The sequence below is a fragment of the Nicotiana tomentosiformis genome, chromosome 11 (assembly GCF_000390325.3).
Source record: "Nicotiana tomentosiformis chromosome 11, ASM39032v3, whole genome shotgun sequence".
NCBI lineage: Eukaryota > Viridiplantae > Streptophyta > Magnoliopsida > Solanales > Solanaceae > Nicotiana > Nicotiana tomentosiformis.
Genome location: NC_090822.1, coordinates 41,740,369 through 41,812,457, shown reverse-complemented (window position 1 = coordinate 41,812,457; position 72,089 = coordinate 41,740,369). Strand labels below are relative to the sequence as shown.

Sequence of the window (72,089 nt, the reverse complement as noted above, 5' to 3'; positions counted from 1 at the left end):
TTTGACTTAGAGATCCGAGATCGAAAAGGGACAGAAAATCAAGTAGCTGATCACTTGTCCAGATTAGAAAGTAGGAACCATGTAGCTGAAGGAGAGTCAATCAAAGAAACATTTCGTGATGAGCAGCTATTAGCAGTCACCTCAGGTAAAGCCCCATGGTATGCGGATTATGTGAATTTTATTGCAAGTGGGGTGACACCACTAGAATTAACACCTGATAATAGAAGAAGATTCTTACATGATGTGAGGCTCTACATATGGGATGAGCCATTCTTATATAGGCAATGCGCAGATCAGTTGGTGCGAAGGTGTGTTCCTGAAGAAGAGATGAATGCAATATTGCATGGTTGTCATGCTTCGCCATATGGAGGTCATCACGGTGGGGATAGAACCTCCCAAAAAGTGTTACAATCAGGTTTCTATTGGCCAAAATTATTTAAGATGCACATGCCTTTGTTAAAAATTGTGACAGATGCCAAAGAACCGGAACTATCACAAGGAAGCACGAGATGCCCTTGCAAAATATTCTGGCAGTAGAGCTTTTTGATGTTTGGGGGATTGATTTCATGGGACCGTTCCCATATTCTAATGGGCACAGGTACATCTTGGTGGCGGTCGACTATGTTTCTAAGTGGATGGAGGCCATTGCTCTTCCTACTAATGATGCAAAGGTAGTGGTAAGCTTTGTAAAGAAGAAGATCTTCACGCGCTTTGGGACTCCAAGAGTGTTAATAAGCGACGGAGGAACTCACTTTTGTAACAAATTGCTGAATAATGTTCTTACAAAGTATGGAGTTAAGCACAAAGTTTCCACTGCCTATCATCCTCAAACGAGTGGTCAAGTAGAAGTTTCAAACAGAGAAGTAAAGCAGATTCTGGAGAAAACATTAAGTGGAAATAGAAAAGATTGGGCAGGGAAGCTGGATGATGCATTATGGGCATATCGAACTGCATACAAGACTCCCATAGGTACTTCTCCGTACAGGTGGGTTTATGGGAAGGCATGCCACTTGCCCATCGAGCTTGAACATAAAGCTTATTGGGCGATCAAAAAGCTAAATATGGATATGGACTTAGCTGGTGAAAATAGGTTGCTGCAACTCAACGAGCTTGATGAATTTCGATTGCACGCATATGAAAATGCCAAATTATATAAAGAAAAGATGAAGAGGTGGCATGACAAGCACATTCAACATCGAGAGTTTGAGTCGGGTCAAGAAGTTCTCTTGTTCAATTCAAGGTTGAAGCTATTCCCTGGAAAGCTTAAGTCTCGTTGGGCAGGTCCTTTTGTTGTGGTAAGTGTGAGGCCTCACGGAGCGGTGGAACTGCATGATACGAGATCAAGTGGTACCTTCTTGGTAAATGGCCAGAGAATAAAACATTATTGGGGTGGTGACATTGCACGTCACAAAACCTCACTGGACTTAGCAGATGCTTAAACATGTGTTGAGTCGTGCCGCGACGTTAAATTAGGCGCTCGTTGGGAGGCAACCCAATTTTTACCGCTTTTGAAGCATAGTTTTTTTTTCTTTTGTAGGCAATAATATTTTTTTTGTAGGTTGAAATGGTGTGGAATGTGTGTAATGTATATATTGAGTGCTCGGATACTCGGGATTGTAAAAAAAAATATATAAAAAAAAATCGGCGAAGTGAGCGCCCAGGCCAGCGCCCCACGCTGCCTGGGGCGCACTTTGCAGTATCCTCGATGCTTCAGCGCCATCCCCAGCGTGGGGCGCTGGGCTGGTGGTCATGGTGAGTAAGTTTTGTTTTAATTTTCGTTTTCTTTATTTAATTAAAAATACCCTACCCAATTACCCATATACACTCACAACCCAACCCATACCCAATTACCCAAACCCATTCCCCCACCTAAATTAGAGACAACCCAACCCAAAACCCCCATTCTCTTCAAAACAAAAAAACACATGAACACTTCTTCTTCCTTTTCCCCTTTTCTCTCAAATTTTAATATTCTTCAATATTTCTTGCTCAATTTCATCCCAAGACTCTAAGGTTGCTATGGCTCGTGATGATGCCGCTAAAGGAAAAGGGGTGGGGAAGTCCTCCACTACTGCTCCCCCTCCAAAGAAACGCAAGCAAGGCGAGAGCTCCTCCCGATAAGCCAAGGGAAAGCAACAGGCTAGCGGGTCTACGAGGCCACCACGGCATCGAGTGGAACTTGTTCGGGATGACGCCATCAAATGGCATGATACTTTTGTTCCATATGGGAGATATGTGTCTGAAATGGGGATAAATGTGAAGGCTTTAGAACGGAACTTCCCAGATATACTTGCTACATTGATTGAAAAGAAAATGGATAAGCTCCTCGAATGTCCGGGCCCGGCAAATCTCAGCATGGTAAGAGAGTTATATGCCAACTGGAACAAGAAAAATGACATGTCGTGGGTCAGAGGAAAGGAGATTCCAATGGATAGGGAAACCTTGTGTCATTTTTGGGAGTTGATAGTCCTAACCCACGAAGGCTTCGAAAGTTCGTCAAAGTCCAAGCTACCAAGCAATACGTCACACACTTTGTGGCATTGATTCTAATGCAAAATGGACGTGAACTAAGGGAAATATTCAACTTGAAATGCTCCGTTTCGACTTCAACAAAACGGCCAAGGTTTGGCAAAACTTTGTGCAAGCTAGATTAATGCCCGTTGAACATAATACTGAGTGCACTCGAGCTCGAGTGTGCGCGATCTACTTTTTGATGACCGGGCGCCCCATAAATGTGGGTGAGCTCATGCTTGGGGAGATGACCCGCACCCGTTTTGGAGAAAGGATAAAAAGGTTTTTTTTTTTGCAACACCTTAACACAACACATGCTCTCTCGTGGGGTACCAGAGTACCATGGCTATGATGAGGTAGTGGAGGCACCCACAGCATTGTTAGACATCACATCCATGCTAGAACCCACATCCAAGCTCACCCAAGCTGCTAGGAATGAGAGGGACGAAAATTTCAACAGGTATCTTTACAAATCCCTCAATGTTATTATGAGCAAGCTTGGGGTGTCAGATGAGGAGCGCACGCAATTGCGAAGTGATCTCTCCAGTTCTTCCAAGGAGATGTTGGGCATAGCACCAGGCAGTCCCGTTCATCCATCTGAGGATGAAAACACTGACAAAGAATCTGATAATGAGGATGCGGATGATGATGAAGTTATGGGACCAATGGCTTTGGTACCTTTTGGAGATGATGATGAGCCCATTGCCGCAGCTGGTTGGCATCCTGATGAGGCAGACTCCGACTAACAGGGAGTTCTTTCTTTCCACCTTACCTTATTTTTGAATTTATTAAGCATTGGGGACTATGCATTATTTAAATGTAGGGTGGAGGGAATACTCCTTGAATTGTATATAATTTTTAGTGTTATTATTTTTTTTTCTTCTCTTTTATCACCTTTTAGCTTAGTTTAAGACTAACATAGTCTAATTAGCTAGATAAAAAAAATAAAAAAATAAACAAAAACTTGGGACTTTTCCCGACGATGGATCTGTTGGACAATTTTCTTGAGGGATTAAAGTCCGATTAAAAATACCAAAAAGATTTCCTTTTGTTTTTTTTAGGTAGTTAGGTAATATCCCTTGGTTTTTCTTTCGACATCGGTTCTTTTCCAAGGGTGTAGCTCGAACCAAAAAATTTAGTTTAGTTTTTGTTTTTAAGAGTAGGATAAGGGAGAAAATCGAGATTGCTCTGAGGTACCTGTTGACATGTTTGGTGTTGGCAAGTTAAGTTAGGACATGCGCTCTGTCTTCCTGCATATATTATTTAAATTGTAATGCCCAAGTAAATTAAGTAGCCTACTCTTTGACGCCTTTTTCTCAGTTGATTGACTTGTATGCCACCTAGTGCAGTGTTGCTTAAACAATTGTCAACTTGATATGCCTGCTTAACTTGAGAGTCACACAGAACCGTCTTGAGTGAGTCAAGTGCCATGTGTGTGTAAGGATTGTTGATATTCTGTGCTATCTTGTGTAGTCTAAAACTTGCCCTGTGTGTTAATCAACGCGAAATCATTAAGTTGTGCTAGTCTAGGAGATGACATAGGCGTTTCTTGCTTGACCATAAAGGTGCTTGTCACTGACAAATAAAATTTTCCCATTGCTAGCCCCTTTGAGCCTATAGACCGTTTCCTTGGCAATCACATTACAAGCCGTACTCCTAATTGTTCTTAAGGTGAGATTGTTGAACCTTTACCTCCTAAGGCACTTAGTCGCTAAAAGAAGTAAGGTGAGAGATTACGAAGTGGCTTCCGAGTGGAACCATGGAAGGGCCCTTAAGGTGCACTAAAATTGTGAATAAAGGTCACTAGTTTATGAACTTCAGTGTATGGAGTGTGTGGAAAAAAAAAAGGCAGAGAGGAAAATTTTCGCAAGAAAAAGCAAACAAAAGTGCAAATAATGTAGAAATATACACACCTCCTAATCTCTCTCACTTGTGCTAGTGAATCCATAGAGGTGCTTGATGGAAAAGAGGTCTATGTTAGTTATGGTGTATGACAAGTGAATGGGTTGAGAAGATATTGCGCTTGAATTGTGAGTGTAGTGTATTAAAGTGCTTAGGAGGGTTAGTCACTATTCCTAAATGTATCCTACTCGTCCCTTAGCCTACATTACAACCTTAAAGTCCTAATTGATCCTAGATTTAGCTAGCTTAGATTAGTAGAGATATACACTACGGGCAAGCTTATGGTGAGTGAATGTTGTTCAATTGTGTGATGTTCTTAATTTATGTTCAATGACATATTTAAATTTACGGACTACTTTGATATTCACTCTTTTGCTTGTGGTGAGGGCACTTGATTTCATGACGGATTGGTGAAATTGTACACTTTCTTGTGTTGGGTAAGTGCGTGTATTGAGGATGCTTAGTGGTAACGAGTCTTCTCTTGAGGTAAGGTGGTTGTGGAGAGGTTGCTTGAGTTGATTGAGTTGGTTGAAAAACATTGAGTATACTTGAACTATTTAAAAACGGGAAGAATGTGAAATTTGTGTGTCCATGCCTAATCGCCGACATCGATCATAGTCAAAAGGTAGGTTGTTTGAGTGAATTAATTGTGAGGTCCTCTTTCATAGTGCTAAGTACGTTTTGGGGGTGCTAATATAGTTCCATTGTTCGAGGACGAACAAGAGTCTAAGTGTGGGGTGTTGATAATCGGCTTAATGTATGCATATTTTGATATATATCACCTCACATTTTACTCATGTCTCGACGATTTGAGATGTTTAATATGATTATTTGTGCTAAATTTTGGTATTTCTATGTGTAGGAATCATTCGGATGCAATTTGGGATGAAAGGGCGCGAATTGGAGCGAAATCGGGACAAAATCGCAAAAATGGAAATTTGAGGGCCACAGCCAGTGCGGGGGCGCTGGCTGTGGCACACTTTACAGAGACCAAAAAGTTTGAGCGCCAGGGCCAACGCCCCACGCTGCCCTGGATGCTCAAGACGGGAATTTTCCTTTTTGGACTAGGACTCGGTTATTTCGACCCCTAGACGCCCCCAACTCATATAAAAGCCAACCTAAACCTATTTTTGAAGGGAGGATGTGATTTAGAGAGAAGAGGGAGGTGCAAAACACTCGAAAGCAAGGATTTGATCAATTCTTCCATCCCTTTCCTAGTATTCATTGATTTTATGTTTGAAAACATTATTTTTGATGATTGTATGAACATGAGTGGCTAAGAAACCTATTGTTCTAGGGTCATGGGTATACATGAATGTTGATGTTTGGTGTTTAATTTGACAAAGTTGATTTTATCATATTGGTTTGTTTATTTAATTCTGTTTTTAATTATTTTACTGAGTAGCTAACAGTGAAATACTATCTACGAATCTAAAGTTGAACTCGAAAGTGGGAACTCTAGATTGCATATAGAATTAAATAGAGCAAGTTCTTGAACCCGGGCATCGGGGAACGGATTCGCAATTAGGATAGAAATATACCTAATTGTCTTGCTCGGTTGAAATACAGGAAGTGTAAATGCATTCTTGTTAATATTAATTCCATAGACATATAAGCATTAAGTTAGCTTGAATAGGCGAGTAAGAAATCGACAGATTCTTATGAGTAATATTAACCCTGTCAATCAACGATCCAGATAAATCAATTAGTTATTTTAAGCTAAGAATGCAACATGATTGTTAGATAACCCGTGACCCTGGAATATTATCTCCCATTGATTGTTATTTAAAACTATTTAAGTGTTGTGTTGAATTCTAATATTTCATTAATTGATAGTTTTTAGGTCGTAAATTAGACAATTATCTATTTTATAAGAAATCGCTGGAATCGATAAGCTATTTGAGTTTAAATTAGTCAAAAGTTAATCATAAATCTTCTTGGGAACGATACTTTATTCACTACTCTATTACTTGACGACCATGTATACTTGCGTGAGCGTGTTTGTTCGCAACAATGACCCCTACCAAAATTACCCCGGCCTCCAGACGAGGCACCACTCTAACCACCGAACTGACGAGGCCTCTTATCGGACCTCTGCCCTCTTTCCTGTGAAAGAACCATCTCGATCCTCCTTGCGACATTAGCAGCCGCCTGAAAAGAAATCTCACTTCCAGTCTCCTTGGCCATCTGAAGTCTGATAGGGTGAGTGAGTCCCTCAATGAACCTCCTCATTCTCTCTCTCTCCGTAGGTAGTAAAAGGAGAGCATGGCGGGCCAAATCCACAAAACGGGACTCATACTGAGTAACAGTCATACTGCCATGCTGTAGACGCTCAAATTACTTGCGGAATTTCTCTCTCAGTGTGATAGGGAGGAACTTCTCCAGAAATAGCTGAGAGAACTTCTCCCAGGTAAGTGTAGGTGATCCGACTAGTCGGGTCAATGTATAATCTCTCCACTACCTCTTGGCAGAACCCGTCATCTGGAATACAGCAAAATCAACTCCATTGGTCTCAACTATACCCATGTTTCGCAGCACCTCGTGACAGCGTTCAAGATAATCTTGTGGGTCCTCAAAAGGTGTACCACTGAAGTGAACTGAAAAGAGCTTAGTAAACTTATCCAGTCTCAATAAGGCCTCAAAAGACATGGCGGGCCTATCACCGGTCTGTGCCGCAATAACTGGCTGAACTACCCCAAATGGCGGGGCTGCTGGAGCCTGATTCTGGGGAGCCATCTGCTCCGGGGCGAGAGTAGTGGGAGTTTGTGATCCTCCCCCAGCCTGTGAGACGGCTGGTGCCACTGGAAATATACCATTCTGGGCTACACCCTCCATAAGACTCACCAATCGGACTAGAGCGTCCTGAAGCACTGGAGTGGCTATGAATCCTTCTGGGGCCTGAACTGGTCCAACTGGTACATTCTAAACTGGGACCTCCTCCTGAAGGTCTATCTGAGGTTCTTCAACAGGTGCTGCTTCTCGAGCTCTGGACTGAGCTCTACCTCGGCCTCTAGCACGACCTCAACCTCGACTTCTACCCCTGGCCATAGTTGCCACCGGGGGTTCTAGTCCCTGTCCATCGGTAGAGGTATTACGCGTTCTCACCATCTGCGAGAGAATAAGAGTAGAATAGTTCAATCATCGATGATAGAATAAAATCACACGATAGAATAAGAAAGAAGTGATATTGTTCCTAAACTTCATAGCCTCTGAGAGATAAGTACAGACGTCTCCGTACCTATCCTTCAGACTCTACTAAACTTGCTCGTGACTCGTAAGACCTATGTAACCTAGTGCTCTGATACCAACTGTCACGATCCGAAATTCCCACCTTCGAACCGTGATGGCGCCTAACATTTCACTTGCTAGGAAAGCCAACGTTAGAATAATATTATCTATTTTTAAAACAATTTTAAATTTATTAATAATAAGGAAACAAATGCGGAAGCAAAATTTGAAATATAGTGAAATAATCCATCAAACAACGGTGTCTAAATGCCATCCCAGAATTGGTGTCACAAGTGCAAGAGCTTCTAGAATAAATATAAATAAAGGTCTGAATAATATAAAGCTGTCTGGAAATAAACACACAGCTAAAGTACAATAGACGGGGACTTCAGAACTGCGGACGCCATGCAGTTATACCTCAAGTCTCCTCTGATAGCTGAAATCCGAGCAAGTCTATGGTACGCCGCTGGGACCAACTCCAAAATCTGCACAAGAAGTGCAGAGTGTAGTATCAGTACAACCGACCCCATGTACTGGTAAGTGTTGAGCCTAACCTCGACGAAGTAGTGACGAGGCTAAGGCGGTTCACTTACATTAACCTGTACGCAATATTGATAATAACAACAAATAATATAAATAAAATAGGTAACTCATTTATAATAATTGAAACCTACCCAGCAGTCATAATCCATTATTATTTCAACCAATTCTGTTGCAGCGTGCAACCCGCTCTCACAATATATTCACATTCAATTTTGTTGTAGCGTGCAACCCGATCCTCCAATATTGACTTTTAATAAGTCTGTTGCGGCGTGTAACCCGATCCTCCAATATTGACTTTTAATAAGTCTGTTGCGACGTGCAACCCGATCCTCCAATATTGACTTTTAATAAGTCTGTTGCGGCGTGCAACCCGACCCTCCAATATTGACTTTTAATAAGTCTGTTGCGGCGTGCAACCCGATCCTCTAATATATTCATTATAATCAATCATGTTGCGGTGTGCAACCCGCTCCTCCAACATTTTCATTTACCAATTCTTATAGAAGAAATTTTCCCAATAAAGGTAACAATTAATATAAAATTACAAGACAACAAGCATACAATAATTATGGTTTAATTATGAAGCAAACAATGACAAATAGAAATTTTTTATGGAAATCAGGGAGCAATTAGGCAGTTTAATATTTATTATGCTAAATGTCAAATAACAATTAAGGCACATAATTCAAATAGCATGTAACCATTAATGCAGGAATTTAAGAATTTATATTTGCAAAGAATAAGAGAGAAATAATTATTATAATAATTAATTTAAGATTAAAAATAATTTATGATTTTTCAAGTAAGCAGGCAAACAATTAATTTGACGACGTATAGACACTCGTCACCTCGCCTATACGTCGTTTACATGCAATTCACATAACAAATAATTTAAAGGTTCTATTCCCTCAAGTCAAGGTTAACCCCGACACTTACCTCGTTTTGCAAATTCCAATCAATTATTCAGCCACAGCTTTTCCTTTTAAATTTGCCTCTAAAAGCTTCAAATCTATTCACAAACAATTCAATATATTCAATACTAATCATAGGAATTAATTCCATATGAATTTACAAATTTTTCGGATAAAAATTCAAAATTCATTAAAATATTCGGCGGTGGGACCCACGTCTCAAATCCCTAAAAAACTCACGAAATCTGAACACCCATTCCGATACGAGTTCAACCATACCAAATTTGTCCAATTTCGATATCAAATAGACCTTCAAATCTAAATTTTTCGTTTTTGGAAAGTTTTACAAAAATTCCAATTTCTTCCATCTAAATCCGAAATAAATGATGAATATAGACATGGATTTGTGAAATATAATAACTTTATGATAAAGAACACTTACCCAGTTCAAAATCGTGAAAATCCCCCTTGAAATCACCCAAATCCGAGACTCAAAACTCAAAAATGAGTAAAAATGGCTAAGACCCGATTTTATGTAATCTGCCCAGCATTTTCTCATCTGCGGTGCCTGGGCTCACACATGCGAGCTCGCATCTGGAAAAGGGGCAGCCAGGCGAGGTTTCGCATCTGCGGACAAAATGCCGCACCTGCGACGTCTGCTTCTGCGCAAAAGGGCTGCACCTGCGAAGGCCGCATCTGCGATGGAAGTCTCGCTTCTGCGAGCTCGCACCTGCGGTCAAAATTCCGCAGGTGCGATTATATCAGAACCCAAATTTCAGATTTGTGCTTAAGTCCAATTCTTGTTTCGATTTCAATCTGTTTCACTCTCGGGGTACTCGGGACCCCACTCGAATGTACCAACAAGTACCGTAATATAATACAGACTGACTCGAGGTCTAAAATCACATCAAACACACTGAAATTACAATTCACACCCCGATTCGAACTTTGAGTTTTAAATTTTTAATTTGTAAATCTTGTGTCAAAACATATTAAATGAATCCGGAATTACTTTAAATTTGGCACACAAGTCATAAATGACATAACGGAGATGTTTAAATTTCCAGAATCGAATTCCGGCTCCTATATCAAAAAGTCAACCCCGTGGTCCAACATGAAATATTTAGCCTTTAAATTGCTAGTTCCGTTAAATGGTCATAACTTGAGCTAGGGACCTCCAAATTAAATTTCGGGCATACGCCCAAGTCCCAAATCACGATACGGAGCTATCGAAATTTTCAAAATTCTGATCCGGATCCGTTTGCTCAAAATATTGACCAAAGTCAACTTAGTTGAGTTTTAAAGCTCTTTTTCCCATTTTAATCCATTTTTCACATGAAAACTTTCAGGAAAATTTTACGGACTGCGCACGCAAGTCGAGGAATGATAAATGATGCTTTTTAAGATCTTAGAACACAGAATTACTTATTAAATTTAAAAATGACATTTTGGGTCATCACACTTCCCAAGTCTATCCCTAAAAGTACCCGACCCTGTGGTCCTAGCGCTTCGTGTTCTTATATATATATATATATATATATACCTATACACACACACACACACACACACACACAAACACACTTCACTGTAATACTTTAACTATATATATAGCTTGTTATAGTATATGTTAGTATGTATATATATAGCTTGTTAAAGTTTGACCATGTTTGACCTATTAATTTAACTCGTTTACTTAATACTAATAACTTCTTTCGTTTATTTAATTTGTGATCCATATATATATATATATATATATGTCAAAGATGTTTAGTATTAATTATTTTATATATATATATATGTCAAAGATGTTATATATTAATTCTTCTATTTTTCATTCATTCATCACTAATAATGCATGACATAGATTAATCGATATAGGTCGAGACGTTTTGTTTTTACTATTAGTCGATATAGGTTAAACGTTTTGTTTTTAATATTCATCGATGCATCTAAGTAAGTTATAAGTCAATGAATCAATTTACAAATAGATATATTTGATGATAAATTATATATACTAATTAGGATCTTCACAAGTCAATCCCTAAAAGAACCCGACCCTGTGGTCCTAGCGCTTCGTGTTCTTATATATATACGGCTATACCTCTATATACACACACACACACACACACACACAGACACACACTTTATTGTAATACTTTAACTATATATATAGCTTGTTATAGTATATGTTTTTGTGTGTGTGTGTGTGTGTGTGTATATATATATAAAACACACTTCGTTGTACTACTTTAACTACATATATAGTATGTTATATATAGTATATTCATTATTTGTATTACAAAAGTGTTAACGAATTACATTTATATTATTTAGATAGTAAATATAAAAGTAATACAAAAGTTTGACCAATGTTGACGTAATAACCGACTAACTTTGGTCGGTTATTTTGCAGAAAATAACAATTACCGACCAAAGTTGGTCGGTAAATGCTTCCCCTGCATTAACCGACCAACGTTGGTCGGTAAATTTAAATATAAATTCTTAAATATTATAAAATATTTTAAATAATAAAATAATTATTAAAATTTAAAAAATTGGGTCCAGATTACTGACCAACGTTGGTCGGTAATCCAAAATTTTCTTGTCTGACCAGCTGGGTTAATTCGTTGACCAATTTACCGACCAACGTTGGTCTGTATTTAGTTTAAAAAAATATAAAAAAAATTTCCAGTTTCCGTCCAAGCTGGACGGTTTTTGGTCGCTTTTTGTGACCGACCAACGTTGGTCGAAAATATTTGGTCGGTTTTTAGCGAATTTTTAGTAGTGTGCTACTAGGTAGAATAGCAGAACATGTTGGTCCCCTAGCCTTGATCTCCTCATAGCCACACTGCTTGAGGGTAACAGCACCCAAAACATCATTGTAGTTTCCAAACTTAAGCTCACGGAAGGTAATATTGAACTTGTCAAACATCTTAGTAAACAAGAAGCCATAAGGCATAGCATGCTTAGGCTTGGAAGTGTCTGCGTCCTTTGCCATGTGTCGAATCATCGAGATAGGGATATTTATGGCTCTACCAGTGTCAAGTAGTTCCATCACAGCTATGTCCAGCAGGGTAGCCTCGTGCCTCCTCTCAGATCTATGCAATATGCAGGAATTCACAAAGTGAAATAGCAGCTTGTGAAAGGGAGTCATATCAGTCTTTTACACCTTCTGGGGAGCATCTAACTCAAACTTCTGAGGAAACTTCCTTGTGACCACAATTCCTGTGTCCACATCATTGCCTATGGCTGGCCACTTTTTCCTCAAGTAGTTGTCAAAACCTAAAGAGGGAATATTCATAAGCATCCCAAGATCTTCAGCGACAAGCTCCATGTCAAACCACCTTACAGAACTCTTGACCACTTTGCCATCAAGTTGGAAGTTTGCATAGAACTCCACCACAACAGGCACACACACAAGAGGGAATGTTGTAATGACCCGGTCGGTCGTTTTGAGTATTATAATCTTGTTTCCCCATTTACTGCTCAAATTGTGAATTACAGTTGTTATTTGGCTTGCTGGGGTAATTGGTTTGGGTCCGGTGAGGTTTTGAAATGATTTGGAGCACTTAGTTCCAAGGTTTAGAATTTAAGTTGAAAAGGTTGACTGGATGTTGACTTATGTGTAACGACCCCGGAGAAATTTTTTGCTAAGGAAAATAAGGTTTGGTAGTGTCGAGGTGGATCAATTAGTACAAGCTCGCCGCGTCTCGGACTTTTTGGGTTGAACAATGCACCGATGTGTAAAGGAAAATTTTGTCGGAAAAGGGTCATTTCTGCGACCTTATGCGATCGCACAATCACTCTGCGGACCACATAATGGTCTCAAAGTGGATCAATAGAGGGGCAAGATTTGAGGAAAATCCACGGTGCACTATGCGACCGCAGACCACCTATTTTGCGGTGCATTATGCGATCGCAGAACAAGTATGCAGACCGCATAATGACCGCAGACCGGGTCAGTAACGCCCAGCTTTGGAGGCCAAATTATGCGACCGTTATGCGGACCGCATACTTGTTATGCGATCGCATATCCGACCGCATAACTGCGTCGGAGCTTCCATTCTTTCTAATTTTTGACCCGACCCAATTTCGATTTATAGCCCTTGAAGCTCATTTTTTTTAGCCAAAATCTAATATTTTAGAGAGAGGTGAGAGCATTTTAGAGAGAGAAAGTGAAGACTTAGTCATTTATCCATCAATTCTTGTTCAAGGTTTGAAGATTTCACAAGGATCTTGCTAGGGCTTCAAAGAGGTAAGAATTTCTTTTCTCAATTCTTCAATATCGGGTTTGGAGTAAAAATGGATGATTTATAGTATGATTCTTGGATGTAAGAGTATTATGTATACATACCAATAAGGTTGTGAAAAGATTTTTAAGTTCAAATGGCTAAAGATTGGGTTGAAAATGGTAGAAATCTTCATAGACTTTAATTGAAGATTTGAGATTTGAGTTGATGTGGGATTTTGGTGAAATTTATATGGTTGGACTCGTGGTTGGATGGGTGTTCATATTCTGTAACTTTTGTTGGGTTCCGAGATGTGGGCCCCACGGATAATTTTTGAGTTAATTTCGGAATTTTTGTTAAAATGTTGATTTCATTAATTAGATGAGGCTATTATTGTTGCATTTATGATATGTAATTGCTTTTGGCTAGATTTGGGCCATTCGGAGTCGTATACTCGTGAAAAAGGAATTGTGACCGATTGATTGAGCTTGGTTCGAGGTAAGTGGCTTGCCTAACTTTGCGTGGGGGAAATCCCCTTAAGATTTGGAACTATTGTGCTATGTGAGCGCCGTGTACGTGAGGTGACGAGTACGTACACGGGCTAGTTGTGGTAAAACCCAATTTTCTTGCCGAGCAGCAACATGTTTTCCTGTTATTTTGAGTTATACCATTTTAATGAATACTAATCTATTTTCATTCTTAATTTAGTTATTCCAATATGTGTAGCTATCATGTTTAGTCTAATACAACATGTCTACGTGTCTTAATTATTTATGTGAATTATGTGCAACATGCTTAGTGAATTTTCTTGCTTCTTCCCTGACTGGTACTTAGACTAAATTGTAAGAATTTCGTGATGTAGTTGTATTTCTATCACTCGCGCTGCATATTTACTTTGGGACTACGGAACGGTATTTCGGGAGATTCCCCTGCATATTTACTTTGGGACTACGGAACGGTATTCCGAGAGATTCCCCTGCACATTTACTTTGGGATTACGGAACGGTATTCCGGGAGATCCCCCTGCACATTTACTTTGGGACTACGGAACGGTATTCTGGGAGATCCCCCTGTACATTTACATTTGGGACTACGAGACGGTATCTCGGGAGATCCCCTGTTGTGTTTTTTTTGTGTACTGAGCTATTACCTTCCATGATTCCATTGTTGTTAAATTTTAGCATTTATTTTATTGCGGTATTACACTCTATATTGTTTTATTATATATTTACCGGTAGGGCCCTAACTGACCTCGTCACTACTCGACCGAGGTTAGGCTTGGCACTTACTGGGTACCGATTGTGGTGTACTCGTACTACTCTCTGCACATGTTTTTCGTGTGCAGATCCAGGTGCACCTTATCAGCCGCACTATCAGTAAGCCGGGACAGCTTTGAAGACTTCAAGGTATATCTACCGCGTCCGCAGACCTCGGATTCCCCTTCTACTCTTTCTCATGTCCATTATCTTCTGTATTTTTCCTTGTTAGAATTCTGATGTATAGAGACACTAGATTTTTCCTTCTGTAGGTTGTGATTTACGAATGTTCCGGGTTTTAGGATTTGCTGTGTATTTTTGAACAGTTAGGTGTTAAAATTTTGTTTTTATTTTATTATTCCGCGAATGTTAGGCTTACCTAGTCGTAGAGACTAGGTGCCGTCACGGCGTTATACGGAGGGGGGATTTGGGTCGTGACAAATGCCTTAACAAATATGTGTCTCCATCCTTGTAGCTCAAATTTTTCAACTAACTGAGCCATCCCTTTCTCATCATTGTTTGCAAGAATTTTCCCATTCAACAATTTTCCCATAAGGGATTTTTGAACACATTCTCTCATTGTTTTTAACCCTAGACTCGGTAGGAGGTGATTTGGAGAGGGGATTTTCACCTACAAATCTTGACTAAGTGATTCTAATCTATTTCTAATCATATTCCATCAACGTATCTTAGATTTTAATATCAAAATCATGTTAATCAAAGTGAAAAAAATTGTAAAACTTTGTCCAGTTTTTGAAAAATAAGAAATTGAGTTTTAAGAGTCGATTTGGACTCGAATTTTGAAACTAATCATATATATGGACTTGTGGGGTCATGGGTAGATGAAATTTATAATTGGACCCGAGTTTTGACCGGACAAGCCCCGGGTTGACTTTTATTCACTTTTTGGAAAAGGTGTAAAAATCTTAGCTTTATCTATTGCAAATAAATTCCCTAGCATTGTTTGATAATATTAAATCGATTTTGGTTAGATTTGAGCCGTGTGGAGGCGGATTTTAATGAAAAAGCTATTTTCGAGTGTTGAATTGGCCTAGTTGAGGTAAATGTGTTGCCTAACTTTATGGGGAGGGGAGGGAACTACCCCTTAGGATTTGGTATTGATTGTGTCTTTTGTGCTATGTGAAAGCCGTGTACGCAAGGTAACGAGTGGGTACACGGGTTGTACGTATTATTTTACCGGTTTAGGCTACTTAGACTATTTTCATGCTTTAATTAAAATACCATATCATGTTCTAATTTCTCCTAGTCAATCTATTCTTACTTGTGTTAGTCTATCCTTACATGCCTTAAATGATTTCGTTAACACTTGTTCTACCTCATAATTGATAAATTGCTCTCATATTTTAGTTGAACTTGTTGCCTCTTTTATTGTTACATATTATCTCTCCATTGTTGATTATCATTATTTGAAGTCATTATACATGTTATCTCTTTCATTGTTGATTATCATTAATTGAAATTATTGTTAATGTTACCTCTTTCATTGTTGATTGCCATTATTTGAAGTTATTGTTCATGTTATCTCTTTCATTGTTGATTTCCATTATTTGAAGACATTGCTACATGTTATCTCTTCTATTGTGAGTTATTCTTATTTAACATTGTGGTTATATATTGTCTCTCATTGTTGAGTTATTGGTGTTGAAGTTATGAAAGCCGTTAATCGTTGAGGCGAAATTGTTATTGTTGAAACCTCTTCTTTGTTGAGCATTTTACATTCATTGTTGTTGTTGATATTCTTATACCCGTTGTGATGGAGACATGGACTATATTGTGGAAACATTGATATTATGTATTGTTGGCAAGTTGTGATATATGGCACTTGTGATGTGAGTTTTTATTATAATGTGATATTGACGCACATACGGCGATATAAGGCTTGGGGTTGATGTGCATGCAGCGGTATAAGGTGGGACTTATATGTATGTTGCTTGTAGAGGAACTACGTGAAGCCACACGGCGTCATAAGGTGGGCTAAAGTGCTTGTAGCTATTTCAGGAAAACTGTTTTCAAAACCTATTTCAAATGTAAGGCTCACGCGGCGGTATAAGGAAAGATTGTGATTAAAATTAAGAAATGTGAATACGAGGCGGTACCTCGGTTGTGATTCTTGATTTATACGAGGCGGTACCTCGGTTGTGATTCTTATTGTACATGAGGCAATACCTCGTTGTGTTATTTTTTTGTTTATCTCATGTTGCAAAGCGCTTTTGGCGAGAACGTTCTTGTTATGTTACTCTTCTTTGTTCTAGAAGTTGTTGTCCGTATATGATCATTTTGGTTCTCTTCAATTGCTTCTTTTATATTATTCCCATGTTTAATTTCTGGTATTAGTTCATGTTATTATCTTCTTTTGTATCAGTTATTTCTTCTCTTTCCATTATTTATCCTTATTACATTTTCATACTGCTTATTTATATCCTAGTATGTGTCTTGACATAGCCTCGTCACTACTCTACCGAGGTTAGGCTTGATACTTACTGGGGTACCATTGTGGTGTACTCATACTACACTTCTGCATATTTTTTACAGATCCAGGTACGTTTGCTCGTGTCGGTCGTTAGAGATCATCTGTTAGCTGCTTTACGTAAACTTCAAGGTATGCCTGCTTGACGTCCGCGGGCCTCGGAGTCACCTTCCCTTATCCTTATTTACTGTTGTATGTCCCTTCAGACAATGATGTAGTAGTTACTATAGTTTTACTCGATAGAGCTTATGACTCTGTTCCACCGATTTTGGGGGAGTGTACTGTTGTTGATCCGGTTTTTGGAAGTTTATATCAGTCATTCAGCCTTATTTTAGTATTCTATTAATTATTTCTGTCAGATTATTATTAATTGTTAGGCTTACCTAGTCGTAGAGACTAGGTACCATCACAACATCCTACGGAGGAAAATTGGGGTCGTGACAATATGCTAGTTCCTGGATGTATACATATCTTTTATACATATCTTCTTTATATGCTGCTTTACTTAATGAGATGAATCACCGTACATATCTTTTCTATATATGGATCCGTGTAACTTGACTTGTTTAGTCATGGATATCTTCTCTATATGCAATTGTTGATGGATTATCTGATATTCCAAGCATATCTTTTCTATACACAACTGTTGACGGACTATCTGAAATTTCATGCATATTTTCTTTATATGCAACTGTGGAAGGATCATTTGATATTTTACGCATATCTTCTCTATATGCAAGCTTGAGGATTTAATAATGTTAGATGCATATCTTCTCCATATGCCAAGTAGTTTAACTATAACAGTACCTGTGCATATCTTCTCTATATGCAATTGTTGATGTGTTATCTGATATCAAATGCATATCTTCTTTATATGTTGAACTGTTAAGAGACCTGCGTACATCCTCTCTATGTGCATTGTTTGATGGTACTATATTTCATGTTTAGACTTCGATATTGTTGCTGGGTATACGTATATGTTATGAGTTGTACAAGTTATATATAGTGAGTATCTTTGACCTGAAACCTCGTCACTACTTTACTGAGGTTAGTCAAGATACTTACTGAGTACATGGGGTCTGTTGTACTCGTATTATGTTTCTGCATCTTACGTGCAGACCTTGGAGTTAAGCTGTTGTGGATGGCAGAAGATGGCATTGAAAATGTACCTACTTCCCGGATATAACTACCAGTTGTTCTTGGTAGTTCAAAATTTGTACTTCTCTTCATGTATCTGCCAAGCGGATATTGCATTTATTTTCATACCAACTTTGTAAACCTAAATTTTAGTGGCTCTTGACTTGTACTACTAATCCTTGAAAAAATTGTATGAAATTCAGCTATCTTGTTTCATGTTATTAATGATCTTTCATTTGAGTTATATTATTCATTGATTGGCTTAACTAGCGGGTTGGGTTAGGTGCTATCACGACTTAGTGAGATTTTGGGTAGTGATAGAATATTTTTAAAAAAGAAAAAAGAAAAAAAATAATGGCAACTCATCTGTAATACATGTTATACATTTTCTCCTGCATTATTACGAAGTTTGGCCTTTAAAATGTTCATACTACGTGTAATTTTTAGATGGTCAAAATAGATTAAAGTTATAGATAGTCAAATATGGGCTACATTTTAATGATAGAAGTATATTTTTCAAGATAATAATTATATAAGTTCACATACATACAATAGTTTTTTAATTTGAAAGAAACGTGTATATTGAATCGAACTTTGAATTGCTTTATCAATTTTATGTGTGTACCTAATTTGTATGCCAACCTATAATAAGCAAATATGTTACGAACGAGAACTTTACATAACTGTCACAGTTTAAAAGAAATATAACAAATTCTTAGCAGGAAATCCAATATTACAGTTGTGGCAGGAAAATATTTATATTTGTGGCACACAGTTCCATTAAAATAGGAATATTAATTATTAATCCATAAACATAAGCAATTTGAATGGAAAATCAATAATTCTTTGTACAAAAATCATACCTTTTTTTTCTCTTTATCTATTAGCTTTCCTTCTTTTTCTTCATCTTCTTAATTTATTTTTCTACCGAGGCCAATATATTTTCTAAATTTGTTCTATTCGTTTTCTTTTTAATTATCTTTCTTAAGTTGTTCTCTTCCTTCTTTCTTCCTTTCTTAACATAAAGATCTTACTTCGATAATAATATATATTAATATATACAAAACGTATATATCAAAAATATACATTGAATTAAAACATATAAAATATACAAAAAAATATACATAAAAAATACATCTTCAATTAGGTTGACACTTAGACATGTGAAATATACATAAAAAAAAATATATCTTAAATTTAATTAAGATGGCATATAAATATATATAAAAAATATACCCTGAATTAAAATGGCACTTGACATATAAAATATATTTGAAATATACATTAAAAATATATCTTAAAATAAGACGGCACTTCACAAATAAATATACAACAATTATATACATAAAAATATATTTTGAATTAAAGTGATACTTGATATACAAAGTATAAAAGACGTATAAATCAATACATCTTAAATTTAGGTGGCATTCACATATGCATTAAATTTTCAAAAATGGAGTGAATAAGATGAATGTTGGAAAGGGAGAATGGAGATGGACAAAAAAAGTACTTCTTGTGATTAGTGAGTCTACTTATTAAATGTTGAGCTTAATTTTTATAATATGATAATAATGAAAAACAAATGCTCTTTATGGAATAAACAATAAATGATGCTATTTTTTAAATAATAGTTAAAAAAGGATCAAACGTGTAAAAAAAACCCAATTGTTTTCTATATAAGGTAAAATTTTAATTGACTTTAATGTCCTAAATATTAGTAATTTCTACCTAGTTTAGTAAGAAGAGATTTAATAACAAAACTCTAGTTGATTTTAAAAATTGTGAAATCTATTTTCAAGGGGTAAAAAAGACAAACGATATCTCACTAAGGATCGTCATGCTTTTAATATAGTATAGATAGATTAATATTTCTAGCCAGAATAAGCTTGATTCCTTAAACATATGATTAACTAGTGAATATGCCGCTCTTCACGCGGTCATGAGGTGAAATCAGGATATGATCAAATAATTAAAATCATTACTTTTGCTAAGCAAAGTCAAGCCTCGCTAATCAATTAAGTGTGTTACTAAATGAAATCCAAAAGAACAGTTTTTCCTCTTGATATCGCTTGGTTAATGATTAAATATGAAGTCTTAAAATACAATTTATCAGGCAATGGCCTTGAGATAGGTCATGCAATAAAATTGCAAAAGAAACATTTTGGAGATGCAATGTGAACTTGAAATCCATGCCACACCCCTTATACTAAATTTAAAATGTACAACTTCCATAACATTGTGAGCTACAAATAATTGAGTTTCTTTCTATAAAAAAAGATCATTGAAGTTACATTTAACATTTGAACTTCCCCTTTAAATAGAAAACTAAAGCACATTAGACGGATGTGCTCCCATTTGCAATTGAAAGTGCTGCGATATATACAATCTTACGTTACGTTGTTCAATTTAAGCACCGACTAAAACAGATCACAAAATGAAAGTGATTTTAGACGATCCAAAACTATTCATGATAAGAATAAAAGGCATAAAAATAAAGTTATGGCTCTCTTTAACAACAAAAGAGATAAAAGATCTATCAAAAAATAGAAAGCGTACCATGCGTATAGTTCATGAGAAAGGAAAGAACAACATTTAGTGTTCAGCAACCACAAAACTCCATCTCGTTCCTAGAAATGAAGCTTTGGCAGAAATTTTGTGAGCGGATAGCAATATTTGTCCAATATTTTAATAGAGCGCATAGAGAATAAAAAATGAGCATACCCTGCTCTGATAGCTTAAACCTTGTTTCTTGACTTTGACTCGGTCCTGAAAATCAAGAAGAACTTGTAAATTGGAGCTAGCTTCACCGTACCATACCATAGACCTTACATCCTTATGTGAATACACTAAAATTAGATCATGTATGAAGGTTAGGTCCTAATATATTAAAAAAAAGGTATTAAAATAAAAGTCAATGCAACTTTGGCCTAGTCCGGAGCAACAACACCAAGAAAAATAAAGCCTAATTCTCGTCCTATATATATATTGTACAGTATACTCTACTCTGAAAATAATATTATATGTACGAAATTAGAGTTTTTTATTTATTCTTACAAAAATAGGGGGAAAAGGAAATAAAAACTATTTGTTTATGCCGTGCAAATGGCTCATCTATCCCATCAGAGCCTACATGTAAAAATACATGATGAATAATTAAAGATGAAAAAGAAATAGAAAAGCATTATGAAATTTTATACAATCGAAAAGGAAAAAGTCTTTGTACAAATCATACAACTCGTGGAGCATTGGAGACATTATAATTCTTATTTTTAAAGGGGAATTTCAGCTTTGATGCTCCACAATATTGTCACCAAAATATCTCGAGAGTGACAACTTTCCCTCTTCCTTTAATCATCTTATATGATTTTCAGTTGTTGATGCCAATTGAACAACTATAGCCCCGCAACTTCACTCAATAGGGGAAGCAAAATTGCAGACATTCTCTTTACTTTTTTATTAAAGTCAAAATCATGAAGGTAGGAAATTGTACTGCCGAAATCAAACAAAATATTTTTTTTCTCCAAAATACACATGCACCTACAAAGCAAGTAATGTATAGTTTTGTAAAGAACATGGTGGAATTAATTGTTCAAAGATATCCCACTATGGCAGACAAAAGCTTATAAAATTTGTGCTTGAGAAAGACCTAATAATAAAAACTGAAAATTAGTAAAAATGTGAAGTAGAATTTAAAGAAAAAATTATTTAATTATTAAATCTCCATAATCATTCGATTAAGGAGTTCGTAATAAAGTACGCAATAGAACAATCCAATTCTTATTTTATTTATTTTTAAGATATGCTTTTTTTTAGCGGTAATGAATTATAAGGGAGAAGAAGTAACGTCAAACTGACTGTTATCATTCTCAGGGGAAAAAGTAACACCAAACTGAGTCATCGATCAACCTTTTTTTTACACATTAATCGTGTGTAGGAAATAAACAAATTAACCAAAACCCAACCTGTTCCAAAATACATGTACTTAAATTTAAGTATGTGGATCTCTCGACAACACAGAATGCATTACGCAAACAAAGGCATTTTGAAATTTGCAAGACGTGTCTTTTTATAATAGTTTTTCTTGTTAGTTGAATTGCAACATTTTTCCTCTATGCAAGAAGTTTTAAGGGAAGTTTCAAGGGAAGTGGGGCTGTTAGTACATATAAGCCATAATAATTACATTGTCCATTTTCCAAGTCTTTTTGCCTTTTTAACTATTTTGCAAATTCTACTTGAAAGCTAAGTTTCAAGATTTACTTTCCAATGTAGCAAAATTCATTATTAAGAATCGGAAGATACGTCAAATTAGCAACACAATGGAAGCGGCAATCGGCATAGACAGCCTATAATATTTTTACGATGATGAGAAAACTAACCTCTTTTACATAGAAAGTGGAAGAAGGCAAAATATCTCAATGTAAATCGGTAATACATTGAAGCCATCTTTTGAACTATGTAGCAGTTGGGCTCTGTTGAAACGTTGCTTCTTCTTATGTAAGATAATGGTTAATAGAGGCAGGTTTAATGAAAAGGGTTACGAAGGGGCATGACTTTTGAGTGTTTAACCGAAGGGCCAAAATAATTTGAAACAAAGAGGAAAAAAGCAAAATAATAGAGAAAAGGTAAAAAATGGAGAAAAAAGATAAGTTGGAATTCAAGCTTAGAAGAGTGCCACCTCACCGGGCTTAGGACCCTCAATTATATATATAGAGAGAGAGAGAAAGAGAGATTATTAGACACTAAATAATAGAAAGACTAATTCCAGAGGCCTCCTCTAGATTTTGCTTTGCAACACTAATCTCCCTTATGATTTATTATATTATGCTTACCACCCTTATTTAATTTCTTTGTAGTAAATTATTAACGTATCTGTCATTAGTGTAAGCAAATTAGTATGTTGCTAATTTGCCCTTTCAAATGTAATATTTTGTTTAATTAATTTTATAAACATCTTTTTGTTTCCTTTACATCGCATAAGAGTTTTTGAAATTCCTTTCTGATATACCTTTTTAGAATTCTCATCGAGACACAGTTTACATTCCTCTAGATGATCTAAGAGGACTCTATTAGTCTTTGCCTCTTTGGGTTGCTACGTTCTGATGACGAGAAGGGACTGTTAAATCAAAAACAGGTCATTTACACCTTCATTAATATGCTTGTCAACCAGTAATCTTTCCTACCTTCCAGTTAGTATCATAATTTCATCGGCATTTCCCACTGAAGAGTTTCACGAATATACAAGATAACTCAGAGACTAACATCTTCAGCTAGTGGATCTATCAGCTTTAGTTCATGCCACAAGCAATACAATGTATCAAATAGGTCATCGTTAACTTCACCATCTGTCTTTGAGATTTCTAGAAGTGTCTTGAACCATTCTTCATGCAGTGTTGAAAAGCAAGCTCTTTGTTCACATGACCTAAAACTTTCTCCCATCATTTTCTTCATGACTTGCCCTGCATTCGATGCGGATTCAACCACAATTTTTGGGATTCCAGCCATGAGTGCTACTTGCATTCCATAGCTCTCTGGGCATGCTCCAGAGGCTAGACGGTAAAGGAACACCAGCTCTTGTTCTGTTGGAGATGAACTTTGAGATTTCAACTTGAAAGAGCAGGCCATGTGTTGTAATGTCACATTAGGATGAGAAGCAAACTCTTTAGTGAGTGGATGATAATGTGTGGCAAACAGTAAGCGGCAGTTCACCGTCTCTATAAGGTGTCGGAATACCTGGACAGAACTTGTAATATGTCAAAAAGTTCACCTCACAGCTTGAATGTATGAAACAAAACAAAGATGTCACGACCAAAATGACTCAAAAGACAAGCAAGATTCCCTTTCAATAACGTATAGTAATCTTAAAGGCATTGGTCGAGCCCCAACAAGTTTTGCTCAATTTCTTAGCTACAATAGCTCCATTCTTTATCTTGTGATCTTATACCTTAGGAACAGGTCACATGCATAAAAAGATAATTCAGATGGCAAAAAAATGCTTCAGTAATTTCAGAAAAAGTAATATGGTATGTCATGCCACGTCTTTAGGGAATACTTTGCCCGAGTAACTCAACGAAGCTCAATGTATTGTACTAGAAAGCTGTTAAACTATAATTGTGTATTACACCTTAGGCACTTATCATGGCATTACACCAGTTGACTGGGAAAGACAGATCAAGCATCATGTAAACTAATGCAAAAAGACTCCCAGAATCTGTCTATCAAGAAAACAGAACTCTTGCATGCAGCTAATCAATCATACAATAAAAGAAAATAATGGGGAACTTACAGCATATGCAATAGCATATCCATCAAAAGTGCTTGTTCCTCTGCCCAATTCATCCAGAAGAACAAGGGAATTGCGTGTAGCATTTTGAAGAACTGACGCGGTTTCGGTGCACTCAATAAAGAAGGTACCTGTAAAGAGTAAAAATAGAATGAATACCTGTGAAAATGAAAAATAATTTGTAAAATGCATGTGGGGCATAGATGTTTTCTTTCTTTATGAGGTAGGGGTAAGGTCTGCGTACACACTACCCTCCCCAGACCCCATTTATGGGATCAAACTGGGTTTTTTGTTGTTGTTGTTGTTGTAATGTGGGGCATAGATGTTTCTGCTTTGAGCTTTACACATGGTCAATTTTTCTTTGTAATGCACTAAGAAGAGGATAGAAATTGTGAAACCACAAATATCTGCTGCCATTGATCTAAAATTCATCTTTATTTGAGAGTGAAGGAGTTTACTGTCCAAGCCAAGTCCACCGCTATGGACTTCGACTCATACCTAAAGAATGTGATAAAGCAGGAACTATATTTCTCACAAGTCCACCTGTTATGTCATAGCTGAAGCCTGAAGTAATCAAATTCATATAGTCCAAGTGCTAAAATTTTCAGTGCTCATTATGATAATGATAATGATTGTGGAGAACATCAACAACGATGGTTCAATTTGTGCTATCCTTATGTCAAGTTAAAAAGTCCAGGCACTCTTTTATCATTGTGATGATAATAAGATATTCCACAAGCATAGTCACTACAATGAAGACTATCACTTGAAGTTGAATATCCCAAAAGAAGTCAATTATAGGCCTCTTCCGGTCCAAACTAAATTGCCCTTTTCCTCTTTTCTCTTTCTGACTTTTATTCCTTTCTGACAGTGGTCTAGACTTTTCCGAAGAATGAAAGACTACATAGATAGTAAAAAGAAGGTAAAGAGGGGAGGAAGGTAGTTCAAATAATAAGCTCTCTTTTGATTAAAACTTACTTTCACCAGTCATGATTCGATCAGTTGCTCCAAGACGTGTAAAGATGATGTCCACAAGTGAAAGCACACATATTTCTCCAGGCACATAGCAACCCAACTGCAGTGAAATTGATATCTTTAAACTCCAGAAGCCAAGTACCATCTAAATGAATGTATGATCTCTTCCAAACATAGAGAAGAATGAACCTGAGCCATTATGACGGCCAGACAAGTGGCACGTAAAAGAGTTGACTTTCCTCCCATATTTGGTCCAGTCAACAGTAAAGTACGAGGATGGCAGATATTCGTATTCCCTCCAAGATGGAGATCATTAGGAACAGGCAGTCCCCCACTTTCAGCAAGAGCATATGGATGCCAAAGCCCCTTGATGTTTAGTATTGGCCCACCAGTCTCTCTACAGAAATTTGTTGGCTTTGAAAGAGGCAAGATCACTGGTCTACACATAACTCCAGAGGAAAATTTTGCAGTAATGGAAAATGATCTTAACACATCAACACAACTTATGGCATAAATGACTTGAGACCACTCAGTAGCCTTCTCAACAAATAACTCGAGCAAAATGGATAGCGTTTCAGCATCAAAATCAGTAGCATTATGATCCTGGCACAGCACAGGAAAAAGGAATTACTGACACAGCCCTCTGCAGGATGAGATGAGGTTTAGTAAAATAGAAGGTCCACAACGGGACATACTGAAAGCGTTAGTATAATTAGGTTTATAAAGCATACAACTATGGCTAAGCATCAAACTGAAGTACGAGATCATGACACGGATGAATGAAGTAGCTGCATCGATGAACTGATGGGTAAACTTGTTACTTCTTTTTTCTCTTTTGGAGGGGGGAAGGAGGGGGGGATGTTGAGGTTGTGTCCAGCTGTGGGGAAAGGAAACAGTTGTTTACAGTACCAAAATGATGTGTTTACATCAAAGCAGCACTGTTATTCACAATGGTCTTCAAAGAAGAACATGACTACTAAGCAAGCACCATATTATACGTACACCTTAAAGAGAACCTAACCAGCCCATGGCATGTCTCCAATTTGCTATTAAACTAGCTAATCCAGAATCGATTTAAAAATCAAGCACAAGCTATTTGATTATAGAAAACAAGAAATAAAGTTAGGAACTACTGAGTAAAAGCAGATATAAGGGTCAATCTTACACTATATTTCCCTAAGTCGGTAAGAACTCAAACACCTGATTCTTTCCAAACAATAAAGGACTGCCAATGTAACAGTTCCTTCAAGTACAATCGAAAAAACTTGAAAATGCAGATTTAGGAAATCTGTGACTGGATTAATGGCCAGACTCTAACACACATGATTAGACAATCAACTAGCAAGCACATTCTTCTCTTTTTTCTTTTTTCTTTTTTCTTTTTTCTTTTTTCTTTTTTCTTTTTTCTTTTTTCTTTTTTCTTTTTTTAAGAGGGTAAGGGCGGCCCATACTCCCCGTAAGTGTTGAACCTGTACGCCAACTAGAGTTGGACCAGAAGCCTGCAGGGGATTTCTCTGATACTTTAAAAAGATGAAAATACAGATGGAAAAATAACGAGCACTCTCATCAATTTGAATATTAAAGAGGTTGAATATAATGGTCCAAAACAATCTTGACAAGAAAAGAGCCAAAAGAATCTTGTATCACAAACCTGAAAATTGGGGAAGTCACTCTTGATTGCTGCTTCAAATTGGCTGAGGAATTTATCAAGCCCATCGTCACCATCTAGAACAGGCAAGGATACCACTTTAGCCAGGGAAGAGGTCAGACGTTCCTTCTGCAACAACCTTAACAAATCTAGCCCAATCCGTAGCCCTTTAACAAGCAACCCAAACACTTTAACCTGTAGTAACAAGAAGAAAACCTTGAGTGAAACAGAGGTTATATACTACATCAATAGAGCTGAAAGGTCATTCCCAGGGGCTGAACCAGAAAATTCTTCATGGAGGACAAAAGTACTATGAAATGAGTCGTGCAAAAGCACGTCCAACATAAATAAATATTCGTTATTTATCTTAAATAAGCATATGAATTTTTGGATTTCTAATATTAAAAAGATAAGTAAGCAATTAGATACCTATCTACATCATTGGACTTGCAAAAAGTAGAGCAACTTCATTATTAGCTTACGAATGTAGAGCAAGACGAAGAAAAAGTAGATATGAAAATGAAGACACTTGCTGTAGTCGATAATTTTGTCATTATCTATTACCACCCAAGGCTGTGGTAGGACATTTAATAGGATTATGAACTTTTTCCAGTTTCAAGTACCAAAAGGTCATTTAGGAAACACTTTCATTGTAATAGTCAGGAAAGAAAATATGCCCACAGCATGAAAATAAATGGGGCATAAGATGATTCGGATAATTTGAGGTAACTAGACCAAAGAAATTAGCAGTTGGAGCAAATGAATAAATTTGAGAATTTTTAAGCTAAGTTGCTCGGACACGGGTGCGGGTGTCCGACATGGGTGCGGATCCAGAGGTCGGATCCTTCGAGATGCAAATTCTAAGATTCGGGCATACGGATCCTAGTACAGATACGGGTGCGGGGATCCAGCTAAAAATAATTCAACATTATAAAAATATCTCTAAATTATGAGAAATTTTGTGGAAGACTTACGTATAGCTTGTAAAGTGTGGATTTCTTTTTTATTCTCAAGTTGTAAAAAGGTAAAGGATTGATTTCCTAGATAAGGTATGCTATTTTCTTCGAATTTACCCTAATTTTGGTTCTGATTTTGGGAATCAAATTGTATCTCGTCTTGAATGTTTCTGTCCGTCGTGGTCAAAGTACCCAAAATTGTTTGACCAAATCCTGTACGGATCCCATACCCACACTCATACTAGTGTCGTGTCGACATGGGTGCGGTACCTAAACTGCCGTGTCGGAGCAACTTAGTTTTTAAGGGTAACAACAAAATTGCCTCCTACCTTAGATAAGAAGATCTAAGGAAATCTGTAGGTGGAGGAAGAAGGATATCCATTGAACCAGGAAAAGTGCCAAGAAAAGTCATTTGGTGGATGTTTGAATAGAAAGAAATTATCAAACATATAAATACCATAAAGGATATGCAACTAAGAGTAGGTAGAAGAGTGGAAAACTGGAAGGATATAGAGCAGTTACCCATTGAGCCCCTACTAGTTGTAAATTAATTATGGATTCTAACCAATAAAATAATATATAGGATGATGGTCCATATTTTGTGTTATTTGCACATGATATTGTTTTAAATTGAATAAGCTAGTGAGAGACACAAGGAGTCAGCCAAAAGCTAAACCTGAAGCACTCGAGAGAGTAACAGGTTTAAAATAAGTATAAGTAATGGAATATATATATATATATAGACACACACAGCAAGATTAATCCCTATAAGAAAAATGAGGGTGAAACAGTGGTGCCCAAATGCAGACAAATTATGTGAAGGCTCAGTTTTTCAGGAGAATGGCATGATAGATGAGACATCACATTGATCTAAATTACAACGGCTGAAATCAAGGAGTGCTGTAAAAGTGCACAGCAGGAACAGGAAAAGAAGATACCTAATAAAGCAAAAGCAATTCCTATACTACAATTATGAGATGACAATATCATATAGGAGGGAGCGTTGGGCCTCTAAGGTCCAACACATCTACAAACAACAACAACAACAACGACCCAATAAAATTTCACTAGTGGAGTCTGGGGAGGCTAGTGTGTACGCAGACCTTACCCCTACCCCGAGGGAGTAGAGAGGCTGTTTTGAAAGACCCTCGGCTCAAGAAAACGAAAAGAGATAATATATCAGTACCATGAATAGAAACCATAGAAATAATAACACCATCATTGTATACGGTCGAAATAGATTTCGGCCTTCGTATGATCGGTCGAGGGCAAAACGTAATAGATCGGAGTAAGACTTCAAAATGGATTCCGAAGATGGTACAAACAACCTCCGAGCCCGAGGGACCGATCAATGTCGAGCTCGATATCATTATCAAGCTCGAATCCAAATCGAACTATGATGCAAAGTAAAGTTATCGAGCTTATGATTCAGAGACCGACCAACCCTGACCCCGAACCAATACAAGGATCCAAGTCATAATCGAGCTCAAGTCAAGATCGAGAGCTCGAGTCGAGACCGAAAACTCGAGTCAATATCGAGCTTACAGACAAGAGCCGTTGCAATCCCACTAGAGGAGAGAATCCTAGCAGGAATTATGTAAAAGCTGATTTATCATGGGTCTCCCACTATGTATTTTTAATTATATCTAAAGTAAGGTCCCTCTACTATAAAGGGTACGGTTATTATTTCTGTAAGGGGGAGTTTTTTTTTTTATATTGTAATTCAAGCACCATATTCTCATATAAAGAAAAGTTGCTCTTCTAAGTTTCATAAATTGGTTCAACCTGTTCAGTCCTAAAAATCTTTTTATTTACAACCGTGTTTACTTTGTACTCTTTGCAATCCATATTTGATATTTCTATTTATCATTACGGTTTGTATTAAGCTATACCACATATCCTTAGAACTACGTACAAATTTAACTCTATCCGTTTTTCGGGTAAAACAGTTTGGCGCCCACCGTGGGGCTAAGGATAACAGTGTTTGTTTGATACAAATCTGCAACACACATCAGTTTACGCTTGTCTTTTGAGGGTGTCTCTGACTTCGAACTAGCAATGGCAAACCCTCGATTAATGGCTTTACATACCGACAACGAAGCCGGCCTTCAAGACAAAACCAATAACTTGATGCCCAGGGCCGGAAGGCCGCTTATCGATCTCATTGAAGCTCGAGTCGAAGTAACTGAAGCTCGAGCCGAAGTACCGCTAGATGTCAACTCGCATGTGGCCTTGGAGGCAAAACAACGTTCCGAGCCTGAAAATAGCATTCATGGCGCTACTCGATCTGTAGCTCGAGACTCCCATAGCGTGGAGGAGAACGGAGTCAGCTTGCGTATGATCTTTGAAATGTTGCAAGTCCAGCAGGTAGCGATAGCTCAGTCTACCAAGCAGACCGGAACCCAGTCCACCTCGAGAAATTGCCCACCGAACGGAGCCAGCCGTAGTAAGGTCGAACGAGCAAGATTCGGGTACTCCCGAAATTGCTAAAATACTTGAGGAGCTCACAAAGCGAATCGAAGCCAACGATAAGAAAGTAGAAACATATAATTTCAGGGTCGATCAAATCCCAGGGGCTCCGCCCATGATAAAAGGGTTGGATTCCAAGAAATTCATACAAAAGCCTTTTCCCTCGAGTGCAGCCCCAAAACCAATCCCCAAAAAATTCTGTATGCCCGAAATCCCCAAATATAACGGTACGACCGTTCCCAACGAAAATGTCACCTCTTACACGTGTGCCATCAAGGGTAATGATTTGGAAGACGATGAAATCGAATCCGTGTTGTTGAAAAAATTCGGAGAGACCCTCTCGAAGGGGGCAATGATTTGGTATCATAACCTGCCACCAAATTCCATCGATTCATTTGCCATGTTAGCGGATTCATTTGTAAAGGCACACGCCGGTGCCATAAAGGTTGCAACGAGGAAATCGGACCTTTTCAAAGTAAAACAAAGGGATAATGAAATGCTGAGGGAGTTCGTGTCCCGATTTCAAATGGAACGCATGGAATTGCCACCGGTCACAGACGATTGGGCCGTCCAAACTTTTACTCAAGGGTTGAACGAGCGAAGCTCGATGGCATCATGTAAACAAAATTTGATCGAGTACCCGGCAATAACTTGGGCAGATGTGCATAATCGATATCAATCAAAGATCAGGGTCGAAGACGACCAATTAGGAACTCCTTCCGGATCCGCACATCCAAACAGATCAGCTATTAAAAATCAGAGGGACATCGATAGAGAACCGAGGTCGAACAGAGACCGATATCAACCATACGTCATAGATCGAATGAATAACGGCTCGACACACAATGCCGCCCGAAACAATCGAAGGAGTGATCGAAGACAGAATTCTCGGGGACTGATGAGCAAGAATGGCTTTGACAAACATGCCGGTCCTAGAGAGGCACCTCGGTTATCGGAGTATAACTTCAGCGTCGATGCATCGAGTATTGTATCGACAATCGGAAGAATCAAAGATACTAGGTGGCCCAGACCCATGCAAACCGATCCTTCCCAAAGAAACCCAAATTCTATGTGCGAATATCATGGGACGCATGGCCACAGAACCGAGGACTGCAGACAGTTAAGGGAGGAGGCAGCCTGTCTATTCAGTGAAGGCCACCTTCGAGAATTCCTCAGTGATCGAGCCAAGAATCACTTTAGAGAAAGGGACTCCAACAGAAAGGACAAACAAGAGGAACCTCAACATATCATTCACATGATCATCGGCGGGGTCGACACTCCATAGAGACCCGCACTCAAACGCACTAAGGTATCGGCCACAGGGGATTATGTGTCCAAAGGCACTTTATCGTTCGAAAACGAAGAAGCAAAAGGCATCTCTCAGCCCCACAACGACGCTCTGGTAATTTCTATCCTATTAAATAAATTTCAGGTTAAGCGTGTTTTGGTGGATCTAGACAGCTCTGCGAATATTATCCGATCAAGGGTCGTGGAGCAGCTCGGTCTGCAGAATCAAGTCATGCCCGCAGCTCGGGTCTTAAACGGCTTCAATATGGCCAGCGAAACAACTAAAGGGGAAATTATTCTACCAGTGAACGTGGCTGGAACCATCCAAAACACAAAGTTCCACATAATCGAAGGCGACATGAGATATAATGCCCTACTCGGAAGGCCTTGGATCCACAACATGAGGGCAGTACCTTCGACTCTCCACCAAGTAATGAAATTCCCAACGTCGGACGGCGTGAAAACAGTGTACGGGGAGCAGCATACGGTGAAGGAAATGTTTGCAGTCAATGAGGTAACATCGATATCAACATTATCAGCCTCAGAAAGATCGAGCATTAGAAATGTACGAGAGGCCAAATAGCAATCACAGCCGCCAGTCTCGACCAAATCGGTGAAGCAGGAAACAAAAGATGACGAGGAAGATTTCCTGACTCCCCGAACTTTTATCATCCCTGAGGATTCTGACGCCACCAAATCGACGGTCGAAGAGCTGGAACAGGTCATATAAGGTTATATTGATCGAACATCTGGGAACGGGATTGACCCCCGAACTCAGGAAAAAACTTATTCAATTTCTTATTGATAACATAGATTGCTTTGCTTGGTCCCATGTAGACATGACAGGAATCCCATCGTCGATAACAACGCACCGGCTGAGCCTGGACCCTAGGTTCAGACCGGTGAAGCAAAAAAGAAGACCTTAGTCCGAGTTAAAGCACGCGTTCGTAAAGGACGAGGTAAGTAAACTTCTCAAAATAGGGTCGATTCGGGAAGTAAAATATCCTGAATGGTTAGCTAACGTAGTTGTAGTCCCTAAAAAAGGGAACAAACTCAGAATGTGTTTAGACTATAAAAATCTGAACAAAGCATGCCCCAAAGATTCTTTTCCACTGCCTAACATCGATCGAATGATCGATGCTACAGTCGGCCACGAGATCCTTACTTTTCTCGATGCATATTCCGGGTACAATCAAATTCGAATGAACCCGGAGGACCAAGAAAAAACTTCGTTTATCACTAAGTATAAATCGAGATCAACCCCGATAAAATCAAGGCCATCGAAGACATCACCATCGTGGATAGTGTGAAAGCGGTGCAAAAGCTAACCGGACGGATAGCTACCCTAGGCCGATTCATTTCGAGGTCATCGGATCGAAGCCACAGATTTTTATCTCTACTCAAAAAGAAGAACGACTTCGCTTGGACCCCGGAATGCCAACAAGCTTTAGAACAATTGAAGCAATACCTGTCGAGCTGCCACTGCTTCACACTCCGAAGACAGATGAAAGACTTTACTTATACTTGGCCGTATCGGAAATCGCAGTAAGTAGCGTCCTAGTTCGAGAAGAGCAAGGTACACAATTTCCTGTTTATTACGTAAGTCGGACCTTAGAAGAAGCAGAGACTAGATATCCACACTTAGAGAAATTAGCACTCGCACTGATAAGCGCTTCTAGGAAATTAAGACCATACTTTCAATGTCACCTCATATGCGTGTTGACAACTTACCCACTTCGTAATATTTTACACAAGCCCAAACTATCGGGCCGATTGGCTAAATGAGACGTCGAGCTCAGCGGGTACGATATCAAATATCAACCCCGTACGGCCATCAAGTCTCAAATTTTAGCAGACTTCGTGGCCGATTTCACGCCAGCCCTCGTACCCGAAGTTGAAAAAGAACTCTTGTTAAAATCGGGTATATCATTGGGGGTTTGGACCCTCTTCACAGATGGTGCTTCGAATGTGAAGGGGTCCGGGCTTGGCATCGTGTTGAAACTCCCCACGGGTGGTATCATTAGGCAGTCTATCAAAACTTCTAGGTTAACTAACAATGAGGCCGAGTACGAGGCCATAATTGCAGGTCTCGAGCTGGCAAAAAGCCGATGAGCAGAAATGATTGAAGCTAAATATGACTCTTTACTGGTAGTAAACCAAGTAAACAAAACCTTCGAGGTTCGAGAAGGCAGAATGCAGAGGTATTTGGACAAGTTACAGGTAACTTTGCACCGTTTTAAGGAATGAACTTTGCAGCATGTGCCTCGAGAACAAAACGGTGAGGCCGATGCACTCGCAAATTTGGGGTCATCGGTCGAGGAAGATGAGATCGATTCGGGGACTGTCGTTCAACTCTCGAGGTCCGTAATCGAGGAGGGGCACGCAGAGATAAACTCCACAAGCTTAACCTTGGATTGGAGAAAAAAGTATATTGAATATTTGGGAAACGGAAAACTCCCATTGAACCCTAAAGAGTCAAGGGACCTACGAACCAAAGCTGCTCGATTCACGTTAGCTGAAGATGGAACATTGTACAGAAGGACGTTCGATGGACCATTGGCAGTATGATTGGGACCAGGAGACACCGATTATGTTTTACGAGAGGTCCATGAAGGCACTTGTGGGAACCACTCCGGCGCCGAATCACTGATTCACAAAATCATCAGAACAGGATATTACTGGGATAGCATGGAAATGGACACTAAGGAGTTTGTTCGAAGATGCGATAAATGTCAAAGGTTTGCACCGATGATCCATCAACCCGGGGAACAACTTCATTCAGTCCTATCCCCATGGCCATTTATGAAATGGGGGATGGATATCGTCGGCCCCCTACCATCGGCCCCAGGTAAAGCTAAATTTATTTTATTTATAACTGACTATTTCTCTAAATGGGTTGAAGCACAGGCGTTCGAGAAAGTAAGAGAAAAAGAGGTTATAGATTTCATCTGGGATCGCATCGTGTGTCGATTCGAGATACCCGCAGAAATAACATGCGATAATGGCAAGCAATTTATCGGCAGTAAAGTAACTAAATTTCTCAAAGATCATAAAATAAAAAGGATATTATCGACATCGTATCACCTCAGTGGGAACGGACAAGCCGAATCAACAAACAAGACTATCATCCAAAACTTGAAGAAAAGGTTGAACGAAGCCAAAAGGAAATGGAGAGAAATTCTACCCGAAGTCCTATGGGCATATCGAACAACATCGAAGTCCAGTACAGGAGCAACTCCGTTTTCTTTAGTGTATGGCTCCGAAGCCTTAATTCCAGTCGAAGTCGGAGAACCCAGCGCAAGGTTTCGACATGCATCGGTGGAATCAAACCATGAGACAATGAACACTAGCCTCGAATTATTAGATGAAAAACGAGAAGCGGCACTCGTTCGAATGGCTGCACAAAAACAACGAATCGAAAGGTACTACAATAGAAGAACCAACCTCTGCCACTTCAGGATCGGGAACTTAGTCCTAAGGAAGGTCACCATCAATACTCGAGATCCTAATGAAGGGAAGCTCGGCCCAAATTGGGAAGGACCCTATCAGGTCCTCGATATAGTCGGAGAAGGATCTTATAAACTCGGAACGATGGATGGCAAGCCATTATCAAACAACTGGAACATATCACTCCTCAAACGATATTATTGTTAAGGTATGATTCTCTTTTTCCTTTCGCCCATATATACATATTCGAAGCTAACCCATCGCAGGAGTTCGATCAAAGACATCGAGACCTCAGGTTTTAAAGTACGCGTTGCACTCTTTTTCCCCTTAGATCGGCTTTTATCCCAAATGGGTTTTCCCGGCGAGGTTTTTAACGAGGCAACAACCATATGCTACCTGAGGGCAATTCAACAGTATCCGAGGCTTCTTCATAATCAACCTCGAATACCGGGGGCATTAGCATTAGCCCTCAAATATATCAAGTTCTGAGGCAAGAAAGATATTTCGTAACAACAGGGTTCCAATAGGAAAAGTTGTAAGAGCCAAATGGTCAAAACGAACCATGCTCATGTAGTTGGCCTGAACCCTGACGCAAAACATGAACACATGTATAATGACTTGCAAAGAAAAGTTCTCTTCTAAACCGATATCTTATATCCAAGCAAAACTCCTCTATTTCGAGATTTATTATGCAAACAGGATCGAGTTCGAATCATTCACTCGACCCGCTCATCATCATCATCATCGGAAACCAAGGCTTCAGCTTTGGCTTCGAGTTCTTTGGCCCTATTAATCTCTTCAGCGAGGTCGAAACCTCGAGCATGGATCTCCTCGAGGGTCTCCCTCCGAGATCGGCACTTAGCAAGTTCAGCGACCCAATGTGCTCGAGTATCGGCGGTCTCGGCTGCCTCTCTTGCTTGGACCTGGGCAGCTTCAGCATCGGTCCGATAGACGGCCACGAGTGCATCCGCATCGGCCTTTGCAAGTTCAGAGGCCAACCGAGCCTCGAGCTCCTCTATTCTTCTCGCTAGGACCGATCCTTTCTCCTTCATTTTTTGGAATTGGTTTTCGGCCGATGACAATTGGGCTCGAGCAGTTTCTTTCTTTGCAGCAAAGCGGTCCATTCCTTCTTTCCACTCCAAAGACTCCGCTTTTATCACATCGACTTCTTCACGGAGTTTTCCGATCATCTCAACTTTCTGATGCAGCTGTGAGACCGAAAAATTAGCCATCGTTCCGGTATCGAGCCCATAGGCTTTTAAAAGTATTATTACCTGCTCGGACATATCGATCTGATCTTGGCGAGCCTTGGCCAACTCAGCTCGGAGGTCTTATATTTCTTCCCCCTTTGGCCTAAGAGGAGTTTTAGGGAGTTCCTCTCCTCCGTAACCCGTTGAAGCTCGGCCTCGTATCGACGCAGCTCGGTTCGGGACCGAGAACATGATTCTCGATGAACTGTCGCTCCCTGCAAAGAAAGAAGAAATGAAGTTAGAAAAGAAAAGCAAACTTAAAGGTAGCGCCATATAATTTAAGGCTTACCTGATTCAAAGCCTGCTGCACTCCGTGAAAAAGATCTGATCTGTCACTCGTACCGGTAGTGTCCTCGACACCGATAAACAGGTCACGAAAAGGATCCTCTCCATCATGAGGCCTATCTAATTTGAGGGCCCCCAAAGCTTAGGCCTCCCAAATCGCCCCTGCGAAAAAAGCAAGAAAGGTGGGCGAGTCTTCGATTACTACTGCCCCAAGTGAATCGCCTGGGGCATTCTCTTCGGTTCGAAGAGATTCGAGAAAAGTCCCTTCAGACATATCCCCCATCTGTTAGCCTCGATGGGAAGCGTCTTCGATCTCCAACAACTCGGGGACTCTGCCCGAATCTTTCTCCGATATATCCTCAGTTCGAGGCGAAGCCTTATGAACCACCATCGATCCAGCTGCCTGTGAAACGTCGGTGGTCTTCCTCGTTCGGGCCACCAGCGCAGACCCATCGTTCTCTTCTTCCTCTTCTTCTACATCCCTCAGACGCAAAACCAATTCTATGGTCAAAGGAACGATATTCTTGTTCGGCTTACGAGCCGTCCTTTTCTTCAGTTTCTGATCTTCGAGGACGGGGGTTCTTTTCCTCTTGTTATCTTTCACCGGTTTTGGGACAGAGGCCGAAGCCTCTTCTTAGACGGATGAGGGCCTCAAAACCGCATCTTTGCCCACACCTACACACGGAAAATTTTATTAAAGCCTGTGAAAAGCATTTTATTCAAATTATCAAAAGATACGAAAAAGGTGCTTACCGTGATTTTTGGTCTCTCATCGGCCTTTCGACAAATCGGGCCATGAGCGCTCGGCGTAGGAGGAGGTCGAAACCAGATCACGTACCCAGTTCTTGAGATCGGGCACTGCGCCGGGCATCCAGGGAACCGCTGCATCACAAAAGGAGAATATTGGTGAAGGAAATGAAAGGATAAAATAGTAGGAGATAAGAGCAGAATTACACTTACGCTTCATGTTCCACTCCTCGGGAAAAGACATCATTTCGATCGGAATCAGGTCCGAAGTCCTTACTCGAACGAATCTCCCAATCCAGCTTCGATCCTTATCCTCATCTATACTCGAGAACAGAGCCTTGGTAGCTCGACGTTGGAGTTTTATTAACCCTCCTCGAAAAAGGCGAGGACGGTATAATCGGACAAGGTGATCGAGGGTGAAAGACATCCCCTCGATTTTACTCACAAAACATCGGATCAAAATAACGATCCGACAAAAGGAAGGATGTATCTGGCCTAGGGTTATTAGGTATTTGCGACAAAAATCTATGATAACGGGGTCGAGGGGACCTAACGTAAAAGGGTAAGCATACATGCTTAAAAACCCTCTCACGTGAGTAGTAATATCCTCTTCGGGAGACGGCACTACCACTTCTTTGTTCTCCCAGTTACAATTTTTTTTTATCCGCTCGATGTGCTCCCGGGTTATCGAACAAATATATCTCGATACGGGCTCACATTAGCCAGGGACCGGCGAACCTTTATCGAGTTTGAAATCGGAGGTAAGAATACACGCCGCCGGAACGCACTCCTGAGGCCGTGGATCCACCTGTATTTTGTCGGCGGCGAATTGGGAAGAAGAAGCTTTGTCTTTTGGGGGACGATTTTTGATGTCTTCACCATTTTGGATTTAAAAAAGGTAACAAAGATTTGGTAGTTTAGAAGAAGAATCACAGATTTGCGAATAAACTCAGAGAGAACGAAAAAGAACTTAGGGAATTTGGAAAATTGAAGATGTAAAAGTGGTGCTATTTATAGATTAAAGCAATGACGGTTCAGTATCAACGGTGGCCGACCACCGTCTGACAAGCATTAAATGCCTTGAAAGACTAAATCAACGGGACAGCTATCACGTACGTCATGGTCGAACCCAATGTAAACGTCAGCTTATAATCCGATCGAGCCGTTGAAAAATCATATCGTTTCTCACCACATTCTTTCTGAGAAACGAGGGGACTATCTGTATATGGTCGAAATAGATTTCGGCCTTTGTACGATCGATCGAGGTCAAAACGTAATAGATCGGAGTAAGACTTCAAAATGGGTTCCGAAAATGGTACAAACAACCTTCGAGCCCGAGGGACCGATCAATGTCGAGCTCGATATCATTATCAAGCTCGAATCCAAATCGAACTATGATGCAAAGTAAAGTTATCGAGCTTATGATTCAGAGACCGACCAACTCTGACCCCGAACCAATGCAAGGATCCAAGTCAGAATCGAGCTCAAGTCAAGATCGAGAGCTCGAGTCGAGACCGAAAACTCGAGTCAATATCGAGCTTACAGACAAGAGCCGTTGCAATCCCACTAGAGGAGAGAATCCTAGCAGGAATTATGTAAAAGCTGATTTATCATGGGTCTCCCACTATGTATTTTTAATTATATCTAAAGTAAGGTCCCTCTACTATAAAGGGGACGGTTATTATTTCTGTAAGGGGGAGTTTTTTGTTTACATTGTAATTCAAGCACCATATTCTCATATAGAGAAGAGTTGCTCTTCTAAGCTTCATAAATTGGTTCAACCTGTTCAGTCCTAAAAATTATCTTCTTTGCAATCGTGTTTACTTTGTACTCTTTGCAATCCATATTTGATATTACTATTTATCATTACGGTTTGTATTAAGCTATACCACATATCCTTAGAACTACGTATAAATTTAACTCTATCTGTTTTTCGGGTAAAACAATCATAAAAACCAGAAAATAGATGAAAAGCAAAAGCAATAACCAGTAACCAATACATCTACAAAGTGTCACACAAATGTGAATGTTAAAGTTAATGCATGGTCAACACAATATTGGACAAGATAAAAAAATGAATATATCTGATAGAGTGTGTAAGTAGCGCATGAAGAGGATAAAATGAGAGGTTTGATTGTGTCATGATTACCTCCAAATATGACAGTCTATAGGTGCAACACTATCAGGACTGAAGATGTAAATGTAGACGAGGCAGACCTAAATACACAACAACAACAACTCAGTATAATCCCACTAGTGGGGTCTGGGGAGGGTAGTGTGTACGCAGACCTTAGCCCTACCCTGGGGTAAAGAGGCTGTTTCCGATAGACCCTCGGCTCCCTCCCTCCAAGAACTCCCCACTTTGCTCTTGGGGTGACTCGAACTCACAACCTCTTGGTTGGAAGTGAAGGGTGATAACCACTAGAGCAACCCACTCTTGTCACATGAACGAAAATTATCACAAAGGACCTAAATACACATGAACGAAAATTATCACAAAGGACCTACGGTCTCTCAGAATGACTGCAGACTTAGCTAAGAACTCAACATGATATAAACAAAGGATAATCATTGCTGTTAAGTTAGGTCATGTGTTTGCCAAGATTCTTTTCGGTCTAGTCAAAGACTTGTGCGTCAATGCAAGAATAATTGGGAGATTTAGAGAACCGCTATTTTATCTTAAGAAATGATTTATTTATTTTTGCCATGAAATGGGATCAGAAAAGAGCGAATGAATATAGAGAATCCATACAGCTGACTAAGCTAGTCTGGAATTAACGCGTTGTTGATTGATGATTTAGAATAGTGGTTCTTGGACAAACAACCATCAGAGTAATAAACAACCATCAGAGTAACAAACAACCCCTTGAAATAAAATTTAACCGGAAACTACCATTTGAATAGAACAATCAATAACTATTCTGCCTATTGCTCATTTGTCTAGGAAGTAAGAAAGGTGTGAAAATGACACACAATGTCATCCAATGTGCAACAACGAGATAGTCTATTATTCGCTGGTAAGTAAAAAAGGTCTGAAAATGGAAATAGATGCTCAGCTACTATATCGGCTAGTCTTTCTTACTGGAAGCAGATTGAACTATGGTGTTGTAACCACACAAACTAGTAATTCAGATAGTGAGAGCATCTTTTGGCACATAACTGCACCAAGACTAAGCAAACCAAATTGAGATGTCAAACAGGACTTACTCGCTGCTTCAATATTTTGGCACCAATCAAGGGCAGTAGGAGTGCTTCAGAAGATTGAATGCTAGCCTTAACCCGTCCAACCAACCTATCCAAATCTGGAAGCTTGCGAAGATATTGAGCAGCGGATAATGTAGCCTCTGAATTTTCAACAAATCTGTCAATCACATCAAGCCTATGGTTGATTTTCTCCACATCTTTGAGGGGATGACAAACCCAGTTTCTCAAAAGTCGCTTCCCAGGTGAAGTAACACAATTGTCAAGATACTTGTATAAAGTACCTGAAAACAATAAATAATCACTCACAGTTAGAATAGAAGAAAATATAATTGCCACAATTGCCCCTTAGAATGAGTACAAAGCTTGATTTGACAAAATATTGTACTTGCCTGATGGACTCCCATCGGCATTATTGTTGAAGATCTCAAGATTGACAAGTGTTTGTCCATCCATTTTGAGGCAACCCCTATAGACTTCATATGATAGAATATCGCCATTACGTAAGACCTCATCTAACTGTTAATGACAGAATGAAACAATCACCAAAATAATACCATTAAATATTACACACAGAAGATAGGTCATTGTTCTGAGACTTACCATCAATCGCTCTAAATGATTGACAAGACTCCCAAGAGCACATAACGCAACATCATGGCTCCTTACTCCATCAAAGGTGTGATCCCACTTATTACAAGATCCTTTAAAGTAACCTTTCAAGTCAAGGAAATTTTTCACTTCTGCAGGATCAACAAAATCAGCACCTGGCTGGAATGGGGACAGGAGTGGTGCTGCAGAACCTAAATGGACAAAGGATACTCATCAAGAGATCTAAGAAAGTGACAGCTCCATCTATTTCTATTTCAACCATCCAATTTTGGTTCTATGTGTAACATCTTCATATATCATTCAATTCTCCCGGAGGCTGGAAGAACAAATGTAGTATCTGAATAGTTTACGTTTATGAATCACAATCCCGTCTAATCTCACTACAACTTCACTCTTCTTGTGCTGACTAAACTTGCAGCGCATATATTCAGTATTACTTCTACTTATCCTAAAACCCTTACTCACTAGTTTACTTCTCTATAGTTCAAGCTTTCGGTTGACACCCTTGATGGTTTCGTCATTTAGCACAATATCATTAGCGAATAGTATACCATGGGATCTCATCTTGTATTGTGTTGGTTAGCTAATCAACAACTAGGTTAAACAAGTAGAGGCTCAATGCTGATCCCGGGTGTAAACCCACAGTTATGGAAAAACTCCTTTGTATCTCCTACTAGTGACTGCCCCTTTATGCATGTCCTTTGTGACATTTATATATTTAATATGAAACAAAAACAAACATGGGCCCATTATAAAACATGCTTTAATCAGATGGAAATGGATGAACATTCAAGATTAGTGCACATTGAAAACCATAAGATAGGCTAGCTGCAACTTGCTTGTGCCAATGATGTTGTCCAAGAAGCATGTACATCCTAAGATAGACGACTTACTGAAGACATGGATTTGTGATCATGACAGTGGTGTAGTTTTAACTTTTAAGTATTAACTATGACAGCGGAGGCTTGGAATAATACTGCATGCACTATAGAAACCTTATCATAACAGTACCAAATTGGGCCTTGTTTTGTTTTTTTGATAAGGACCAATTTGGGCCTTCTTAGCAACTTTTCTTCTAGTTGAACACTACCAGGGCTTGTAATATTGTTATTTATCTCAAGAAAAGCAAAAGGGGTAAAAGTTTAAAGCAACTGAAACTATTGATAGAGAAATTCGATGATGAGCTACTCTCAGCTAGCTAATTCCCCTAAAATGTGCAAGTTAAAGAAAGAAGAGAAACAAGAAAATGCAAAGAAGAATGAATAGATTAGTTCAACTTAGGAGCAGATAAGCTCAAGAGAATGAAATGTACACGAAGACGAGAGTGTGATTTCTTGTCTATGGATTTTCTAGAAAAAAGGTGACAATTGGCTTTAAATCTTCGACGATTTTGGGTGGAAATGATTGAAACAACAATCTGTTATAATTCCTTTGGGCTCGTGAATCTTCTTTACATGAAACACAATCTGATGATAATAGAAAAGTACCTTTAATCTTCTATATATCACAGTCACTGTCAGAAGAAACAGTGTGTGAGGAAAGGGCGCAGGTCTAACGTTATTCCTCTCTATAAATTCTAGAGAAGAGGATAACATGTCCCACAATGATATCACTCGGCAAAACTTGACAAAAGCGGACAGTCTCTCAAACAAACTAAGAAAGCTATCCTTTCTCAATTTCTCTCCACCAGGTCATATCTCATAGGCAATACAAGACCTTAGTTATAGCATTAAAATTGCTCACTGCTAACTAATCTCATTCCAACTGCAGAATAAACAATACTGTGGGTCCCCCCTATTGACCACTTAAAAATTATAATCTTTTCAAAGCTCATCTTCTTTAGGGAATTTGTCGCAACTTACTATAAATAATGGCCAAATAAAGACCACCATACATGGCTTTCAGGGCAAAAGTTAAATGGAACGATATGAAGATCCAGGCTTTCACGCTGAACTGCCCCAACAAAGAAACAGCTTCGTGACATGATAGGCAGGACATAATGCCTTGGATAATCAGGAGAGAATTATCACAATCACAGCCATTTCATGATACAGTAAGCAACTATTTAAGAAACACACAAATATCACCTGTTAATGAGTATTTTTTCAGAGCTTTTTGAGCATCCTTTGACAAACCTATTAAAAATAGAAGTGCGAGACGAGAAAGTCAGACTCAACATAGTTATTTCCAAAGAACAAAAATCCTCCCAAAGTCTAATTTAAAAAAATCTTTACCCCTAGCATCGTATATAACTTCCTTCGGTGACACCTACAGATGCAACAGAGAGCAACATAAAATAATCAAGCAAACGAATCGCACATTTGTTAAGTTACACAAAGAAAGATACTAGATCTTCTATTAAGTTACTCAAAGAAAGATATTAGATCTTAAAGTGTCGTACCTGCATCAGCAAAGCCCCCAAAGCTGCACAAGATGCATCATCGCTTATGGAACCAACCCAAACTTTCAGAGCAGCACAATCGACAAAAGCAAAGCCAAAAGTGGTTGAACCATTCTCTAGCTCATTGCAAGTCTATATGTAACAGTGAGAAGCCAATAAATCCTCTGCCTCAGTTTGAAGTCTCATTTTGTAGCACAAGGATGACCATATGGAAATTAAAAGATTTTAAAGCTTTTTCTTAAAAATTTGGGGAGAGAACAGAAGCAGCATAAGATTGCATGAAGCATTATTCTGCACATATAATAGATAACTCTACTGGCATGTAGAATTAACAGAACTGTATCATGCCAATGGCCTCAATTTATATAAAAAGTTGCAAACCTCCTTAACTGCAAGAAGATGAACTGCATCAGGCCCAATATTGCCCTCACTTGTGGTAGAAGGAGTGAATACATGAACTAGTTTTCTGCGAATAACCTGAAACCAATATTCTCATCATCAAATCACACAATACCATGATGAACAAAGAGTTGATAGCACTCATTTGAGAGACGCAGAAAAAAATTATGAGTGCCCAACAAAAAGATTCATAAAAATGTATACATCCAGAATTTTTCGAAGCATTAATTGCTTCTATGTATCTTCTGTTGCTTTATTATCACATTTAGAACAGTTAAATGACAATCACTAACCTCACATAGCCCTAAGCGCTGCAAATGTATTTACAGAACTAGGTAATTTATGAATGCTCAACCAAACTATATATATGTATCCAGAATTTTTCAAAGCATTAATTGCTTCTATGTATCTTATGTGTTTATTATCACATTTAGAACAGTTAAAGGACCATCACTAACCTCACACAGCCCTAAGCATTACAACTGTTTTTAAAGAACTAAGTTAACTCAACGACTTGAAAGCAAGCATTACAACTGTTTTTAAAGAACTAGGTTAAGTCAATGACTTCATGCTTTCACAAAATTCATGCTGCACTTACAGAAGTAGAGCCTCTAGATTTTGCTTGCTCAGATGTTTCCAACTGTTCCATCCGTCCTACTTTGTACCTTCAAAGTAGTTAGATAAACTCAAGATAAATGAAAAGATACCTAATAAGATACTAAACAAGTATTATCAACAAGGTGGTCAGTTGCAAATTGCTACTAACATAAGTCATAAGCCATGCAGAGAAAAGGTGACATAGTAATGAACTGTTAAAAAAATGATCAAGATGAAGCAAATCAGAAATTCCAATTACTGATAAACTCGTACAGTCATTAGAAAGTAGGAAATTGGAAATTGGCAGCAGCAAAAGCTGTTAGCCTGTTTCCCTGAAAAAAGATACAGATCTGGAAAATGAAACTTACTAAATCTTTTTTTTTTATAACCGTGGTGTTTCGGCCAGCTTGTGCCCACCTCAAATATATCCACAAGATACATGTTACCTCCCACCAATACGGGTACCAGGTAACTCTATCCACCAACGGCTTGGACATATGGGAAGAAATAATGAGACTTCTAACTCTTACCCTCGTGCTAGGAGCTTCTGAACAGCTTCATCTATCCCACTTTCAGATATGCCAACCTGACAGAAAAGCAAGAAAATAACTCTATGGATCAGATTCAGAAGATTAAACTAGACCGAAAATTACCAAAACTACCTTTTCAGATATCCCAAGTGACTTACGTATAGCATACCTGTCTACATTTTCCCACGCCACTTAGTGTCATTTTCCAATCGAGCTCCTTGTGACCAATTTCAGCATCTAGCTCATACAGCTCATAAAATTTTCCCTTTTAAAGCATTAATATTTTAGAGAAAACTATATCAGATAAGAAGCCTTGTGCATGATTTTTTCGAAATGAAAGAAAATAAAAGAATACATTTACTGCAGAATTGAAAATCAAACAAAGACAAACCATAACTTCAATGAAAGAAAATATTTTCTTTTCCTCGCGCCTAACCATATATAGGGTATCCTAGCACTTATGGTGCAAGTATCTTCGCCTAAATTGTCCTTTAACTATTAGCAGTAGATCCAGATTACATTCCAAATACTCGTTTCATTCCTTATTCTTCTCCAAAAGGAATTGCAAAATGTATAGAACGATTCAAACATGCATTGCCTAAGCCAGCAACGACAAACAAATAGACGTATCCCAAAGGTTTTCACAAATAATCCTCTCGTATGATTGGCTGGAAAATCCACAACATCTAACAAATATTTACTTACGCTATCAATAGTGAGGCCTCTTTTTTCCCAATAGGTCCTATCAATAGTAAGGTCATTGCTAACCATCTAATAATAAAATTTCAACAATTAATGTCTTTAAAATTAAGAAACCAACATCGCATGCAAATTATCTGTCCAATCTTAATAGTTAATAGCACGACCCTGAAAACCTTGTAACTTCTATTTAAGCAGTGTATTATCCAAAAAACTGGTATTTTATGGTATTCAAAGTTTAAATCAGGATATCTCAGTAGTATGGATAATACTCTTAATATGTGAAAACAAAGACTTTCAAATTAGTAAAGTAACTTTTCTGCAGCAAATAACGCAGAGGAAAAAGAAACATGCATCAGATAACTAACAGCAAGAGGCAACAGTTTTAGTAAATTAGGAAATCTTTCCACGATAAGATTTCATACTGTCATTCTTTTTACTAGGTAAACAGAGACCTAGAGAAATGTATGATACATATATATAACCTACAGAAAAAGAGAAGATCTAAAATTGTAGATCGAGAAACTTGAAAGCCAAGAAAACAAAGCAATGCTTAACGGATAAAATTACAGCAAGAGAAAGAACAAGAAAACAAACTGCATTTCCTAGAAAAATCCTAGAAGCTATACCATCTGGCAATATCTTGTTAGAAAATTAACCTTAGAGTAAATTGAGATGGATCTTCTACAAAGAATACAGTGAGTCAATGATTAGAGTTTGGATCAAAACTTTTGAAAATAAAAAAAAAAACCATGGCTTCTGTGTTCTAATAGTTAAAAAAAAGTTTACTTTCCATGGATTCTACATGAAGAACAAACTTAAAAGATTATTATCATGTGGTCACTACCAAATTCATGATACCTAAGACATGGATTATTGGGTACTCCTTGCCAGCGACACAATATAATAAGAGGATACTCTTCAGACCACTAATGAAGGCAAAAAAAACATAACCAGGAAAAAGTTTTTGTCAAAAACAGGAAAGTGTTTTGTGAAAATTTTACAAACATTTTCCTCATTCGCAATACCACTGTGTAATAAATTGATACCGAAATAAATAAATAAATAAATAAATAAATAGGTGAAACAATACTAATGCAAATATTAAACCTAAAACAAAACTTATCCAAACAATTATCTTGGAACAAACTAATGCATGACATAAATATTAGAGAAGCAAAGAATGTATATTATTCAGTAAATATCACTGTGCAGTGCATAACTGTCTCATATATAACAAAAGATATCAAAAGAACGAGAAATAGAATTTCCCTAATGGATTTAAAACTTCGAATTTTTTTCCAAGGATATAGTCCAAGGAATGTAACAAGTGTTACCAAATCCTATCATAATGATACAGAAGAATCTACGTTATTAGGTAAAACATGGTTATTTTCCAAGTTCCATGTAGAAGCCTTTAGGTAATCCAGTTACTCAATAGTCACAAGCCTATCCATCTGGATCGTTACTCTTTCCAGTTGTCTAATAGCCCAATTTATTAAAAATGATAAAGTACAATCAGCACGTTACACTATCTAAAAGCAAAAGTTCATGGCTCAAAAACTTGTTGCACTAGAAAGAAAAAGAATGAACTGGCATACGATTACGGTGCAAAGTCACTTTTTCCAGTAAATTGATGACACAAAGCGGCTGGAAGGAAGAATATACAAGATGGTAAAGTAGAACTAACCACTTTAAAGAAAAGCAGAATGTCCATGTATTTGCATTTGACATCCCAATACTGCTTCTGAGAAGCAGACATTTTTCTCAATGCATCAGGAGGAATAAACAGTGTTCGCTTGTCATAGAGTGGGTCCCCTGGCATTCTACCATTCGCATCCTTGATTTGAGATGGATGAAGCCACTCAAACTTGCTAGTCATTTCAAACTCTGCTTCAAGGTTCTTCCCTCCAAAATTCGAACCCTCAAGACTCTTAATCCTCTTGCTTGCATTCAATGAAGAGCAATCACTCCTATCCGCTGAGTTACGCATGTCATCTTGAACTCTTTTTAACCCAGGTACAAAAGGCTGCATACTTGGTGTTTCCGGCCCAAAACCATGATCATCACCTTGTATAAGAGATACTGATCCTTTACCCTCTTGGTTCCTATTTCTATTAGCACTAACAGAACTTCTATTAGAGCCTGACTGCAAGGAAATAGAAGGATTCCCCAGTCTTTCTGATCCTTCATTTTTTGTACAAGGAGAGGGGATCCCAAAAGAATCATTCTTCACTAGATCCCTGTACACAATATCAAAAAGTAGTTAATATCACACATCATGTCGCAAGACAGCATGAATATTATGTGCATACAATATAATCAAAAGGTGGTTAACATTTCAACTGTCAAAATAAGCAAGGAAGCAGTGAGCATTCGATCACCCACAGAAGAAAAGAAACAGAACCAAACTCTAACACCATGCTTATTGTGACACCTAAAAAAGATAGAACAGTAAAACTTAACCACACCACCTTTAACATAAACATGGTTGCTAATGGGACATAATAGTTTAAAATGTAAACCCTCTATTTCAATGGCAAAGGAGTAACAAATAGGAATACACCACGGCAGCAAATTCACATAATTTTGACAAGGCTTATATCAATTAAAAATAAAAAGCCAATTTACAAAATAGTAGGAAAGAAAGCCATGAGTGACACGGGGTAGCTCTACTAAAGTAGAGAGAGGGAATAAATAAGACTTTGTACTAGTACTAACACCTTCAGCTGTAACATAGCAGGTCAAAATTGCAAGAGAGCAGTGAGCAACAACTGAACATAGCTACACCACCTTTAACATAAACTCGATTGGTAATGGACTATAGTAGTATCAAATGTAAGCTCCGAATAGCAGTAAGTTAGTAGTAGTAGTAGTAATAACGTAATTTTGACAAGGCTTATACTAATAAAGTGCAATTTACAATATAGCAAGTATGAATAAGACCATGCAGTAACTAAAATTAGGTAGTGAAAAAGCAGAGAGAAGATAACTAAAATTGTAAGCAATGAAATTCCATAAATAAATAAAAATAAGAAAATCTCGAAATTAAGAGATACCGATCAATGCGTGGTTTTTCTCTGATAAACTTGTGCCTAATAGAAGAGAAAGCAGAAGACTTATTTCCATCATGGCCACAGTTGAAGGGGAGAACCTGACGTGGCAACTTCTCAGGAGGAGTTTCAGTTCCCAAAATCGGAATATTTTTGGTAACAGGGACTGTATTTTGATTTGGAAATTTGAGTTTGTTGTTGCCGGAGCTTTGGTCCTCCGATGAAGGTCTCTTGAGGAAGGAGAGTATAGATTTCTGCCGCTGCATTTCCGATTGTCGGCGAAAGTAGGAAAGAGAGGCGAATTGGCGCCAAAGGATTTTTGGGCTTTTGGAAATTGGAGTAAAATTTTGTAAGCTCGGAGAGGCTTAAAATGAGGAATTATTACCTTGGCTACTGTGAAAGTCTGGTGGCTTACTCACCGTTGGATTTGATTAACATTTAACGACGTTACTTTGACTAGGGTGTTATCTGTTTTACCACTCTATGAATTGTTGGTTTTTGCATTTTACCTCTGCGCTACATATTAGTATTTGGTGGTATGGTTCAATACATTACCAGTTGCCAGCCATGTGTACAATAAAAAGTTAAGATTCTTGGCCCGTTTATATTACTCTAATAAGTAAAGCTGGCGAGGTCTTAAAAATATCAATAAATTTAAAAAGTCTCAAAAACATCAATAAAATTACACATAGATTAGCAACTAATAACTGTAGTTTATAGTTAATGGTAACCTATTATAGCATGTTACTTTCTTAGATTAAAACATTATATGTTATGTTAAACAACTTACAAATTGTCAATACCTGATTAATGTCTTTTTAGTTACCTCCCAAATGATTAATTGAATATAACGTTTGAATTTCTTGGAACAAACTGCACAATGTGTGTTTACCCGAAAAACGAATAGAGTTAAATTTGTACATAGTTCTAAGGATTTATGGTATAGCTTAATACAAACCGTAAGGATAAATAAAAATATCAAATATGGATTGCAAAGAGTACAAAGTAAACAAGGTAGTAAAGAAGATGATTTTTAGGACTGAACAGGTTGAATCAATTTATGAAGCTTAAAAGAATAACTCTTCACTATATGAGAATATGGTACTTGAATTACAATGTAAGCAAAAACTTGGTTCTTACAGAAATAATAACCATCTCATTTATAGTAGAGGGATCTTACTTTAGATATAACTAAAAATACATAGTGGGAGACCCATGATAAATCAGTTTTTCCATAATTTCTACCAGGATTCTCTCCTCTAGTGGAATTGCAATGGCTCTTGTCTATGAGCTCGATATTGACTCGAGTTTTCGGTCTTGAGACGAGCTCTCGGTCTTGACTTGAGCTCGATTCTGACTCGGATCTTTGCATTGATTCGGGGTCAGTGTTGGTCGGTCTCTGAATTATAAGCTCGATAACATTACTTTGCATCATAGTTCGATTTGGATTTGAGCTTGATAATGATATCGAGCTCGACATTAATCGGTCCCTCGGGCTCGAAGCTTGTTTGTACCATCTTCGGAACCCATCTAGAAGTCTTACTCCGATCTATTACGTATTGACCTCGATCAATCGTACGAAGGCCGAAATCTATTTCGATCGTATACAGATAGTCCCCTCGATTCTCGGGAAGGGTGTGGTCTAAACGATATGATTTTTCAATGGCTCGATCAGATTATAAGCTGACGTTTACATTGGGCTCGACTACGACGCACGTGATAGTTGTCCCGTCGATTTAGTCTTTCAAGGCATTTAATGCATGTCAGACGGTGATAGGGCTTTAAAATACCACTGATAGGGCTTTAAAATATCCAATTTCGGAATTTTAAGTTTATTTTCTTCACTTTTTGAGTTCTTGGAGCCCGAGTAACGCGATTTAGGAGGAGGTAAATACCCAAATCACGAGGGTAAGTAATATTTTCTTTGTTTTGATTATATATTTCATTTTTCCATGTATCATTACACCTATATCAAGGATTTAAAGAGAAGAAATTATGGGTTATTGACTTGAACTTAAGAGAACGAATTTTGAGGTTTTGAACATAAAATTAAAGTTGGATTTGGAAACTAATTATATATTTGGACCTGGTAGGTTATGGGTCATTGAAATTTGGTATTGGTTTTGGATTTCGGGTGCGCGGTCCCGAGTTGACTTTTTGGGAATTCTTCAAAGATTGAAGCTTTATGGATCGAGAACGTTTTTATGGGATTTGTGGACTTTCTTGGTTGATGTTTTGCTAGATTTGAGCCGGTTAGAGTTGATTTCTCAAAGAAATGCGATTTTGGAGCTTTGGATTAGCCCGGATGAGATAAGTGTCTTCCCTATGCCTTGTTTGATTGTCTGTTCTACTTGATTCTATGTATTATTTAATTAATTGACTATTTGAGCACATTAAACCATGAAAGAGCTAATGTTAAGGATATTGGTTCCTTAGCTTGAACATGATGAACTAATTTTTGAGATTTGATGCTAAACTTGCCTCAGACGTAGTCACATGTATATTATGAACACATACCTGTACTTGTCACTCTTGTGTTGTGCCTTGAATTGAACGTGTGCTCTCTGTGATATATGTGCGATCCTTTATTTGACTACATAGGTTCATCATTTTCATGCTAGAGATCATGTTTTAGGATTATCATTTCCTAAATTGGCCAAGTTGGGCATTTGTTGAATCATTGCTAAATTGATTTAGCCGTATTCATCTTTATATGTTGAACCCTCATCTGCATTTATTTATTTCCATATCCTTGTGTACTTTGTTGATAAATTATGAGCATATGTCTTTGATGGTGATTTGGCTTATTAAATTGTTATGATTATGGCACATGTGGATATGTTGGACGGATTGGTTGGGTGTTGGCACAAGGATTTTGCCGTAGAATTGTGACAGATATTGTTATTGTGTCGGTCAGAGCGATAAGGGTGGATATCGCTATTTTATCGGGTACAGAGCGATAAGGGTGGATATTGCTATTGTGCCGAGTGCGGAGCGATACGGGTAGATATAGCTATTGTGTCGAGGTGCAAAGTGATAAGGGTGGATATTGTCATTGTGATGAGATATGGAGTATGAGGGTGAGTAGATAGACCCAATTCTGATGGCTTAGTTATGTGCTAATGAGTTTCGAAGAGCTCGTGACTGTTATGGCCATAGTTCGAGGTTGGTATCTTCTACGAGTATAGAAGGTTTGCTGCATGTTGTGATGATCTCCTAGATTAGGTTAAGTAGAAGGTCTCTGGTTGATGGGGTGTTTATCCTACTTGTTATTCACAGTTGATTATGAGAATTTTGTATCTTTATAAGTTAGCATTGATAGTTACGGTGCGCCGTGTGGCATCGAGATTGCATGGGCAAGGCTGTGTTTCAGTTTTGAAAGAAGGTCACGAGTTTTAGACAAAATGAGAGATTTAGGATGCTTAGGAGGATGTTAGCACTATATTGTATTGCCTGAATATAGTGTATATGGCAGTAGATGCATTGTGTGAGGATCTGCGGATACTTGACTAGCACTACAGAGATCGCATGGTTGTTAACTGCGGATGTTCAGGTTTTGCTACATGGCGCAGTAGTCTTATGAGAGTATTTATCACGAGGTGAATGTGTATGTGTGACGTATCATTCATTTGAGCGGCAAAGTTGGAGATAAGATATGGAAATTCCTGTATTCTTGAGGTTTAGGGACTGAATGTTTTCAGACGCAGACTATTCCTTGGTTGCGAGCTGTGAAGGTATGTTAAGGGTTGGAAAACTGGTTGTTTATGTTATGGATATGTTACTCTGGACTTTTGGAAGGTTATTTACCAATTATGGGATAATCGAAATAGAATTGGGGGGTCTGTTAGTAGGCATAGCGGGAGTGTGTATTCTGCATCGGATTGGGATGTTTACTCAACACATATATTGATGGAGGTATGTCAGCGACTAGAGTTGACTTTATTCATGTCTTGATATGTTCCATGTGTTTCCTATTATGCTACAATGGGTTGTGAGACTACTCAACTATTCACTCGTACGATGTGGTTCTGCTAAGCCTTGTGGCGAGATTTGAGCGAGATGGCTGTTAGGGTGTTGAATTGCTTATTGCGATGTGGTCACGGTTTTCCTGTCTATGGTATATTGTACTATCCGTTTCTCCATGGTTATGGTCATGCACTTCGCTTGTTTGCTATTGATTCACATGTAGTAGTTGATTGTAAGTAATATGGCTTGATGGGTATTCCATGTGGATCAAGCTACGTGCCGCGGCGGGGTCATGTTAGGACGTGACTCTTTGTGGTTATTTCGTGTGTTTTGCTTCGCCCTTGTAATATGGATTCGTAGAATGGTGGCGTTGGGGTTGTACCTTTTAGATTTGTTGGATAGTCTTCTCACTTGGTTCTCCTTCCATATTTGGTTATATTCGAGTTGTTACTTGTGGGGTGCGAATTGCATCACATGTGGCTCTAGGTGGCATTGGATGTGGCATACATGTCGAGAAGCTTGTATTGGGGGAGATGAGATTATTGACTTGGAATTATAGCAATCAGATTTGGATAAGGTATGTTTGGGAGAAGAATGTCATTTGTCAGCTTAGATGTCACGACCCAAAATCCCACCTTAAGGATCGTGATGATACCTAGTCTCTAAGACTAGGTAAGCCTAACACCTGTGGAAAATTTAACAGAAATAAACGATTAAGCTATTAACTAAAACTGATTAATGACATGATAGAAGCCAACACTGGACAATAATTATACAATCCCAAAACCGATGGTACAGAGTTATAAGCTCTACTAAGTTCACTAGAAATCTCTAAATACAATACTGTTTTGGAATAAAAATAAATAGTAGTAATGAACGACAATAAAAGGTGACTCTGAGGCCTGCGAACGCAATGGCATGTATACCTTGAAGTCTTTGCAGCGAATCAATAGCATCTAACTATCGTCCGGCACGCTCCGGAGTACTTGGATTTGTACAAAAATATGCAGAAGCGTAGTATGAGTACACTACAATCGGTACCCAATAAGTATCAAGACTAACCTCGGTGGAGTAGTGACGAGGTACAAGTCAAGATACCTACTAGACATAATAACCCGTGTAAAGTGTTAATATAAATCTTATAGAGGAACAAATATCAATATAAAGCTAAATGGAAAGTAAAAGAAACTAATGGTAACAAGGAGTAAACATATGATAACGCAACAAGTAATTAGAACACAGTTAAAGTACTAGTGAACCCAAATAAGGAAAACAAATGACAACCAAATAATCAAGCTGTTCCAACTCAAAGTTTACAACGAGATATCACCTCGAGGTACCACACCTCATAATCACGAGTCACGAATCAAATAGACATGGCACCTCATGCCTACATTATCAATCACAACCACACGGGCAGCTCACGTGTTGCACGGACAACTCACGTGCCAATATCACAACCCGCCTGACATAGTCACATGCTCAATATCACAATCTACGTGGCATGGTTGCAGGCTCAATATCATAATCCACCCGGCATGATCACATGCTCAACATCACAATCTGCCCAGCGTGGTCACAGGATACCAGTCTAACCATATCGCAGAGAAGGCAGATATACAAGAATGCATGTATATGGTCAATGAACATCAGGTTCCATACTCTTGGACTAGTATAAATAATATGTTAAGGTGTATGCATGTGCAAGTGCACTATCACAGCTCAAGTCAACAAGTAATATAAGAGACACCGAGTAACACAATGGAAACAACACAACAAGTCATGTAATATGCATGACACACACAAGGAAGTCACACCACCCAAAGAATGTCATCAATAATATGCCCTCAAGACGTCACATATCATCCCTGACATAACGCCCTTTGTCACGCCGCGTGCGCAACAATAAAGTAAATGCTCGCCTTGTCTCGCCACACGCGCATTAATAATTATCCCACCTTGTCTCGCCAACTGCGCAAACCCAACATGTATAGCCCTCCTTATCTCTCCGCATGTGCCATATCAATAATAACAATAGCACATCAGAATATCATGCAAAAACCCTGACAAATTCTCTCCACAAGCCCATATGTGCCAAAAACACAACAACACAACATAGCAACTCGCACCACATGTGTCCATATGCCTCAACGTTGCCATAACAACAATACCAATACCACAACAATACATAGCCCACAGCTCAACAACACTGAGTACAAAATAACAACAATAACACGAGAGTACGAAAAGTAAATCGACTCAAGACTTACAACAACACGATGAAACGGAAGAATAAACTCAACAATGAAAGAGATAACATGTAATAACGGATTCAAATAAGAATAACTCAACAATGAAAGAGATAACATGTAATAACAAATTCAAATAAAAATAACTCAACAATGAAATAGGTAACATATAATAACAACTTTAATTAAAGCATATAAGAGTAAACTCGACAATGAAAGATATAACATGTAATAACAAATTTAATTAAATGACAAACCTAAGAGTTTAAACCGATCAATTTCCACATATAAGGTTGTGTATATGCTCGTCACCCAGTGTACATGTCTTCCACATAATTCAAATAGTGCAATTTAACCAAATCCTACAGGATAGTTCCCCCACACAAAGTTAGGCAAGACGCTTACCTCAAAGAAGCTAAATAAATACTCTAAGAAGCCCTTCCCATGTGAAACAACCTCCGGACGGCCCAATTCTAGCCAAAATAACTTAATGTCAAGAATAAAAGACATAGGAAACGATTTTGGATAATAAAGATTCGATCCTCAATGAAAACCAACTCGATCGTGGCTGTTTGGAGAACGTGGAGCTCGATGGTGAACGCAAAGAAGGGTGACTGCCCATCCCCCTTTAACCCTTCGTGAACGTGACCACCATGTCGCGAACGCGAAGAAGGAAACTAGACATGAGAACATCAGCATGCCAAAAACAAGGTGGAATTGTCCGAAACCCATCTGAAACACACCCGAGGCCCCCTGGATCCCGTCCAGTCACACCAACCGATCCCCAAAACATAACACGAACCTACTCAAGTCCTTAAATCACATCAAACAACATCAAAACTACGAATCACACCTCAATTCAAGCCTAATGAACTGATGAACATTTTCAAAACTTACGCCGAACAAGCCTAAACAACTCAGAATGTCCTCAAATTATGAGTGCAAGTCCCAAATGACACAACAGACCTATAACAACTCCCTAAATCACAATCCGAGCCTGCTATCAATAAAGTCAACTCTCGACCAAACCTCTCAACCTTCCAAATCTTCAACTTTCGTAAAAAAGCACCAAATCAACCTACGGACTTCCGATCAACATATGGACATACTCCTAAGTCCTAAATCACCATACGAACCTAACGAAACCGTCAAAACTCTGATCCGAGATCAAATATGTAAAAGTCAAACTGAGTCAACTCTTCTAACTAAAAGCTTCTAACATGAGAATCATTCTTCCAAATCTATCTCGAATTGCTCAAGACCGAAATCGACCATACACGCAATACAACATTTAAAGCTACTCAAGATCTCAAATAACCAAACGGAATGCTAAAGCTCAAAATAACCGATTGGGTCGTTACATTCTCCCCCTCTTAAACAAACGTTTGTCCTCGAATGAGCCAGTAGTCATTCCAAAGTCATCAAATCATTGTATAAACTTATCATAAACATATACACGGGTGATCCCACTCCACCTCAATCCACATAAGCTCGAAAACACCATCTCGACTGAAGATTATTCCTTCCACCAATACCGATAAGCCTTAGAACTAAATTTCAATATCCCAACATTCCCCCAAAGACTCGACCCTCGCATAAACACACTGTATCAACCTCAACCAACTGTAACAACTCTTGCATACATCCATAAGGTATAACCACACGACGTAACACATCACCCATCAGCCCATAGTAACATCTCTGGCCACAATAGCTGGCCATTATTCAACCTGATACCAGTAAATAACCTCATATCAACTAGGAACTTGTTCCAAACCTTACCAACACTACTAATGATGTAAGAAATATGTGAAATCTCATAACCACTTGCCCGACCAACAATCCACACCAAACGCCACCTAGATACATACGACGCAATTCGTACCCAACCACACACAACTTGAATACAACTGAAAATGAAAAGATAAACACGTGAAAGAACTATCAAACAAGTCCAACGGGTACGACTCCCCATCGGTACCATACTAGGAATCCACCCCACAAGGAAGAATCAAGACACACGCAACAACCACAACAAATCTTACCCTAACATAACCTCACTGCGACACACAGCCCGGTCCAAACATACCTATCCACAAAGAACACAAGGATCCCATCCTCAACTCAGAATCACCTGTAAGATAAACATCCCGACAACTAATAATCTTCTACTAACTCAATCCCGTAGAACAAAACCGCAACACATAACAGACTTCCCATACCTCTAGAACACCCAAATCACAAGTCTTGGTCAAATCATCCACAAATCATATTAAAACCTACAGTATTAAGTAATAGAAAGTCCACCCTAGCATCATAACCCTCAATAGCGACCAAACTAGAACAATAGACAGGGGCTATCACAATAGAATGTCCCAACTAGTGCAGACACCCAAACAGAGCACAAGAACCATGAAACATAACCATATATGAAGCAAGATAGGAGGACTCATACCAATAAATAGGATCAGATCAAAATAAAACTGATGCATCTCAATAACAAACTGTAACCATACCTATAGCAACATCATTTGGTGCAGCGGCCTTAGCCCTACCAGGGAAAGCATAACAATGGGTCGGGCCTCCCCTGTAGGATGCCTTCTATCCTCCTGTCCCCCCAGCTCTAACTGGCTGTGTAGGTGTAGCAACAACTAGAGCGGAACCCATAGCCTGAGTACCCCACTGAGGCACCCTCGCTCGAAGTCTGGGACAATCTCTCACCATGTTCCTGGTATCCCCACTTAAAGCAACCTCTCTGCTGATGCGGATGTGAAGCTATCCGGAATGGGTACTCTGGGACCCATGGATAACTGGAGCACCACGTAAAGCCTGAAGTGCAGACTAAATTGGCTGACCAACAAAATCTCTACCATAACGCGCCCTGTCCCCAAAATAGGGATCAATAGATCCTCCCGGTCCATGAGGCTTCTTAGCTTCCCTATCCTCCCTCTCTAAATCGTAGATACGCTCAATCCTTCTAGGGATCTCCACCACCTGATGAAATGAATTATCATTCTCTAGCTCCCGTATCATCCCAAGTTTGAGACCATAATTGAACCCCTCGATAAATCTGCAGACTCTCTCTCCAACAGAATGCATGATTGAACCACTGCTACAAGAATGCATGTACATGATCAATCAACATCAAGTTTCATACTCTTGGTCTGGTATAAATAACATGTAACAGTGTATGCACGTGCAGGTGTACTATCACAGCTCAAGTCAACAAGTAATATCAGAGACACCGAGTAGCATAATGGAAACAACATAACAAGTCATGTAATATGTATGACACACACAAGGATGTCACACCACCCAAAAAATGTCATCAATAATATGCCTCCAAACCATCACATATCATCCCTAACATAGCCCCTTCGTCTCGTCGTGTGCACAACAATAAAGTAAATACCCTCCTTATCTCACCACTCATGCATCAATAATTATCTTACCTTGTCTCGCCACATGCATAAAACCAACATATATAGACCGCCTTGTATCGCCACATGTGAAATATCAATAATAACAATAGCGCGGTAGAATCTCGTGCAAACACCCCAAAAAATCCTCTCAACAGGCCCACATATGCCAAAAACACAACAACACAATATAGAAACTCGCACCACACGTGCCCATATGCCTCAACGTTGCCATAACAACAATACCAATACCACAACAATACATATCCCATGGCTCAACAATACTGACTACAAAACAAAAACAATAACACAAGAGTAAGAAAAGTAAATATCACGCCCCAACCTCGGGGAGCGCGACTGACGCTCAACAGAGTTACCCTGGTCGAGAAAGCCTGCACAGTGCCGTCTACCCAACTCACCCATGAATAAAGAGAAGAACACGTTTCATTAATTAATACCAAGAGGGTTCATGAACAATAATGATTCCATCACCATTAGTTACTTCATTTATAAAGTCTCAAAATACACACACTTTCATAGTTTGAAGTAGAAGATGTAACACACATACAACATTACTATCTTGACTTTCCCAATACCAATATACAACCCACATCATGTCTATGGAGCATCTAATATATATAAAAGAGTACAATGATAGTGCCGGCAACAAGGCTTTGGCTATACCTCAAAACATAATACACACAGAACAAAAGATGCACAACCCCGGAAAGAAGTGAGGCTCACCAAGTCAGCTGGGAGAAGAGTGTACCGCTATCACTGGTCAATGCCTTCCGATGTGGAAACACCCGTATCCATTAAAGATGCATCACCCCCACGTTAGTACATGTCGAATAGTACTAGTATGAAAACCAAAACATCTTTTCAAGAACTTGGAAATACAAAATGAATATGATGAATTATAGTAACGATCATAGGGCCTAGATAGCCATAAAAGTCAAAACAGATTTATTAAGTACTTCCAATAACACTTATAAATTTCAAGTCAGAATTCCTCTATAACTACCTTTACACAGAGCGGCCTTGCTGCCTCACCCCAATGTATGTGGGTGGAGGTGCAATCACAATACCAGAAACTCTACACAAAGCAGCCCCGCCACCTTACCCCAATGTATGTGGTTAGAGGTATATTCATAATACCACATCTATACACAAAGCGGCCACGCCGCCTCACCCCAACGTATGCGGGTGAAAGTGTAATCACAATACCACAGCTCTACACAACGCGGCCTCGCCACCTCACCCCAACGCATGCGGGTGGAGGTGTAACCACAATGCCACAACTCGAGTTCCCAAAATGATAATAATATGTGTAAAAGAGTTCCCTTCTAATTTGTTGTTTGGCACCTTTGGCCTTAGCAAGTGTAAATTTATAAAGTTTCATCATATGACAAATAGGTGTTTAATCACATTGATTTCATACAAGATCTTCTTCCCAAAAGGGTATAACATGATTAAGTCAAAAATAGAGAATCATTAATAGATGAGGGTTCTAACACGTTATGCCAATTGGGCATCAATTCTACTAGTTTGAATACCCCACATCAATGGCGTTTCAAGTTCGACTACAAATGATAGAACTTTACAAGGATTTGGGAATTCCGATACTAGGACGAGAGTTTAGCCTTCATACCTCGAAAGAGCTTTTCGTAGTGCCACAATAATGTCCCAACACTCCTAATGATGCCAATCTATAGAGGAGGGGAGAATTACAAGCATGATTAGAGAAATTTATATGGCAAGGGTTGTCACAACTATGACCCAACCTTTCCCTCAACTAATTCAACAACAAAACCGCCCAAGATTCTTCAACAACTTCCCCACAATCACTATTAGCTCATGCATGTGATAAATCTACCCTTATCACCCATAATCATCCCCAAACTCGAAATTGAAGAATTGGGGAAAGAAATTCTTACCTCTTTGAAGCCCTAGCAAGTTCCTTTCGATGAAATCCCAATGTTCGATCAAGGTAGAGTGGTGAAATCCTTAACCCTCACTTTCCTCTCTCTAGAATAGTTCTCTCCTCTCTCTAAAATGACCAGTGATCCCCCAAAAATGAACCCTTAGGCTAGATAAATGAAATGGGGGTCGAGTTATAAAATTAGAAAAATGAAGCCCCGACACAGATCTGCAGTCGCATATGCGACCGCATAATGCTTCTGCAGTCCGCAAAATGGGCCGCATAATGGCCCTCCAGAACTGGGCACTTCTGCCACACTCTGCGACTGATATGTGGTCTGCAGACTTGTTCTGCGGCCATATAATGGACCGCATAATGGCTCAAACATTTGCCCAAATTGCTTCCTCACTCTGCGGCAGATTTCCGGTCCGCAGATCAGTTCTGCGACCGCAGAAATGCCCTGCACTTCCAAATATTTTCTTCAACTCCCCAACGCGCTGTTCAACATATAAGTCTACTTCGGCACCACAAAATCCCAGGTTTTCGGTAAGATTTTATGGGGCCTTACAGTAAATCGACACAAGAATTACAATATCACGATGAAATAGAAGAATAAACTCAACAATGAAAGATATTGATGGTAGGCTATAATTACGTGTTTTAGTCACTTATTGCACTCTAATTCACTGCACTTTACTTGTGTTTGAGCTTTAATTGATAGTGTTTATCACTTATTGTATATTTTATGTATAGTAGGAGTGATTCCGAGTGATGTAGATGTTGTGGAGTGAATTCGAGCTATTTAGAGCTTTGAAGCCTGAGTCTGAGCCCAAGGGATTAAGCCAGAATTGTGTTCGGGGGTCGAGTACCAAGTCTGGACGTCACAAATTAAGAAAAATCCATACTCTGAGAAATTTGCACTACTGTGGCGTGTGGGGCGGCGCGTGGTGTGCTGCAACATTGTATTTGGGCAGCCTATTGAATTGTGATGCTCTCTAGAAATCCCTACTAATGCCTCGAATGGCGCGTCGCCCCATGCACGCGCCTGTGTAAGTTTTACAGAGCCAATATTCTCTTTCGGCTAGGAGAAGGTAGTTTCGTCTGGGCCCAACCCTACTTGGTATAAATATATGGGAAAATGTTATTTTCCGGACTTTTGATACATATTCGACCTAAGGAGGCTAAGGAGGAGTTGAAAGAACACGAGCACACGGATTTCATCATTCCTTCCTCACTCAATGTGATGACCCGATAGGTCATCTTATATTTTAGAACCTAATTCTGCATTTCAAGGTCTCAAAACCTCATCTTAGACTTCCTCAATTTGCGTGTGCAGTCTGAGTGTTCTTCCGAAAGGCTTTTATGTTAAAAACTGATAAAAAGAGAATTTTCATCTTAAAAATCAATTTAAGTTGACTTCGGTCAATATTTTTAGCAAACGGACCCGGACCCGTATTTTGACGGTCTCGGTTGGTCCGTAATGAAATATGGGACTTGGGCGTATGCCCGAAATTGAATTCCCCAGACAGACGGAATTGAGTTGAGCACAACGTTTCATCCTTAGACAGACGGACAGTCCGAGCGCACTATTCAGATCTTGGAGGATATGCTCCGCGCATGTGTTATAGACTTCGGAGGATCGTTGGATCAGTTCTTTCCCCTTGCAGAGTTCGCCTACAACAACAGCTATCAGTCAAGCATTCAAATGGCTCCCTATGAGGCACTATATGGTAGACGGTGTCGATCACCGGTCGGATGGTTTTAGCCTGGGGAGGCTCGGTTATTGGGTACAAAGTTGGTACAGGATGCCTTGGACAAGGTCAACATTATTAAGGATAGACTTCGCACACCTCAGTCCAGGCAGAAGAGTTATGCCGACCATAGGGTTCGTGATGTTGCGTTCATGGTCGGGGAGAGAGTGTTGCTTCGGGTGTCACCCATGAAGGGTGTAATGAGGTTCGGAAAGAAGGGCAAGTTGAGCCCTAGGTATATCGGACCTTTTGAGATTCTGGAGAGAGTAGGAGAGGTGGCATACATGCTTGCATTGCCACTGGGGTTATCATCAGTTCATCCGGTGTTCCATGTTTTCATGCTTCGAAAGTATCACGGCGATCCGTCCCATGTGTTAGATTTCAGCTCTGTCCAGTTGGACAAGGATTTGACTTACGAGGAGGAGCCGGTAGCTATTCTAGCCCGACAGGTTCGCCAGTTGAGATCAAAGAGTTACCCTTCAGTTCGAGTGCAGTGGATAGGTCAGCCCGTCGAGGTAGCTACTTGGGAGTCCGAGTCGGACATGCGGAGTAGATATCCACATCTTTTTACCAGCCCAGGTACTTTTCTATGTCCGTTCGAGGACGAATGGTTGTTTTAGAGGTGGAGAATGTGATGACCTGATAGGTCATCTTATCTTTGAGAACCTAATTTTGCGATTTGAGGTCTCAAAAACCTCATCTTATCCTTCCTCGATTTGCGTGCGTAGTCCGAGGGTTCTTCTGGAAGGCTTATATATTACAAACTGATAAAAAGAGAATTTTTGACTTAAAAATCAATTTAAGTTGACTTCGGTCAATAATTTTAGCAAACGGACCTGGACCCGTGTTTTGACGGTCCCGGTGGGTCCGTAATAAAATATGGGACTTAGGCGTATGCCCGAAATCGAATTCTGAGGTCCCTAGACCGAGATATGAATTTTTGTTGAAACTTGAAAGACTGAAAATCTAATGGTTTTAAGAATTTGATTTATGTTTGGCCTTGTGGATATCAGGTCCGTATTTTGGTTCCGGAGCCCGGTACAGGTTCATTATAATAGTTAAGACTTGTCTGTGAAATTGGGTGAGAAACGGAGTTGTTTTGACGTGATTCGGACGCCCGGTTGTGAAAATAGAGGTTTTAAAGCTTTCTTGAAAACTTCATTTGATTTGATGTTCAATTCGTAGTTTTAAGTGTTATATTGGCGATTTGATCGCGCGAGCAAGTTCGTAAGATATTTTTAGACTTGTGTGTATGTTTGGTTTGGAGCCCCGAGGGCTCGGGTGTGTTTCGGATAGGCTACAAGATGTTTGGACTTAGAAAATCTGGTATTTTTGCTGCAGCAACTGTTCTGGTGTGTTCTTCTTCGTGTTCGCAAAGATACTCTCGCGAACGCAAAGGGTAAGCTGGTCAGGGTTAGTTTTTCCTCTTCACGAATGCGAAGGCCTGGTCGCGAATGCGGAGTGATGGGGGCTTTACCCTTCGCGAACGCGACCGGCTCATCGCGAACGCGTAGCATTTGGGACCTGGGGGAGGGGGTCAGTCACTCTTCATCGTGAACGTAAGCAAGGACTCGCGAACGCGAAGGCCAGGAGGGCATAACCTTCGCTTACGCGATAAGAGTTTCGTGAACGCATAAGCTTGTCAAGCTCTGCTCTTCGCGAATGCGACAGTGTCCTCGCGAACGCGATGAACAATGTCGCCCAGTTCATAAAACAGTCCCAAAATGGGACTTAAGCCATTCTTTTACATCATCAAAAGCTAGACGGCCTAGAGGCGATTTTCAAAAGAAATTTTCTTCCCCAAACTGTTAGTAAGTGATTCTAAACAACATTCTTTCAATTACCCATTACATTTTATTAATTTTCAACCTAAAATCTAAGTTTTTCATGGTGGAGTTGGGGATTTTTGGGTAGAAACTAGGGATTTCTAAATTTGGAGATTTAGACCTCAAATTGAGGTCGTATTCCAAAACCAATTATATATCCGGGCTCGGGAGTGAGTCAGTAAATGAATTTTGGTCCGAACCTCGGGTTTTGACCAAGCGGGCTCGGGATCAGTTTTTGACTTTTTTGGGGAAAGTTTGGGAAATCTAAATTTATGCAATGTAATTGATTCCTTTAGCAATATTTGATATTATTGAGTCGTTTTTAAATAGATACGAGTGGTTTGGAGGTGGATTCTAGAGAAACATCTGTGATCGAGTATTGAGTGGCCTTCGGAGCGAGGTAAGTGTCGTGGTTAACCTTGGCTTGAGGGATTAGGTATTATTCGCTTATTTGCTACGTGTTTGTATGTTGAGTACAATTTATAGGTGAGGTGACGAGTACCTATGCGTTGTTGTCGAGTCATAACATGCGAATGAGTCATATTATTGTAATCGTGGTATTCCTTGATTATATTGTTCATGATTAGACTAGCTATTCATTATGTTGAACAATTCTTATTATGTTTTACGAAAATTGGTATTGATTGGGCATTGACTCAAAGTTGAGGTTAGTAACGTGGAATTGAATGTTGACGTCAGACTTGTTCTTGATATTTCTATCTCCCTGTTGTTGTTGTTCATTGTCTTGGTGAGGGAGAGTGTTAAAGCACAAAGGGTGATGCCGTGCAATGTTTTATGAGTGAGTGTTAATGCACAAAGGGTGATGCCGTGCCATGTTATGAGAGAGAGTTAATGCACGAAGGCTGATGTCATGCCATTTATATTGTTTCTTCTGGTGAGGTTGAGAGTAAAAGCACGAAGGGTGATGCCGTGCCGTTTCTATTATTTTCTTAATGGTGAGGTTGAGAGTAAAAGCACGAAGGGTGATGCCGTGCACTTTACTTTACTGTGTTTACCTGTTTCTTTCTGTTTAAGATATATCGATTGATCATGTTCTCATTCCTGTTGTGATTCCTTGCCATGTAATCCCCACAACATGTCCCCTTCCCAATATTTCTTGCCTTGCTTCTTTAGTTGTTGTTATTGTTGTATATATTGATATATATTGCACAGGTTTATTTGTAGGTGTCTTGTCCTAGCCTTGTCACTACTTCGCCGAGGTTAGACTCGATACTTACCAGTACATAGGGTCAGTTGTACTGATACAAAACTCTGCACTTTCTGTGCAGATTTTGGTACCGGTTCGGGTTGATCGGGATTGTAGCTGTTGGACCCGCTATCCGGACACTCAAGGTAGATCTGTCGGTGGTCACAAACCTTCAAGTCCCCGTCTATCTTTTCTGTTTTACTGTTTCTTTCTTTCAAACAGTTGTATTCCTTCAGATACCTTACTTGTAGCTAAATCTTAGTAGTTCATGAATTGTGACTCCAGATCCGGGTGGTAGTAATTAATGCAGTTTTTATATTATTCTGCACTCACTATATTTCATCTAAGCTAATTTGCTGTTATTTACTGAATGGAAAAAGGATTGGTTTAATGATTCTCTAACGTTGGCTTGCCTAGCAAGTGAAATGTTAGGCGCCATCACGGTCCCGACGGTGGGAATTTCGGGTCGTGACAAGTTGGTATCAGAGCACTAGGTTGCCTAGGTCTCACGATTCACGAGCGAGCTTAGTAGAGTCTGGAGGATCGGTATAGAGACGGTTGTGCTTATCTTTCAGAGGCTATGAAGTTTAGGAACAATTTCACTTCTATTTTTCTCTGAGGTGCGATTTTGTTTTCTCAATACTGATTGAACTCTTCTACTCTTATTCTCTCGCATACGGGGAGAACACGTACCTCTTTCTTAGCTGAGCAGCAGCCAGAGTCCCCAGTGGCAGCTCCTACGAGGGGCAGAGGTCGAGGCTGGGGCCGTGCCAGAGGCCGAGGCAGGGGCAGGGCTCAGCCCATAGCTCGTGCAACAGTACTAGTAGTGGAGCCTCAGGTAGAGTTGGACGAGGAGGTTCCAGCCCAAACTGTTCCTGCCGGACCAGCTCATGTTCCGGAGGGGGTTGCCACCCCAGTACTTCAGGACGCTTTGGTCCGTTTGGTGGGCCTTATGAAGAGTGTGGCCTAGACTGGCGCATTTCCCATGGCACCAGCCGTCTCTCAGGCTTGAGGAGGAGCCCAAACTCCCACTACTCCTGCTCCGGAGCAGACAACTCCCCAGTATTAGGCTCCAGCAGCTCAGCCAGTCAGAGTAGTTCAGCCGGTTGTTGCGGCACAGGCTGAAGATGGGTCAGCTATGTCTTCTGAGTCTTTTTGGAGATTGGACAAGTTCACCAAGCTCTTTCTAGTTCACTTTAGTGGTGCTCCTTTAGAGGATCCCCATGAGTATCTCGACAGCTATCACGAGGTTCTACGGAACATGCGTATAGTGTAGACCAACGGGGTCGATTTTGCTGCATTTCAGATGAATGGTTCCGCCAAGAAATGGTTGAGAGATTATCTGTTGACCAGACCAGCTGGGTCACCTGCTCTTACTTGGGACCAGTTTTCTCAGCTCTTCCTAAAGAAGTTTCTTCCTATTACATTGAAAGAGGAGCATCGCCGTCAGTTCGAGCATCTCCAGCAGGGCAGTATGACCGTTACTCAGTATGAGACACGTTTTGTGGATTTGGCCCGTCATGCTCTTATTCTACTTCTTACCAAGAGAGAGAGGGTGGGGAGGTTTATTGATGGACTTTCTCAGCCTATCAGATTGCAGATGGCTAAGGAGACTGGGAGTGAGATTTTTTTCAGGAGTCTGCCAATGTTGCCAGGCGAGTCGAGTTGGTTTTAGCTCAGGGGTCTGACAAGAGGCCTCGTCACTCCGGTGGATTTAGTGGAGCCTCATCTGGAGGTCGGGGTACTTATGGTAGAGGCCATCCTCCCAGGCCATTTCATTCAGCACTTCAGGCAACCCACGGTGCCTCAGGTCGTCGTAGCCCTCAGATGCATTATTCCGACCAGCTAGCCTATAGTGCACCACCATCCCCTATTAGTGCACCTCCGCTCCAGAGTTTTTAGGATGGTTACTCAGGTCGACAGGGTCAGTTTCATGGCCAGCAGTCACAGCAGCCGAGGTCTTGCTATACTTATGGTGATCCGAGGCACATTGCTAGATTTTGCCCTTGGACATCGGGCAGCTCACAGCATCAGGGTTCTCGTGCCATGGTTCCGGCACCAGTTGCTGCACCACCTGCTTAGCTAGCCAGAGGCAAGGGTCAGGCAGCTAAATGTAGGGGCCAGACTGTTAGAGGTGGAGATCGGGCCGTTAGAGGTGGATACCAGTTAGCTAGAGGTCTTCCCAAGGACGTAGTTCAGGGTGGTGGGGCCCAACACCAGTGTTATGCTTTTCCAGCCAAGCCTGAGGCTGAGTCATCTGACGCCGTTATTACAAGTATTGTTTCAGTTTGTAGTAGGGATGCTTCAGTTCTATTTGATCCGGGATCTACTTACTCCTATGTATCGTCCTATTTTGCTTCCTATTTAGTCGTGCCTCGTGATTCTTTGAGTGCTCCTGTGTATGTGTCCACACCAGTGGGATATGCTATTATTGTAGATCGTATTTATCGTTCGTGTGTGGCCACCATTCGGAACCTTGAGACTCGTGTAGATCTTTTACTTCTCGATATGGTTTATTTTGATGCCATTATGGGTATGGATTGGATGTCACCTTATCATGCTATATTAGATTGTCAAGCCAAGACGATGACCTTAGCCTTGTCGGGGTTGCCTCGATTAGAGTGGAGAGGGACTCTTGGCCATTCTACCAGCAGGGTTATCTCTTTTGTGAAGGCTCGACATATGGTCGAGAAGGGGTGTCTAGCTTATTTGGCTTATGTCTGCAATTCTAGTGCGTAGGTTCCTTCCATGGATTCAGTGCCAGTTGTTCGTGAGTTTCCAGAGGTGTTTCCTGTAGATTTGCCGGGGATGCCACATGACAGGGATATTGATTTTTATATTGATTTGGCTCCGGGCACTCAGCCCATTTTCATTCCGCCATACTGCATGGCCCCGCCAGAGTTGAAAGAATTAAAGGAACAATTGCAAGATCTGCTTGATAAGGGCTTCATTAGGCCTAGTGTCTGGCCCTGGGGTGAACCTGTGTTGTTTGTGAAGAAGAAAGATGGATCGATGAGGATGTGTATAGATTATCGGCAGTTGAACAAGGTCACCATCAAGAACAAATATCCATTGCTGAGGATTGATGATTTATTTGATCAGCTTTAGGGTTCCAAGGTGTTTTCGAAGATTGATTTGCGATCTGGCTACCATCAGTTGAGGATTAGGGCATCCGATGTCCCTAAGACAGCTTTTCGGACTCGGTGTGGGCATTATGAGTTTCTAGTGATGTTATTTGGGCTGACAAATGCCCCAGTAGTATTCATGTATTTGATGAACCGAGTGTTCAAGCCCTACTTGGATTCCTTCGTGATTATGTTTATTGATGATATCTTGGTCTACTCCCGCAGCTGAGAAGAGCATGAGCAGCATCTTCGGATCGTTCTTCAGACTCTGCGAGACAGCCAGTTATATGCTAAGTTCTCAAAATGCGAGTTTTGGTTGAGTTTAGTTGCTTTCTTGGGTCACGTTGTATCAGCAGAGAGAATTCAGGTGGATCCTAAGAAGATTGAGGCAGTTCAGAACTGGCCTAGACCCACATCACCTACAGAGATCCGTAGTTTCTTGGGATTGGCAGGTTATTACTGTCGGTTTGTAGAGGGGTTCTCATCTATAGCAGTCCCATTGACAGGTTAACCCAAAAGGGTGCTCCATCAGATGATTAGACGAGTGTGAGGCGAGCTTTCAGAAGCTCAAGATAGCTTTGACTACGACATCGGTATTGGTGTTACCCTCAGGTTCAGGATCTTATACGGTATATTGTGACGCCTCTCGTATTGGTCTGGGTACGGTATTGATGCAGGGTGGCAAGGTTATTGCATATGCTTCGCGGTAGTTTAAGGTTCACGATAAGAATTACCTTGTCCATGACTTAGAGTTGGCAGCCATTGTTTATGCACTGAAGATTTGGAGGCACTATCTCTACGACATGTCATGTGAGGTTTTCACGGACCATCGGAGTTTACAGTACTTGTTCAAACAAAAGGAGCTCAATTTGAGGCAGATGAGGTGGTTAGAGCTATTGAAAGATTATGATATCGCCATCTTGTATCATCCCGGGAAGGCCAATGTGGTGGCCGATGCCTTAAGTAGGAGGTCAGTGAGTATGGGCAGCCTTGCATATATTCCAGTCGGTGAGAGACCACTTGCACTAGATGTTCTGGCTTTGGCCAATTAGTTCATGAGGTTGGATGTTTCTGAGCCCAGTCGTGTCCTAGCTTGTACCGTTGCTCGGTCTTCGTTGTTTGAGTGCATCAGGGAGTGGCAGTATGATGACCCTCATTTGCTTGTCCTTAGGGACACAGTACGGCATGGTGATGCCAAGCAGGTTACGGTCGGAGATGATCGAGCTTTGAGGATGCATGATTGTGTTTGTGTGCCTAATGTGGATGGACATCGTGAGTTGATTCTAGAGGAGGCCCACAGTTCCTGGTATTCTATTCATCCGGGCACCGTCAAGATGTATCACGACTTGCGGTAGCATTATTGGTGGAGGAGGATGAAGAAGGATATAGTTGCACATGTAGTTCGGTGTCTAAATTGTCAGCAAATCAAGTACGAGCATCAGAGACCTGGTGGTTTGCTTCAGAAGATAGAGATTCCTGAGTGGAAGTGGAAGTGTATCACTATGGATTTCGTTGTTGGACTCCCACAGACTCAGAGGAAGTTCGATGCCATTTGGATCATTGTGGACAGGTTGACTAAGTCAGCGCATTTCATTCCTGTGGCAGTTATCTAGAGCGGTTGGCAGAGATTTACATCTGCGAGATCATCCGTCTTCACGGTGTGCCCATATCATTTCTGATCGAGGTATGCAGTTCACCTCGCACTTCTGTAGGGGAGTGCAGCGTGAGTTGGGCATGCAGGTTGAGTTGAGCACAACGTTTCATCCTCAGACAGACAGACAATCCCAAATACTTGTAGAGTTCGCCTACAACAACAGCTCAGTTGAGCTTTCAGATGGCTCCCTATGAGGCACTATATGGTAGACGGTGTCGATCGTCGGTCATGGTTTGAGCCGGGGGAGGCTCGGTTATTGGGTACAGATTTGGTACAGGATGCCTTGGATAAGGTCAAGATTATTCAAGATAGACTTCGCACAGCTCAGTCCAGGCAAAAGAGTTATGCCGATAGTAGGGTTCGTGATGTTGCATTCATGGTCGGGAAGAGAGTGTTGCTTCGGGTGTCACCCATGAAGGGTGTAATGAGGTTCGGAAAGAAGGGCAAGTTGAGCCCTAGGTATATCAGACCTTTTGAGATTCTGGAGAGAATGGGAGAGGTGGCTTACAGGCTTACGTTGCCACCGGGGTTATCATCAGTTCATCCGGTGTTCCATATGTCCATGCTTCAAAAGTATCACGGCGATCCATCCCATGTGTTAGATTTTAGCTCTGTCCAGTTGGACAAGGATTTGACTTACGAGGAGGAGCCGGTGGCTATTCTAGCCCGGCAAGTTCGCCAGTTTAGATCAAAGAGTTATCCTTCAGTTCGAGTGCAATGGAGAGGTCAGCCCATCGAGGCAGCTACTTGGGAGTCTGAGTCGGACATGCGGAGTAGATATCTACATCTTTTCACCAGCCCAATTACTTTTCTATGTCCGTTCGAGGACGAACGATTGTTTTAGAGGTAGAGAATGTTATGACCCGATAGGTCATCTTATATTTTAGAACCTAATTATGCGTTTTGAGGTCTCAAAAACCTCATCTTAGCCTTCTTCGATTTACGTGCGCAATCCGAGTGTTCTTATGTTAAAAACTGATAAAAAGAGAATTTTTGCCTTAAAAATCAATTTATATTTTTAGCAAACGGACCCGAACCCGTGTTTTGACGGTCCTGGTGGGTCCGTAATGAAATATGGGACTTGGGCGTATGCCCGGAATCGAATTCCGAGGTCCCTAGATCGAGATATGAATTTTTGTTGAAAATTGAAAGATTAAAAATTTAATGGTTTTAAGAATTTGGTTTATGTTAGGCCTTGTGGATATCGGGTCCGTATTTTGGTTCCGGAGCCCGATACAGGTTTATTATAATATTTAAGACTTGTCTGTGAAATTTGGTGAGAAACGGAGTTGGTTTGACGTAATTCAGACGTCTGGTTGTGAGAATAGAGGTTTTAAAGCTTTCTTAAAAACTTCATTCGATTTGGTGTTCAATTCGTAGTTTTAGGTGTTATATTGGAGATTTGATTGCGCGAGCAAGTTCGTATGATGTTTTTAGACTTGTGTACATGTTTGGTTTGGAGCCCCGAGGGCTCGGGTGAGTTTCGGATAGGCTAGGGATGTTTGGAATTAGAAAATCTGGTATTTTTGCTGCAATAGCTATTCTGGCGTGTTATTCTTCGCGTTCGCGAAGATACTCTTGCGAACGCGAAGGGTAAGCTGGTCAGGGTGAGTTTTTCTTCTTCGCGAATGCGGAGTGATGGGGGCTTTACCCTTCGTGAACGCAACCGGCTCATCGTGAACGCGTAGCATTTGGGACCTGGGGCAGGGGGTGAGTCACTCTTCATCATGAACGCGAGCAAGGACTCACGAATGCGAAGGCCAGGGGGGCGTAACCTTCGCGAATGCGATAGGAGTTTCGCGATCACATAAGCTTGGCAAGCTCTACTCTTCGCGAATGCGACAGTGTCCTCGCGAACGCGATGAACACTGTCGCCTAGTTCATAAAACAGTCCCAAAACGGGACTTAAGCCATTCTTTCACATCTT

The 72,089-nt window shown here is 39.8% G+C and overlaps 1 protein-coding gene across 3 annotated transcripts; it reads right to left on the bottom strand.

Annotated features, from left to right (window-relative positions):
• Positions 1–23,324: 23,324 nt before the first annotated feature.
• On the bottom strand, positions 23,325–49,538 carry LOC104119443 (DNA mismatch repair protein MSH7). Of its 3 annotated transcripts, none has more exons than XM_009630959.4 (17): positions 49,051–49,534; positions 47,682–48,234; positions 45,462–45,557; positions 45,293–45,348; positions 44,764–44,830; positions 44,157–44,243; positions 43,767–43,898; positions 43,600–43,633; positions 43,453–43,500; positions 41,357–41,556; positions 41,146–41,272; positions 40,760–41,037; positions 27,115–27,306; positions 25,653–26,066; positions 25,467–25,563; positions 24,492–24,619; positions 23,325–23,938 (listed from the first exon to the last, which is right to left on the bottom strand). In XM_009630959.4, the coding sequence occupies exons 1-17, from the start codon at positions 49,308–49,310 to the stop codon at positions 23,456–23,458; spliced, it is 3,252 nt and encodes a 1,083-aa protein (XP_009629254.1). In that variant the 5' UTR covers positions 49,311–49,534; the 3' UTR covers positions 23,325–23,455. The 3 variants fall into 3 exon arrangements, with proteins under 3 accessions (XP_009629254.1, XP_009629253.1, XP_018634257.1); XM_009630958.4 differs by having other exon boundaries at positions 44,148–44,243; positions 49,051–49,533; XM_018778741.3 differs by lacking the exon at positions 25,653–26,066 and having other exon boundaries at positions 44,148–44,243; positions 49,051–49,538.
• Between the last annotated feature and the right edge of the window lie 22,551 nt (positions 49,539–72,089).

Excerpts from the sequence above, each read along its gene's own strand:
- LOC104119443 (XM_009630958.4), bottom strand. The coding sequence starts at position 49,310 with ATGCAGCGGCAGAAATCTATACTCTCCTTCCTCAAGAGACCTTCATCG. Across the intron at positions 44,831-45,292 it reads CAGAAGCTCCTAGCACGAGG|GTACAAAGTAGGACGGATGG; the intron begins GTAAGAGTTAGA and ends ACTACTTTGAAG. Across the intron at positions 41,273-41,356 it reads ATCATTTAGAGCGATTGATG|TTAGATGAGGTCTTACGTAA; the intron begins GTAAGTCTCAGA and ends TGTCATTAACAG.